We start from the raw sequence: 72,089 nt of genomic DNA on the forward strand, positions 1-72,089 counted from the left end.
GTTTGCTGACTCCTGGGTTAGAGAAAGGAAGGGAGAATGCAGTTCTGGAGGCAAGGGGGGGAAGATTATATGTGGGAAGAACTGGGTTGGGGATCACGAGGTGACATTTCTACTCTTGTTAATGCTCCTGCCTGTTGTTAGGACGTTGGATAATTAACTCCAGAACAGTTTCCTTATCTAAAAATGTGACTTCTAAATCATACAGTTGTTAATAATCATAGCAGTTGTGTACATTTATCACTCTGCTCAAATACATTCTGACTAATCTTAGCATTAATAACTGAATAATGACTGTTTTAAAAACACATCTTTATCAGTATAACATTATCATCAGTTTATTGAAAAACAAACTCATGAAAAAGATTTTCAAGAAATCAATATTCTGTCCTGGGCATTTATTGACAAGGTTGTTGATCCTTTTTCTGGGCCACTGTTTTTTCTAATTTCCAAGTCCTATAAATTATATAAAGGGTCACATCTCAAAAAAAATAAACTTTCACGTTTAACTGTCAAGCATTTCAAAATATTTCCAGAAGATAACGTATACAACTGGTTGTGTGTTATCTATACAGACCCCTGGAATCAGTCTTTGAGAGGCCCAGTAACCTATGTTTCTATGAAGTTGTACAAATGATTTTGATGTGCAGCTCTTCATGAGAACCACTGGCCCGACACTGAATTTAAATCAGTGTTTCTGAGTGTGGTCCAAGTATCACTCGCCTTAGAATAATCTTTGATGACACTTAAGAATGCGATAAGAATGTACCCACTAACTTCTGAGTGAGGATCTTTATTCACTCAAAAGGAAGAGAGCCACTGACTGAAATGTTGGAAAAGATCTGTTTCATCTTCATTGAAGTTTAAAGCTGTCTGTCTTGTTAGCTAGTTTCTTAGACATTGGTGTTGAGAAGAATGAGATCAATTGTTTCCGGGCCTTATTGGCATCATTAATCTTGCTAGTATGTCCCCAATTTCAGTAGAGACCAGGAAATAAAGGATAGGTATCCCTTTTTACCATTACTAGAAGAAGGATAAAAGTGTGCTATACAAAATATAATAATAAGTGCCCAATGCATGTGTTTGTGCTGTTCCACATGCTATACATAGATTCTCCCACTGAAGTCCCAGAACAGCCCAATGAGGTAGGTAGGTATTGTTAACACCATTTTACAGATGAAGAAACTAAGGCACAGAAAGATTAAAAAACTTGCCCAAGAATATAGTCGGGAAGTAGTAGAGCTAGGATTTGAACCTGGGCACTCAGTTCAAAGTGTATACTCTTAACTACTGTGCTAAACTATGTACCACACAGAATATATGCAGTATATTCACCACCCTCTAAAATACACTCTAGCATTTCTCCCCTGAAATTAGACTTATTTTCTCCAGGAATTGGATTTCAAATTCTGATTTTCACTGTCTCTTTGCAGCAAGAGAAATTAACTCTCTGTCTTAATTTTTCACTTTATCAAAAAGGATTTTCCTTATTCAAAGTGTTTTGTATAAGAATAAAAGGATTTGCATGTAATTAATTTTACAATTAAAGCTTATGAAATATGTCTAGTCAAAACTCATTACAAAGACTTTCTTTTAGTTTGTTCTTATGAGATAATTACTTAACTAACATACATTGATCATTTACAGTAGATCCAAGCTCTTTACTGGCAGTGCGGAAAAGATGGAAAATCATCATTCCCAGTATTCCAGGAGCACACTTGGATGAATAAAGATAGATTTAAAGAACAATGCAAAAGGCTGTGCCTAATTCTGGTTTGGGAAAAGGAAAGCCTTTGTGCAGAACGTTGTATATAAGCCAGGTTGTTGATAGATGAAGAGGAGTGTATCAAGTGCAGAAAAAAATCAGGGTAGGGAGCTGTAGGCTAGACTAAGGCATATGCAAAAATGCCGCTTGTTCAAGGAATAGTGACGTTAAATGCGGCTGAGCTTAGAGTGTGTGGAGCAGAGTAACAAGGCGTGAAGCTAGAAAATAGGGATGGGCCTGATTGTGAAGAGCTTTCTAATGAGAAGAGTAGCTCTAATAGTCAACAGTTGTGGAAACTGCAGAGATCAAATACCATGAAGATGAAAATAGCTGTTGGCAAAAAAAATAAATAAGGGGGAGGGACTTCCCTGGCGGTCCAGTGGTTAAGATTCAGTGCTTCCATTGCAGGGGATGCAGGTTCGATCCCTGGTGGAGGAACTAGGATCCCACATGCTGCGTGGTGCGGTCAAAAAAAGAAAGAAAGAAAAAAAAAAACAGCCGTTGGGTTTGTACCTAAGGTTATGGTGATCTCTTGTATCCTTACTGAGAAAGTTACCTAAATAGCATGATGAGGGCAAAAATGATAGAGAAATAAGTTGATGTTAAGTTTACCTGGGAGTATGTTTGGTCTTGAAGGAGGTAAAGGTTTGTGTTTTTGTTTTTATCTCTGTTTTTTGTTTCTAAAGATGGGCAGAGATTAGAACATATTTCTAAGCAAATGAAGGAAATGGAAAATGGAAGATAGATGACAAAAAGGGAGAAGCGTTACCTCTGAGGGAAGAAGGGAAGTATCGACATCCTAAATCTGGGCATGATGGAGAGCATTTTACTGATGCTAAACAAAGTGTGTATGAGCTCGTTAACAACAGAGATAGTGTTTCCAAGTTCCTCTTGGAAACAAGAAGGGTAGACTGGCAAAAATTATCTATTCCATTGTTAATACCTATACCTCCATATAGCATTCGTCACATTACTTGTTTGCTTGACTTGATTCCCCACTGGGTGGCAAACATGTCTCTCACTCTGAATCAGCCCCACGTTAACTAGTACGATGCTTGCTGAATTATGAAAATGGCAGCAGTGGACCACAGGTAATACATAAAACTGCTTGTTACCAAAAAGCCTACAGAAGTCTGCTGGAAAGCTATTTGGACACCGAGGCGGAACCGAAGAGTAAAGATTAATAATAAGAGGATCTGGCTACCCGAAGGTCTCTGCCCAGGCAGGAAAACGAACTTCTGTAACTTCAACGTTTATATTTGCTTAATTTTAGTGCTCCCGAGGACTTGGATAGGAACAGGACTTGGTATAATCACAGTGTTATGGAAAAGTGGTTAAAACGTTTCCCGAGTGCCTCCTTCAGGGCAGCTCAAAAGGGTTCTCGGGGGCTTCCCCGGTGGCGCAGTGGTTGAGAGTCCGCCTGCCGATGCAGGGTACATGTGTTCGTGCCCCGGTCCGGGAGGATCCCACATGCCGCGGAGCGGCTGGGCCCGTGAGCCATGGCCGCTGAGCCTGCGCGTCCCGAGCCTGTGCTCCGCAACGGGAGAGGCCACGACAGTGAAAGGCCCGCGTACCAAACAAAAAAAAAAGAAAAAGAAAAAAGGGTTCTCGGAGGAGAAACTGCTGCTGCGTTCACACTCTGCCGTTAAGGGCTTGCCCAAAAGTGACCCACCGAGATGCTGAAACCAGGCCGCGGGCTTCCCCTGCGGCGGGCGCCGGGGCGTCCGGTTGCCAGGGAGACGCCGCGGCGGTGGCGCACGGGAGTCGCTGCGCTGGGGGCGCTTCCTGCGCACTGCGTCGTGCGCTGGAGTCGGGCTGAAGGGGCTGCTCGAGACTGTCGCCGTCGCCTTGTCCTCGCCGTAAGTGCGGCGGCCGGCGGGCGGGGTCCGGCTGTGAGGAGGGTCGGCTCCGGGGGTGATGGAGAGAGAAGTGGAGTCTGGATGGAGGCTTCCAGAGAAGGGAAAGTTCCCTGAGAGAAGGGGAGCGGGGCAGCCTTGCAGTTCGGCGGCCTCTGGAGGGACAGGCGGGGAGGGGGGGGGGGGGGGTAGAGGTGACAGTGACTCCCGCGGGCCGCACGACCCACCCGATGCGGGCCCCTGGGGAGCGGAGCGGCTGCGCTTTGGGAGACCCCTGGTGTGGCCGAGAAGCTGCACTGTCATTAAATGTAGAGTCAAGACTAGTTTAGAGGCCTGGAAATCAAGTGGCTTATGCCAGACGTCCAGATCCGTTATGTGTTCACATGAAATGTGAGGCTTTTAAACAAAATTAGTTTCTTGGATTATGTAAATTATATGGGCTTTGATTTTCTGGGGATGCTTTTAGTTAATCCTATTGTACTATCACTAGGACAAGTTTATAAACACGTGTGTGTACTTTTGAAGTTCTGCGATTCAGTATTGTGTTTATAAAACAGATGCAGAATGGTTTTATAGCCCACTTTCCTGGTCAATTTTATTAAATATAATTGCATGTTTGGTTGTGCTGGAAACAATAATAACAACATAGCAGACTGACTTGTAGCCTGTAGAATCTGTAACTGGTCTGGCCTGGTCTTGAAAAGGTCTCCTTACCGCCCCCCCTCATTCCTAACGCCACTATTTACACAAGTTTCCTCTAAACTTTTAGATTAGGAAATTAATGTGTTTTTTCACCCCATTTCCTCTCCGTTTCTTAATTTTGTTTTTTTTCTCTCAGCGTGTTCTTTAAAGGCTGGCTAGAGCCCTCATGACCCGCTTTTGTGATACAATTGTGGAAAATAATCTGCCTTCAAGTGTTTTCTCGGTTTCTATGTGCATCCTTTTGCAAATCCTCAAGACTAAGGAAGTTAAATAGAAAATTTTCAAAGAATTTAATAATCCACTCAATTATCTATTTTATCTATCTTCCTATATTCACCAATCGGCCCAAGTCTATACCTGCTTTTGCCTTTGTACACAGAACTTCGTTAACTTAATACTCAAATATTTGGTAACTTCTGAAGTCAGGAAGCCCTGCAGCCAAGAGGTACATAGGTTCAGACTGAAGGTGACTAATGATTAGGAAAAATATTTTCTTTTTTTTTTTTTTTAACATTTTCATCTATTCCCTGCAAGTAGCTATCTCACTGTTTCATCTTGATTTCCTGACCAGGTACTACTTTAACAATCAAAATGTATTACTGCCTTTGCTTAAAGAAGAAAGACATATTTAGTGGAAAGCTTAGAGAATAAAATTATGGTAGGATTACAACAGACAGGTTGAGCACCTACTATGTGCCAGACAGTGGGCAAACAAGGCACATCAGGTGTAATAAATAATGTGTAAAAAAGGAGTCGGGGAACTTAACTCAGTATGTGTGGAGAGAAAGAGCTTGCCTTTGGGGATTGGGGAGGGCTAAGCAGAAAAAACACTTGACTTGAACTGCAAAAGATCAAGAGGATTTTGAGGTCAAACCTTCCAAGCAGCAGTTGGTGTACGTAGAGACTTAGAGACTTGAAAGTGTTTGGGGAAGAATCTGAGAAGCACTGAGGGAAAGGTCCATTGGGACCAGGGTGGAAAGGACTGTAAATATCATACTACAGTTTGAACTTTATTCTGTGGCAGTAGAGGCCATAGCCATTTTTGAGGAAGGACGATTATACTGATGACTGAGAAAGATGTTTTTGTTTTAATTGAAATATGCTGAAAAAAAAGTGATTTGAGGGGTCTCCCTGGTGGCGCAGTGGTTGAGAGTCCGCCTGCCGATGCAGGGGACATGGGTTCGTGCCCCGGTCCGGGAAGATCCCACATGCCGCAGAGCGGCTGGGCCCGTGAGCCATGGCCGCTGAGCCTGCGCGTCCGGAGCCTGTGCTCCGCAACGGGAGAGGCCACAACAGTGAGAGGCCCGCGTACCGCAAAAAAAAAAAAAGTGATTCGAAACTTTAGTCCCACTATAGGTTTTTAAAATAGCTCTCTTTTGATATAATAATTTCAAAACTGCAAGCATAGTACAATTAACTCCCATACATTTACATTCATTAATTGTTTACATTTTGCTCGTTTCCTTTCTATCTCTCTCTGGGTATATATATATACACACATATATATGCATATTAATTTTTCTCTACTGTTTGAGGGTAAGTTGCAGACATCATGTCCCTTTATCCTTAAATAGTTCAGTGTATATTTCCTAAGAACTAGGACACTTACATAACCACAGTAAAGATTACCAAAATCAGGAAATTTGATATCTGATCCACAGTCAATATTTAGGTTTTGCCAGTTATCCCAGTATGCTTCTTTATAGCTCTTTTTTTCCCCATTCCAGGATCAAACCCCAGATCCACATTACATTGCATCTTCACATCTCTTCAGTACTGTTCAGTCTGGAACAGTACTTTGACATTTGTCTTTCATTTGTTAAGAACACAGACCAGTTATTTGTAGAGTGGTCCTCGATTTGGCTTTGTCTACTGTTTCCTCATAATTATATTCAGGTTTTGCATTTTTGGCAGAAATATCACAGAGGAGATCCTGTCCTCAGTGGCTCATTTGACTCTTCTAGAAATTGCATGTAAATGGAATCACATAATATGTGTTTTTTTTGTGTGTGTGATTTTTCTCAGATAGCATTATATATATATATATTTTTTTTTTAATGTTTATCACATTATAGCATGTATCAGTACTTGGTTCCTTTCTATTATTTTTTAATTTTTATTGGAGTGTAATTGATTTACAATGTTGTGTTAGTTTCTTTGTTCCTTTCTATTGCTGAATAGTATTTCATTGAATGGACAGTCATTCATCAGTTGATGGACATTGGTTTGCTTTCAGTTTGGGGCTCTTATGAATAATGATACTATAAATATTTTGGGAATTCCCTAGCAGTTCAGTGTTTAGGACTCAGCACTTTCACTTTTGGGGCCCGGGTTCAATCCCTGGTAGAACTAAGATCCCGCAAGCCACCGGGCCAAAAAATATATATATTGATATATATTTCCAAACATGTCTTTGTGCAGAGATATTTTTTAATTTTTCCTAGATAGATACCAAACAGTAGAATTGCTGTTTACATTTAACATTTTTTTTACATCTTTATTGGAGTATAATTGCTTTACAATGGTGTGTTAGTTTCTGCTCTATAACAAAGTGAATCAGTTATACATATACATATGTTCCCATATCTCCTCCCTCTTGCGTCTCCCGCCCTCCCACCCTCCCTATCCCACCCCTCTAGGTGGTCACAGAGCACTGAGCTGATCTCCCTGTGCTATGCGGCTGCTTCCCACTAGCTATCTGTTTTACGTTTGGTAGTGTATATATGTCCATGCCACTCTCTCACTTTGTCACAGCTTACTCTTCCCCCTCCCCATATCCTCAAGTCCATTCTCTAGTAGGTCTGTGTCTTTATTCCCGTCTTACCCCTAGGTTCTTCATGACATTTTTTTTTCTTATATTCCATATATATGTGTTAGCATACGGTATTTGTCTTTCTCTTTCTGACTTACTTCACTCTGTATGACAGACTCTAGGTCCATCCACCTCACTACAAATAACGCAATTTCATTTCTTTTTATGGCTGAGTAATATTCCATTGTATATATGTGCCACATCTTCTTTATCCATTCATCCGATGATGGGCACTTAGGTTGTTTCCATCTCTGGGCTATTGTAAATAGAGCTGCAATGAACATTTTGGTACATGACTCTTTTTGAATTCTGGTTTTCTCAGGGTATATGCCCAGTAGTGGGATTGCTGGGTCATATGGTAGTTCTATTTGTAGTTTTTTAAGGAACCTCCATACTGTTCTCCATAGTGGCTGAACCAATTCACATTCCCACCAGCAGTGCAAGAGGGTTCCCTTTTCTCCACACCCTCTCCAGCATTTATTGTTTGTAGATTTTTTGATGATGGCCATTCTCACTGGTGTGAGATGATATCTCATTGTAGCTTTGATTTGCATTTCTCTAATGATTAATGATGTTGAGCGTTCTTTCATGTGTTTGTTGGCAGTCTGTATATCTTCTTCGGAGAAATGTCTATTTAGGTCTTCTGCCCATTTTTGGATTGGGTTGTTTGTTTTTTTGTTATTGAGCTGCACGAGCTACTTGTAAATTTTGGAGATTAATCCTTTGTCAGTTGCTTCATTTGCAAATATTTTCTCCCAGTCTGAGGGTTGTCTTTTGGTCTTGTTTATGGTTTCCTTTGCTGTGCAAAAGCTTTGAAGTTTCATTAGGTCCCATTTGTTTATTTTTGTTTTTATTTCCATTACTCTAGGAGGTGGGTCAGAAAGGATCTTGCTGTGATTTATGTCATAGAGTGTTCTGCCTATGTTTTCCTCTAAGAGTTTGATAGTTTCTGGCCTTACATTTAGGTCGTTAATCCATTTTGAGCTTATTTTTGTGTATGGTGTTAGGGAGTGATCTAATCTCATACTTTTACATGTACCTGTCCAGTTTTCCCAACACCACTTATTGAAGAGGCTGTCCTTTCTCCAGTGTACATTCCTGCCTCCTTTATCAAAGATAAGGTGACCATATGTGCGTGGGTTTATCTCTGGGCTTTCTATGCTGTTACATTGATCTATCTTTCTGTTTTTGTGCCAGTACCATACTGTCTTGATTACTGTAGCTTTGTAGTATGTTCTGAAGTCAGGGAGCCTGATTCCTCCAGCTCCGTTTTTTGTTCTCAAGATTGCTTTGGCTATTCGGGTTCTTTTGTGTTTCCATACAAATTGTGAAATTTTTTGTTTTAGTTCTTTGAAAAATCCCATTAGTAGTTTGATAGGGATTGATTTGAATCTGTAGATTGCTTCAAATAGTACAGTCATTTTCACAATGTTGATTCTTCCAATCCAAGAACGTGGTATATCTCTCCATCTATTTGTATCATCTTTAATTTCTTTCATCAGTGTCTTATAATTTTCTGCATACAGGTCTTTTGTTTCCTTAGGTAGGTTTCTTCCTAGATATTTTATTCTTTTTGTTGCAGTGGTAAATGGGAGTGTTTTCTTGATTTCACTTTCAGATTTTTCATCATTAGTGTATAGGAATGCCAGAGATTTCTGTGCATTAATTTTGTATCCTGCTACTTTACCAAATTCATTGATTAGCTCTAGTAATTTTCTGTAGCATCTTTAGGATTCTCTATGTATAGTATCATGTCATCTGCAAACAGTGACAGCTTTACTTCTTCTTTTCCGATTTGGATTCCTTTTACTTCCTTTTCTTCTCTGATTGCTGTGGCTAAAACTTCCAAAACTATATTGAATAAGAGTGGTGAGAGTGGGCAGCCTTGTCTTGTTCCTGATCTTAGTGGAAATACTTTCAGTTTTTCACTGTTGAGGACGATGTTGGCTGTGGGTTTGTCATATATGGCCTTTATTATGTTGAGGAAAGTTCCCTCTATGCCTACTTTCTGCAGGGTTTTTATCATCAATGGGTGTTGAATTTTGTCAAAAGCTTTCTCTGCATCTATTGAGATGATCATATGGTTTTTATCCTTCAGTTTGTTAATGTGGTGTATCACGTTGATGGATTTGCGTATATTGAAGAATCCTTGCATTCCTGGAATAAACCCCACTTGATCATGGTGTATGATCCTTTTAATGTGCTGTTGGATTCTGTTTGCTAGTATTTTGTTGAGGATTTTTGCATCTGTGTTCATCAGTGATCTTGGCCTGTAGTTTTCTTTCTTTGTGACATCCTTGTCTGGTTTTGGTATCAGGGTGATGGTGGCCTCGTACAATGAGTTTGGGAGTGTTCCTCCTTCTGCTATATTTTGGAAGAGTTTGAGAAGGATAGGTGTTAGCTCTTCTCTAAATATTTGATAGAATTCGCCTGTGAAGCCATCTGGTCCTGGGCTTTTGTTTGTTGGAAGATTTTTAATCACAGTTTCAATTTCAGTGCTTGTGTTTGGTCTGTTCATATTTTCTATTTCTTCCTTATTCAGTCTTGGCAAGTTGTGCATTTCTAAGAATTTGTCTCTTTCTTCCAGGTTGTCCATTTTATTGGCATAGAGTTGCTTGTAGTAATCTCTCGTGATCTTTTGTATTTCTGCAGTGTCAGTTGTTACTTCTCCTTTTTCTTTTGTAATTCTACTTATGTGAGTCTTCTTCCTTTTTTTCTTGATGAGTCTGGCTAATGGTTTATCAATTTTGTTTATCTTCTCAAAGAATCAGCTTTTAGTTTTATTGATCTTTGCTATCGTTTCCTTCATTTCTTTTTTCATTTATTTCTGATCTTATCTTTATGATTTCTTTCCTTCTGCTAACTTTGGGGGTTTTTTGTTCTTCTTTCTCTAATTGCTTTAGGTGCAAGATTAGGTTGTTTATTCGAGATGTTTCCTGTTTCTTAAGGTAGGATTGTATTACTATAAACTTCCCTCTTAGAACTGCTTTTGCTGCATCCCATAGGTTTTGGGTCGTCGTGTCTCCATTGTCATTTGTTTCTGGGTATTTTTTCATTTCCACTTTGATTTCTTCAGTGATAACTTCATTATTAAGTAGTGTATTGTTTAGCCTCCATGTGTTTGTATTTTTTGCAGATCTTTTCCTGTAATTGATATCTAGTCTCATAGCATTGTGGTCAGAAAAGATACCTGATACAATTTCAATTTTCAAAAATTTACCAAGGCTTGATTTGTGACCCAAGATATGATCTATACTGGAGAATGTTCCATGAGCACTTGAGGAAAATGTGTATTCTGTTGTTTTTGGATGGAATGTCCTATAAATATCAACTAAGTGCATCTTGTTTAATGTATCATTTAAAGCTTGTGTTTCCTTATTTATTTTCATTTTGGCTGATCTGTCCATTGGTGAAAGTGGGGTGTTAAAGTCCCCTACTATGAATGTGTTACTGTCGATTTCCCCTTTTATGGCTGTTAGTATTTGCCTTATGTATTGAGGTGCTCCTATGTTGGGTGCATAAATATTTACAATTGTTATATCTTCTTCTTGGATCGATCCCTTGATCATTATGTAGTGTCCTTCTTTGTCTCTTCTAATAGTCTTTATTTTAAAGTCTATTTTGTCTGATATGAGAATTGCTACTCCAGCTTTCTTTTGGTTTCCATTTGCATGGAATATCTTTTTCCATCCCCTTACTTTCAGTCTGTATATGTCTCTAGGTCTGAAGTGGGTCTCGTGTAGACAGCATATATATGGGTCTTCTTTTTGTATCGATTCAGCGAGTCTGTGTCTTTTGGTTGGAGCATTTAATCCATTCACGTTTAAGGTAATTATTGATGTGTATGTTCCTGTGACCATTTTCTTAATTGTTTTGGGTTTGTTATTGTAGGTCTTTTCCTTCTCTTGTGTTTCTTGCCTAGAGAAGTTCCTTTAGCATTTGTTGTAAAGTTGGTTTGGTGGTGCTGAACTCTCTCAGCTTTTGCTTGTCTGTAAAGGTTTTAATTTCTCCATCAAATCTGAATGAGATCCTTGCTGGGTAGAGTAATCTTGGTTGTAGGTTTTTCTCCTTCATCACTTTAAATATGTCCTGCCAGTCCCTTCTGGCTTGCAGAGTTTCTGCTGAAAGATCAGCTGTTAACCTTATGGAGATTCCCTTGTGTGGTGTTTGTTGTTTTTCCCTTGCTGCTTTTAATATGTTTTCTTTGTATTTAATTTTTGACAGTTTGATTAATATGTGTCTTGGCGTGTTTCTCCTTGGATTTATCCTGTATGGGACTCTCTGTGCTTCCTGGACTTGATTAACTATTTCCTTTCCCATATTAGGGAAGTTTTCGACTATAATCTCTTCAAATATTTTCTCAGTCCCTTTCTTTTTCTCTTCTTCTTCTGGAACCCCTATAATTCGAATGTTGGTGTGTTTAATGTTGTCCCAGAGGTCTCTGAGACTGTCCTCAGTTCTTTTGATTCTTTTTTCTTTATTTTGCTCTGCAGTAGTTATTTCCACTATTTTATCTTCCAGGTCACTTATCCATTCTTCTGCCTCAGTTATTCTGCTATTGATCCCATCTAGAGTATTTTTAATTTCATTTATTGTGTTGTTCATCCTTGCTTGTTTCATCTTTAGTTCTTCTAGGTCTTTGTTAAATGTTTCTTGCATTTTCTCTATTCTATTTCCAAGATTTTGGATCATCTTTACTATCACTATTCTGAATTCTTTTTCAGGTAGACTGCCTATTTCCTCTTCATTTGTTGGGTCTGGTGGGTTTTTATCTTGCTCCTTCATCTGTGTGTTTTTCTGTCTTCTCATTTTGGTTATCTTACTGTGTTTGGGGTCTCCTTTTTGCAGGCTGCAAGTTCATAGTTCCTGTTGTTTTTGGTGTCTGTCCCCAGTGGCTAAAGTTGGTTCAGTGGGTTGTGTAGGCTTCCTGGTGGAGGGGACTAGTGCCTGTGTTCTGGTGGATGAGGCTGGATCTTGTCTTTCTGGTGGGCAGGTCCACGTCTGGTGGTGTGTTTTGGGGTGTCTGTGACCTTACTATAATTTTAGGCAGGCTCTCTGCTAATGGGTGGGGTTGTGTTCCAGTCTTGCTAGTTGTTTGGCATAGGGTGTCCAGCACTGTAGCTTGCAGGTCTTAGAGTGACGCTGGGTACTGGTGTTGAGATGGAGATCTCTGGGAGATTTTCGCCGTTTGATATTATGTGGAGCTGGGAGGTCACTTGTGGACCAGTGTCCTGAAATTGGCTCTCTCACCTTAGAGGCACAGCACTGACTCCTGGCTGCAGCACCAAGAGCCTTTCATCCACATGGCTCAGAATAAAAGGGAGAAAAAGAAGAAAGAAAGAGAAGAAAGAAAGAAAGAGAGAGAGAGAGAGAGAGAGAGAGAAAGAAAGAAAATAAAGTAAGATAAAATAAAGTTATTAGAATAAAAAATAATTATTAAGAAAAAAAAAATTTTTTAAGTAAAAAAACAAACGGACAGATAGAACCCTAGGACAAATGGTGAAAGCAAAGCTATAGAGACAAAATCACACAGAAGCATACACATACACACTCACAAAAAGAGGAAAAAGGGGAAAAATCATAAATCTTGCTCTCAAAGTCCCCCTCCTCAATTTGGGATGATTCGTTGTGTATTCAGGTATTCCACAGATGCAGGGTACATCTAGTTGATTGTTGAGCTTTAATCCGCTGCTTCTGAGGCTGCTGGGAGAAATTTCCCTTTCTCTTCTTTGTTCGCACAGCTCCCGGGGTTCAGCTTTGGATTTGGCCCCGCCTCTGCACGTAGGTCACCAGAGGGCATCTGTTCTTCGCTCAGACAAGACGGGGTTAAAGGAGCAGCTGACTTGGGGGCTCTGGCTCACTCAGGCTGGGGGGAGGGAGGGGTGCGGATGCGGGGTGAGCCTGCAGCGGCAAAGGACGGCGTGACGTTGCACCAGCCTGCGGCGCACCATGTGTTCTCCCGGGCAAGTTGTCCCTGGATCCCAGGACCCTGGCAGTGGTAGGCTGCACAGGCTCCCTGGAAGTGAGGTGTGGATAGTGACCTTTGCTCGCACACAGGCTTCTTGGTGGCGGCAGCAGCAGCCTTAGTGTCTCATTCCCGTCTCTGGGGTCCGCGCTGTTAGCCGCGGTTCGCGCCCGTCTCTGGAGCTCCTTTAAGCAGCGCTCTTAATCCCCTCTCCTCGCGCACCAGGAAACAAAGAGGCAAAAAAAACTCTCTTGCCTCTTCGGCAGATCCAGACTTTTCCCCGGACTCCCTCCCGGCTAGCCGTGGTGCACTAACCCCCTGCAGGCTGTGTTCACGCCACCAACCCGAGTCCTCTCCCTGCACTCCAACTGAAGCCTGAGCCTCAGCTCCCAGCCCCGCCCACTCCGGCGGGTGAGCAGACAAGCCTCTCGGGCTGGTGAGTGCCGGTCAGCACTGATCCTCTGTGCGGGAATCTCTCCGCTTTGTCCTCTGCACCCCTGTTGCTGTGCTCTCCTCTGTGGCTCTGAAGCTTCCCCGCTCCGCCACCCGCAGTCTCCGCCCGTGAAGGGGCTTCCTAGTGTGTGGAAACCTTTCCTCCTTCACAGCTCCTTCCCACTGGTGCCGGTCCCGTCCCTATCCTTTTGTCTCTGTTTATTCTTTTTTCTTTTGCCCTACCCAGGTACGTGGGGCGTTTCTTGCCTTTTGGGAGGTCTGAGGTCTTCTGCCAGCGTTCAGTAGGTGTTCTATAGGAGCAGTTCCATGTGTAGATGTATTTCTGGTGTATCTGTGGGGAGGAAGGTGATCTCCGCGTCTTACTCTTCCACCATCTTCCCCCTCTCCTACATTTAACTTTTAAGACATTGCCAAATTGTTTTGCAACGGGACTGGGCCATTTTACATTCCCACCATTAATATAAGAGTCCCAATTCGTACATATCCTTATCAATACTTGATATTGTCAGTTTTGTGGATTTTTGCCATTCTAGTAGGTATGTAGTGGTTTCTTATTGTGGTTTTACTTATTTATTTATTTACTGGCCATGCCACATGGCCTGTGGGATTTTAGTTCCCCAACCAGGGATCGAAACTGCACCCCCTGCAGTGGAAGCGCAGAGTCTTAAGCACTGGACCGCCAGGGAAGTCTCCATTACTGTAGTTTTAATTTATATTTTCCTTGGCTAATAGTATCCTTTCATGTGCTTGTTAGACGTTTGTGCATCTTCTTTGCTGAAATGTTTATTCAAATCTTTTGCCCATTTTTAAATTGGATTGTTTGACTTCCTACTGAGTTGTATGAGTGCTTTATGTATTCTGGATACAAATCTTTTATCAGATATATGATTTGCTAATATGTTTTATTCCATCTGTGGCTTGTCTTCTTTCTCTTAATGGAATTTTTTTGTTTGTTTGAAAAGCAAAAGATTTTAATTTTGATGAATTCTGCTTTATCAGTTTTTTCCTTTATGGATCATGCTTTTGTTGTCATATCTTAGATAATTTTGCTTAATGAGATTACAAAGATTTTTTCCCATGTTTTTTCCTAGAAGTTGTATAGTTTTAGCTCTTACATTTTGGTCTGTGATCCATTTTGAGTTAATTTTGGTATATTGTGTGAAGTAGCTATCTAAGATTTTGGGTTTTATTTTTGTTTTGTTTTGATTATCCCAATTGTCCTAACATATTTTGATGAAAAAAAATATTCTTTCTTCATTGAACTGCCTTGGCATCTTTGTCAAAATCAATTGATCATTGATCAAAGGGTTTATTTCTTGACTCTGTTTTGTTCCATTGATGTATATGTCTATCCTTAAGCCAATACCATACTCTTGATTTACCATAACTTTATAATAAATTCATTTCGGTGGCTTCTCTAGTTGCGGAGCATATGCTCTAGGCACGCAGGCTTCAGTAGCTGTGGCACGCAGGCTTGGTAGTTGTGGCACACGGGCTTAGTTTCTCTGCGGCATGTGGGATCTTCCCGGACCAGGGATCGAACTCATGTCCCCTGCATTGGCAGGTGGATTCTTAACCACTGCACCACCAAGGAAGTCCCTATAATAAAATTTGAAGTCAGGTAATGTAAGTCTTCCAAGTTTGTTCTTATCCCAAGTTGTTTTGGCTCTTCTGTGTCCCATGTATTTTCATATAAATCTTAGATTAATCTTGTCGATTTTTACCCAAAAAGAAGCCTATTTTTTATATAGGGATTGAACTTACTCTATAGATGAATTTATGGAGAACTGACGCCTTATTGAGTTTTCCAATCCATGACCATGGCATTTCTCTCCTTTTATTTAGATCTAATGCAATTACTCTCAGCGAGGTTTTAATTTTCAGTGGACAGGTCTTGTACTTCACTTGTTAAATTTATCTGTAAATATTTTATTCTTTTGATGTTATTGTGAGTGGAATTGTTTTTTTAATTTTATTTTCAAATTGTTTGTTGCCAGTATAAAAATGTAATTTTTTATTGTATACTGATATTATATCCTACTACATTGCAAATTGGTTCATTAGTTATAGTAGCTTTTGGTAGATTCAGTAGGATTTTTTATATACAGTAGCGTGCCATTTCCAAATAATGGCAGTTTTTCTTTCCATTTCCAATCTATGTACTTTTAATTTCTTTTACTTGACTTACTGCACTGGTGAGAACTTTCAAAACTATGTTAAATAGAATTGGTGAAAGCTGACATCTTATTCCTCAGTCTTAGGGGGAAAGCATTCAGTTTTTCACCATTAAGCATGATGTTAACTGTAGGTTTTTCACAGATGCCTTGTAGGAAGTTCCCTTCTCTTACAGTTTGTTGAGATTTTTATTGTGAATTGTTGTTGGATTTTTGTCATATCTACTGAGATGATCATGTCCTTTGTCTTTTATTCTATTAATATGGTGTTTTACATTATTGATTTTCAGATATTAACCATTCTTACATTCCTGAGATAAATCCCTCATAGTCATGGCATATATCCATGTTATATGTTTCTACTAATTATTTTGTTGAGGATTCTTGTGTCTATGAGAATAATGATCTGTAGTTTTCTTGTGATTTCTTTTTCTGACTTTGTGTCAGGGTAATATTGGCCTTATAGAAGCAGTTGGGAAATGGTCCCTCTTCTATTTTTTAGAACAGTTTGTGAAGGATTGGTATTAATTCTTCTTTGAATGTTTGGTAGAATTTATCTATGAGGCCATCTGAGCCTGGGATTTTCTTTGTGGGTAGATTTTTAATTACCAATTCAGTTTCTTTATTTTTTATGGGTGTAATCAGATTTTCTATTTTTCCTTGAGTTACTTTGGTATTTTGTGTCTTTTTAGGCATTTGTTCAATCAAGTTGTGTACTGTGGTTGCATAAAGTTGTTCATAATATTCTCTGTTAATCTTTTTATCTTCTGTAGGGTGGTTCTGATTTTAGTAATTTTTCTTTCTTTTTTCTTAGTCCATCTAGATAAAGGTCCATTAATTTTGTTGATCTTTTTACAGAACTAAATTTTTGTTTTATTGATTTTTTGCTATTGTTTTTCTGATGAAGAGTCAGTCAGTAAGCATATTGCTGTTCCCTTGTATGTAAATGATTCTCTCACTGTTTCTGAGATATTCTCTTTGTCTTTGGTTCTCAGCAGTTTGACTATGATGTATCTAGGTACGGATCTCTTTGTGTTTATCCTATTTGGGGATTTATTAAGTTTTTGAATCTGTAATTAATGTTTTCCATTAAATTTAAAAAGGTTTTGGCCATGATTTCTTCAAATATATTTTTCTGCCGCTTTCTTTCACTCCTCTCTTTCTGAGAATCTCATTACTATTGACTTTTATTTAAATTTTACTTATTTTATTTTTGGCTGCATTGGGTCTTCATTGCTGTGTGCGGGCTTTCTCTAGTTGCGGCATGCAGGGGCTACTCTTCGTTGCAGTGCGCAGACTTCTCATTGTTGTGGCTTCTCTTGTTGCGGAGCATGGGCTCTAGGCGTGTGGGCTTCAGTAGTTGTGACTCACAGGCTCTAGAGCACAGGCTCAGTAGTTGTGGTGCACAGGCTTAGTTGCTCCACGGCATGTAGGATCTTCCTGGACCAGGGGTCAAACCCGTGTCCCCTGCATTGGCAGGCGGATTCTTAACCATTGTGCCACCAGGGAAGTCCCTCATTACTATCGAGTTTTGTCCCACAGATCTTTGAGGCTCTGCTCATCTTCAGTCTTTTATCTCTCCTTCATATTGGTCATTTTCTGTTAATCTGTTTTCAGATTTACTGATTCTGTCTTCTGCCATCTCAAATCTGCTGTTGAATCCATCTATTGAATTTTTCATTTCCATTGTATTTTTTGACTCTAAAATTTCCATTTAGTTCTTTTTTATATGTTTCATTCTTCTGTTGAGATCACCTATTTATTGAGTCATTGTTGTCATATTTTCCTTTAATTATTTAAATCATAATTTGTGTAAATTATTTGATCATGTTTATAATAGCTACTTTTGAAGTCTTTGTCAGCAAAATCCAACACCTGGATCCCCTCAGAATTCATTTTTATTGACTCTTTTTCTGAGTATTGGTCACACTTTCCTTTTTCTTAGCATGTCTCATAATTATTTTTTATTGAAAACTAGACATTTTGGATAAATATTATACAGAAATTCTGGATTCTGATTTTTCTCCCCTGAGGATTTTTTTTTTTAAATGGGTTGATTTTTGTTTTTGCAAACTGCCTGTATTGCAGAATCTATCTCCTCCCAAGTGTATGGCTGCCAATGTTTCTGTTCAGTTTTTTATTTTTTTAGCCTGGCTTTCTAGAAGTCACCACTGTCTGCATAGCTTAGTGGTCACCAATAATTTTGGCAGTGGTGGTACTCAAACACCTCCAGCCATAAATCTTTCATCTCTTCTAATGGATCAGCGTGTGGGTTGGAGAGTGCATTCAGAATTCAGTCATCCTCAAACCTGCCCAGCTTTAACTTTTCTCAAAGCTTTCTCAGGTCTTCCCTGTGTATGCCCAGAGTTTCCCAGTTAGCCAGAGATGTGTGGAAAGTTAATCTAGCCCTTCTGTGGTTCTTTCATTTTTAGGATCTTACCATAAATTTCTGGCTATTCTACACCTCACCCCAACTAGAACCACATTTTCAGGCTTGAAAAACTGGTTTCTTTCCCATTTGATTCATACTGAGTATTTAAGCATTTCACTGACATTGTTGTCACAGGTTTTCAGCATCTGAGCCATATCAAACACATCCCCTCAGGAGAGAGGCTGCTGGCTCATGGCCAGTCCACACTGGTAATACTGCTACACTCACTGAGCCAAGGTAGAGGGGTAGATGACGGATGGCAGCAGCCTCAGGCAAGAAGCCACTGACTCCCACTGTTCTTAAGTGGGGTTCTAGCAGCTTATCATAAATAAATACTTCTCCATTTGCTATTGCTTTTGCTCGATTTCCAGATCCTTAAAATTGTTGCTTTTGTTTTTTGGAGAGTTTTGCTTGGTCTTATACGTGTGTTTTAGGAAGAAGATTTGCCAGTCTCTTTACCCCACCATAGTCAAAGTCTGACCCCTTGTGCTTTTTTGTGGGATTTTTTTTTTTTAAGTTACTTTATTTCCTATACTGAAACCAGTCTAAATTCTCAATCCCTAATTGGGCAAATTTTGGTAACCTCTATATTTCTAGGAAATTATCCGTTTCATCCAAGTTTTCAAATTCATTTGCATAGATGCCTGCAAAATAGTCTCATGATTTTTTAAAGTTCTTCTGTTTTGATGGTTATTCCCTCTTGTCATTTCTTATTTGCATATTGTTGTTGTTTCTCCTTTTTTCCTTCATTAAGTTAGTTAATGATTTGTCTATTTTAAATTTTTCAAGGAAGCAGGATTTGGGTTTATTAATTAGATCTACTGTTTTTTGTATTCTCTGCTTTATTAATTTCTGTTTCAATTTATTGTTTCCTTTCTTGTGCTTTATTTTGGTTTATTTTGTGTAGTTCCTTTTCTATATTTTTAAATTTTGAACTTAATTTGTTAATTTTTAGTCTTTTATTCTATATGTTCGTTTTGATCTCTGGTTTTTCTTCTCCTTACTGCTTTATGTCAGGGTACCTCAGCCATGTCATTATTGACATTTTGGATCAGATAATTCTGTATCATGGGGGTCTGTCCTGTGCCTTGAGGAATGTTTAGCAGCGTTCCTGGCCTCTATGTACTCATAACAATCAGAATGTCTCCAGATGCTGAAAAATTCCCCTGGAGGCCAAAACCACTAGTTGAGAACCACTACTTTAAATGTGTCTCATTGATTTTGATATGTTATATTTTCTTTATCATTTTTTAAAATTTTATTAGTTTAGTTTGTGTTTCCCTCTTTACTCAAGAGGTGTTTAATAGAAGGCTTTTTAGTTTCTAGGTAGAAGATCTTTTTTTATTTATGTTTTTAAATTTTGTTCCAATTTCTAGTTTGATATTTTATGATCAGAATGTTATTTATAATATTTCTACTTTTTGAAACTTCCTGATGCTTTCTTTGTGACCTAATGTATAATCAGTTTTTGTGACTATTCCATGTGTGCTTGAGAAGAAGGTATATTCCAGATTATCAGAATGTAGAATTCAATGTATATTTCTCCTAAAGATTTACTTTACTGGTTACACTGTTTAGGTCTTCTACATAGTTAAATATTTTTGTTCACTTGCCTTGTCTTTTACTGGGTGATGTGTTTAAGTCTCTCATTATTAATTTGTTTCTATATATTTCCTTGCATGTCCTACAGTTTCTTCTTTATAACAGTATTTGCTGTTATTGGGGGCTATTATATCTACATTGTGAATTTTTGCTCTTAGCATTAAAAACTGCCCCCTTTTGTCATATTTAATACTTTCTTAGCTTTAATTTTACTTTGTTTGACACCAGGATCACAAACTCCTTTCTTATTGTTTCCATTTGTCCTGTATACCTTTGCCTGTCTTTTTATTTTTAACTTTTCTGAATCACTTTATTTTAGGTGTGTCTCTTGCATACACCTTGCTTTGTGAGCCAAATTGAAAATCTTTCTCATTTAATAAATGACTGAAGCCCATTCATATTTATTGATACAACTTATTGTGGTCCCTATTCTGCTGTATTGTTTTATGTTATAATTATTATGTACAGAATGTTAAATTTCCTGTGTTTCTTTATGTGTTATGTTGGATTTTTATTTTTTTAATTTCTTTTAGTATTTAGGAAAGTTTGTATTTTTAAGTAGTTACCTTTAGACTAATACATTTTGTTTTTTTTTTTTTTGGCTGTGCTGTGTGGCTTGTAGGATCTTAGTTCCCCAACCAGGGATTGAACCCAGACCATAGCAGTGAAAGCGCTAAGTCCTAACCACCGGACCCCAGGGAATTCCCTAGACTAATACTTTTTTTAAAATGCTCTTAGTCCTTGTTTTCTTATTTAACCTTTTATTCTCTGGTTTGTCTTTTTTTTTTTAATGGTATTTTTTTATTCCCACTTATTCAGTTATCAGTGAACTTATTCTGTTTTCCTTTTTCTCCATTCTTCCAACATATTTTTAGTTGCATTACTTGCTACATTATCAAAACTTATAACATCTATAAGTTGTTTTCCTTATGTATTATTCTTCCACTTGTGTACCTACCTTTGTTTTAGTCTTTAATTGAATACATTAAGTGTTCACTATAAATCCTTTTGCTGAAGTTTTCCCAATCAACTCTTGGTTGGGTGAAAGTTATCCTCATAGATTTTTTAAGAAGGGCTCATGAATATAATATTCCTGGAATTCTTGCATGTTTTAAACTCTTTATCTATAACCTTGATACTTGAAGGACAGGTTGGCTGAGTTAAAATCCTTGGTTTTCACTTTATTCCCTTGAATTTCTTCAAAATGCTGCTGCATTTTCACTTTGCATTGTATGTTGCTCTTGATAAGTTTGATGTCACTCGAATTCTCTTACACTGAAGTTATTTAGTCTTTATGTCTGGAGGCTATGAGAATATTTTCTTTATCTTAATAGTTTTATTCAAACATATCTCTGAGTTGATTGTTCTGGGTCAGTTTAGCCAACTACCTGATAGGCCTTTCAATGTGTACATTCAGATCTTAGTTCCAGAAATTTTTCTTGGTTTATAGTTTCAAATATTGGTTCTGTTCCATTGTTTTGTTTTCTTTTTTAAGGAGCTCTAGTTATACCTTTGTTGTGTATTTTTTTTTGCGTGTCTTCCATTTCAACCACTTTGTCTCTAAACTCTCTTCCTTCTTTCCCCTTCCTTTTTATTCTCTTAACTGCTATTCTGCCTTTCTTTAATTCCTCATATTAATTTTTTATTTCTATTCTCCTGTTGGCATCTTGTTATTTAGTCTCTATTTCTGAGATTATTTTCCTTTCTCTTGCATTTCTTTCCTGAGTTCAATCAACTATCATTTTATCTTTTCATCAACATTTGGTCTTATTATTTGAGTTTCCAATTTATTTTATTTTATTTTATTTTATTTTATTTGCAGTACGCGGGCCTCTCACTATTGTGGCCTCTCCCGTCGCGGAGCACAGGCTCCAAACGCGCAGGCTCAGCGGCCATGGTTCATGGGCCCAGCCGCTCCGCGGCATGTGGGATCTTCCCGGACCGGGGCACGAACCTGTGTCCCCTGCATCGGCAGGCGGACTCTCAACCACTGTGCCACCAGGGAAGCCCCCAATTTATTATTAAATTTAATTTTATTTTACATATTTTGGCTACGCCGTGCAGCATGTGGGATCTTAGTTCCCCAACCAGGGATCGAACCCACGCCCTGTGCATTGGCAGCATGGCATCTTAACCACTGGACCACCAGGGAAGTCCCTGAGTTTCCAATTAAAAGTGGCTCTTCCTATCTCCAAATGATTGTTAGAGGATATTTAAATCAGATATTGTGTTAGTTTTCTTACGCTTCATGGTTAGGTTTCTTTGGAATGATTTTTTTTGGCCATGCTGTGCAGCTTGCGGGATCTCACTTCCCTGACCAGGGATTGCACCAGGGCCGCAGCAGTGAAAGCTCTGCAATCCTAACCACTGGACTGCCAAGGAAATCCCTCAACCTATTTTTTTACTCCCTTATCAATCACTATTCCAGGGAACTCCCTGGAATGATTTTTGTCAGCTGAGATATTTAATTCTCATTTCTATCCTGTTCTAATAATAGCTTTGTATGGAGATTGCTTTCCTCTGTTTTATTTCTTGGGCAGGTTTTGGCTTGCAGTAATTGACAGCCATCCTAGTTCAAGGGAACCTACTCTGTCACTGTACCAAAGTGCACTTTCTTTAATGGATAGTGCTTTTTTTTTCTTAGTGGTGAGAGGAAGATTTGCATTTCCTTCAGTTTGGGGATTCTCTTTTGTCTTGCAGGATTGCGAATTTATCCTCTTGTTTCTTTTTCCCTTCACTTCTCTAGTCTCCAACAGAGACTTATGCCTCACCCTTCCCACTTACTCTTCTCTTCCCCAGGAGTAGTGCACCCTGACTGATGCCTCGTGGATACCCTGTACTTTTAAATCACGTCCCCATAGTGAATGCTCAGATCCACCAGGACATTCTCAGTACTTTTGCACTTGTAATGTATTTTTCTCTTCTGAGGAGTGATTCTAAGTCTATCTTAGGCCCTTCTTTTTCTCTTCTCTCTTTTTTTTAAAAAAAATTTATTTTATTTTTATTTTTGGCTGCGTTGGGTCTTCGTTGCTGCGCGCGGGCTCTCTCCAGTTGCGCTGAGCAGGGGCTACTCTTTGTTATGGTGCACGGGCTTCTCATTGCAATGGCTTCTCTTTTTGAGGAGCACGGGCTCTAGGTGCACGGGCTTCAGTAGTTGTGGCATGTGGGCTCAGTAGTTACGGCTTGCGGGCTCTAGAGCACAGGTTCAGTAGCTGTGGTGCATGGGCTTAGTTTCTCTGTGGCGTGTGGGATCTTCCCAGACCGGGGCATGAACCCATGTCCCCTGCATTAGCAGGCGGATTCTTAACCACTGTGCCGCCAGGGAAGTCCTCTTCTTTCTTCTTTATAGTTTTTCCAGATCCCATCCCACTCCTGTATTTGCTCTCTGCAAGGGCTTATAATGGCAGCTCAAGAGATATCTCTTCCAGAATTGGGGGTTTACTTTTCTATTTAAGTTTGTAGATTCCTCTGTCTTCTTGTAATGTTGAAGACATTGGGTTTATGTGGTTTTATTGTTCTGGTTGACTTCTGTAGCTTTGTGAAAGGTACATGAGAGAGATTCGATTTAAGCAGCTGTCGCTGTCCTTGGCTGCCTCAAAGTTTTCACCGTACGTATCTTGACAGGCCATTTAGGTGTAATGCGGAGCAGGTTTGTGAACTTTGGGTAAAGGCAGAGGATAAGAAAGAAGGCATTTGGTTTAGAGTGTACTGATTTTGAGGTGGTTCTGTCCATTCGTGTAGAGATGTTCATCAAACAGTGAGATATTTGGTCTGGACCTCTTTTAAGAGATCAGGAATTACCGCTTCTATAAACGCAGGTGGTGTCCTAGTAAACCGGAATTAAAGCCATAAATTCCTTTGTGGAATTCCTTCCTTGTTGTAACTCCTGCCTGTGTATTTAGTTTCATCTTCCATGAACATATAAGGGCTTTAGAAAACAGATAATATTGAGATGTTACCAGATAAAGTACTATTTTCTGGTGCTCTATTTTATTGTATTCAGGAGTATGGTTGATGTGACAGAGATCTAAATATTAGCCTGAGCAATCAGTCATTATTGAACCTGTTGAAAGAAAAGGAAAATCATAGATCAGTAGATCAGATCACCTACTTGAGGAAAGAAAATAACACAAAGACTAAAACTTCATAATTAAGGTTTTGGCATATTCAAAATTTCCCTCAGTAACCATAGTACCTATCAAGTGGGTTAAATTCATAAATCTACAAAGTTTATGCCAATAAATTTCTAAGGCAAATGCCTAGTTTCTTCTGTCCTCTTCCCAGTCACCTATTACTAGGCTACAGATAGACAAATGTATGCATGCTTATATCTAAATACCTTTAAGATAATAATACCTATTTTAAACTACAGTGTAATTAATAGTTTTCAGAATATAATCTGTGATGGATTTTCCATGTGTTACTTGAGTGTGTATGCTTAAGTTTTTTTCCTTTTATAAGCGAGAATAGAATCTACAACAACAACAAAGAAATAGCATTTGTATAATAGTGCAGTAAGTAGTCCTTTACCTCTTTTCCCAGTTGTCTGTTTTTATGGTTGCAAGTGAGAGTAGATGGTTTCTTTCTCCACTGAGATAATCTGTAGGTGGAAAAGACTGAATAATAGTGAAGTAAAAAAAAAAAAAAAAAGTGTACTCATTTGAAACATGAGAATTTTATAAAGTGGTCAGCTCTTTCACTCGACATTTCATTACTCCTAATACCTGGATAAAACGGTCTTCAAATTGTGCATTCCTTTGAATTCACTGAAAGGCAGTATAGTGTACTGATTCAAATTGTGATCTCTGGAACCCGACTGCCTGGGTTCTCATTCCATGCTAGCTTCACTGTGCCTGTTTTCTCACCTGTATAATTGAATAAAAATAACACCTACTTCATGAAATATTTGTGCAGATTATTTGTAATTTGCGTAGAACAATGCTATTTAATTGCTACCTATTATTATTAGTATTAGATTATATCAACAAGATTCTGAGGTGGGATTTTTTGAGACTATTTAGAATTTGTGTATTTTTAATTGCTAGATGGATATATTTAATTATGTTGGCCTTATTTGTTATTTAGCATGTAAACCAGTTACCACAAAACTTATGAATGCAAGACAGAAAACGCAAACCTAGTATTTCCATAGAAATCACTATGGATATATATGAAAACATCCATGATGAATTAGAGGAAGCTGTCCTCATTTTTGTGCTTTATTAGTATTTTCTTTAGGATCTAAGAATTTAAGGATCCGTTCCTTCATACATATAAAAGCTAAGGGCAATAAATGATGCTCTAAAAAGATTTTGTTTTTGTTTTTAATGGCTGCTTTGTTCAACAGCCCTCTTTCTTCTGTCCACCAGGTGGCAGTAGAGCACTTTGTACCATGTCCTGTTCGCTACTCTTCCTAGTCTCTGCAGTATTGACATGGGTTAGAAGGGAAAAGATAAACACCGTACACCAGAGTATGCAGTGTTCCTTCAGCTGGGTTTTACAGCATCATATTTTAATCATCTTCTTGAAGATAATGGCAACAATAGATTGGATAAGTTTCCTGTCCATAAATTCTTTTAGTTCAACCGAAGTACACACAGACCCATTGTAAGAAACATATGTGGAATCTTTGCAGTAGCTGGAATGACTGCGTAGGACTGAACTAAATTAACAAAATAATGTCCAGAAATTTTTTTCCCCACAAGGCTTCAAAAAATGGAGGCAACAGTCGTGCTTTTCCCTCCCCGTATGAATCTTTAGTAAAAGACAAAAGAGTCGCTTATGATCCAGCGGATCCTCCTGGGGAGGCCGGGCCGGGGAGAGGGCGCGGGCGCCGAGCGGCGGGGGCAGCGGGCGGGCGCGGCGACCGGGGCTCGGGCGGGGATCCGGGCAGCGACCGAGGCGGCGGCAGCGCCCCGGGCCCGCCGCCCCTCCCCTCGGGCGGGGGGAACCGCTGCATGGGGCCGGGGGGTCGGCCCTGCTGCGCTGAGCCGCGGCGGCGCCGGACCCCCCAGGCGGGCTGGGGCTGAGCCCGGGGCCGGGGCGGGGGCTCCGGGGGGACCACGCCCGGAGGCCGGCCGGCCGCAGCATGGCTCACGGGCCCGGCGCGCTGATGCTCAAACGCGTGGTGGTCGGCGACGGGGCGGTGGGCAAGACGTGCCTACTCATGAGCTCTGACAAAGATGCCTTCCCGGAGGAGTACGTGCCCACCGTCTTCGACCACTGCGCAGTCGGCGACACCGTAGGGGGCAAGCAGTACCTCCAGGGACTCTATGACACAGCCGGAGGGGAAGAATATGATGGGCTGAGGCCTTTATCTTATCCAATGACTGATGTCTTCCTTATAGGCTTGCTTCTCTGTGGTAAATCGAGCCTCATGTCAAAATGTGAAAGAGCAGTGGGTACCAGAACTTAAGGAATACGCACCAAATGTACCCTTTTTATTCATAGGAACTCAGATTATCTCCGAGATGACCCCAAAACTTTAGCAAGACTGAATGATATGAAGGAAAAATCTATATGTGTGGAACAAGGACAGAAACTAACAAAAGAGATAGGAACGTGCTACTCTGTGGAATGTTCAGCTTTACCTCAGAAGGGATTGAAGACTGTTTTTGATGAGGCTATCATAGCCATTTTAACTCCAAAGAAACACACAGTAAAAAAAAGAATAGGATCAAGATGTATAAACTGTTGTTTAATTACGTGAGAAACGTCTTCAGTGGCCAAGTAAACTGTCCATTTCTCTCAGAAAGCATATGAAATGCTAAAGCTATACCCAGACCTCTTATAAATAATGAAGCAGTTTAAAACTTGAAAGGAAAAAAAAGAAGAAAAAAAAAACCAGCCCTGTCCTCAGAATTCTATAAAGTTGATTAAGAACGTTTCTTAAAGGTCCAAGAAGCAACAAACAGCATCTGAAGCCACAATCTATTATAAATACTTTATTTCAACTAGAAGGTACAATCTCTCAGGGGCTTCATAGTTTAAAAAGCTACAATCACATCATGTTGTAACTACATAAAAAACAGTGCTGTTAAGTGGAACTGCCTGGCTTAGACCATATACATGTCTGCACAGTCTTTATGGAATCTGCACAAAGAAATATCTTCTCCCTTTGCTCCAATAAATTGTTCTTGTATGTAAGTTTCTTTCTATTCCAGTATATCCAGAGTGGTGAAGTAACAAGGCCAGCCACGTAGCCAAAGGTTGCTCCAAGCGTGCAGGAGATGGGCCATTCCTGAGCAGAGAATGTATGAGATCGAAAAGAACAAATGTTTTATTATTACTTGAGCACAAGTGTAACCTAAATATTTCTATATTAAAGCTTAATGTGCTTTCTCAAAGAATGCCAAAAGTGTAACAAGGTCATATCTGCATTTATCATGAACACTAAAAATGTACACGTTTTAGTTAATGTGCATCCAACTGTAACAAGGTTTCTGGCGATTGTAGATTTAGTTTGATGCTCCCCAAACTGCATGAGATACATGCTGAAATTACAAACTAAAACTTTGGGTCAGACTTTGCCATTAAAAAAGAAAAAAGACAAAAGAGTCATTCGATTATGAAGAGAAGCACGAGTATAGATGTCCAGATATTTTTAAGTGTATTTAAAATTAAGTAAAAATAAACCTTTGGCATCCTGGGCAAATTAGTTTTACATAGTAAACTGTGAGAGCGCTGTCCTTGGTAACGTGGTTAAACTGAGTCATTTTATTTTCCAGGTGCAACACTGTACTGCAAGTCAATCAATACAGTGATTTAAGTCGCTTCAACTCAAATGGAAAAGTATGAGAAATTAGCTAAGATTGGAGAGGGGTCTTATGGGGTTGTATTCAAATGCAGAAACAAAACCTCTGGACAAGTGGTAGCTATTAAAAATTTTGTGGAATCTGAAGATGATCCTGTGGTTAAGAAAATAGCTCTAAGAGAAATATGCATGTTGAAGGTAGGTTAACTTCCTCTGTACATCTGTAATATCACTGTACTGGGTGAAATGGGTATGCCAAAATTACAAAGAATTTTAAAGTGATTTTTTTTCCCCCATTGGACTGCAATTTCTTTGTATCAGCAATATATAAATTGATCATCACTTTGGACTTTGGCCGCTCTGATGTTTAAATGATATTATGAGCACAGCTATAGACTGTTAAAATTGAAGTCCTGTTCTGATTGGTAAATATTCACTGTCCTAAGTCCCCTCATACCAGTGTTTATCCTCCCCTTCAGCCCTGGCCCTCCCCACCACAACCCCAGCCCCGACGCCTGCCCAAGTCCTTCTCCCCATAAACCAGCAACTAAAAGAGCATCCTGTGGCACAGAGGGGCCCATAGGGCCGTGCCAGGGCCCCTGTAGGCATCCGTATGGATTGGTCCCCGCCTGCGCGCCACTGGTTCCTAGACATATTGAATATCACCCCCAGCTACGTATACACATTTTACACAAAGGTTTTGTTTTAAGTTGTTTTTACTTTGATAGGATTTGATACGTAAGATTCACAAGTTCTCAATGTAAATTTTTTCCTATCCTAAAAATCGTACAATTTTAGAGCGATAAGAAATCTTAGAGATGCTTCTCATTCAGCACGCTTATTTTATCAGGAAGGAAACTGAGGCAGAGGGCAGTGCTTCTCAAACATAAACGTGAATCAGAATCCCCTGGGGACCTTGTTGAAATGCAGATTCTGAGTCGAGGTCTGGGGTCGCCCTGAGATTCTGCGCTTCTAACAAACTCCCCGCTGGCAGAGATGCTGCTCGTCTGTGGACCACACCTTGCACAACAAAACTGTGATCTCCTCAAGAACACACAGCCACAGCCGACCTTTACTTTTTTTCTTTTTATGAATTTATTTTTTTATTTATTATTTATTTTTGGCTGCATTGGGTCTTCGTTGCTGCACGCAGCTTTCTCTAGTTGCGGAGAGCAGGGGCTAATCCTTGTTGCGGTGCACGGGCTTCTCATTGCGGTGGCTTCTCTTGTTGCAGAGCTCAGGCTCTAGCCGCGCGGGCTTCAGTAGTTGTGGCACACGGGCTCAGTAGTTGTGGCTCAAGGGCTCTAGAGCACAGGCTCAGTAGTTGTGGCTCACGGGCTTAGTTGCTCCGCGGCACGTGGGGTCTTCCCGGACCAGGGCTCGAACCCGTGTCCCCTGCATTGGCAGGCGGATTCTTAACCACTGCGCCACCAGGGAAGCCCCTGACCTTTACTTCTGACGTGCATCATCTGTTTTAGGATAACCCCAGAAATCCAGTTTTTAAAGGGAGATAATTATTACATTATTTGCTCTTTTCAAGTATTATTTGTAGCAGCTTTCCTCAACTGAAAGGTTTTAGTGTTTTGTTTAAAATATAATTTGATATGCACGGAGTTTTCCAGAGCACATCCATCATGATTTTAAAAACAGTTCCCTGTTCCTTGTAGCCAGAAGAGAGCACTGGTCAGACAGCCAGCTCATCACAGAGCTAAGCTACAAGGTGTGTCTGAACCTGGCAATGGGCTGTTATCTACTAGAAGATGCTTTTTATCCACCCCCTCCCACCAAGTCTTCCAGTAAAGTTAATGCTCAGATAGCACCTCCCGGGTTACAAGTGCCCAATTTGAGGGTGCACTTGAAGGTAAAAAATAGCCAGATTCCCACTCACTTTGGTGTCTGGTGATGGCTCTCAGAAGGTCCAGCTTTCCTGCCTTTGGTGTGTTTCACCCATGCGTGCCCTGAGGAGATCCCTTCCGTGATAAATCTACCTTACTTTCCTCACATACTCCTGTTATTTAAATTCGCTTTGATTTTCCCCTCCTTATTACCTGTTTTACCTTAGACAAGTCATTGTGTTTCTGAGCTAAGTTAATTTGGTTTGCAAAGAAGATATAAATTGCCTATCTGCCCAAAGACAGGAGACTTGACAAGGTTAAACCTTGCCTTCACATCCAGCTGTAGCATCTGTGAATCCCTGGCTCTCCTGGAAGAGATTATTTCACCCCCATTCTAAAGTTTTTGCCTCAGTACAAAGCAGCTGGCTTATCTGTGTTACCTGTTTCCTCCACTGTTTGCCTTTCTGCTCTTTTAGGCAGTGGAACACGTAGAAAACAAATTGATTTGGTGCTCTGGGCATATCGTTAATGTATAATGGATTCCTTTTCCATATAATCAGGCATATAATCACAGGGTGATTTTTTTTTGTTCTGTTTTTTTGGTCAAGTTGTGCTTACAGATAAGGGAGAGGGTACTGTATGAGGCTCCATACTTAAGACTGTCTACTGGGCCTGCAAAATATTTATTGAGCTTCTACTGTATACAAAATACTGCATTCTCTCTCTTTATATAGCTTTCTGAGTAAATGGTACCAAGGATTTGGAAAGTAGATTTGTCTACTATACTGGGAAAACAAGAGGAAGATGAGTTATAAGTAGGAGTGATCAGATGTCCTGGTTTATAGCTTTTCTCCCAGTGTTCAGTTTGGTTGGCACCCCTTTTTGTCTGGCTAGCGTCTTCTTTAAAAAGCATACTGGTTCGTATGTGAAATTATACAGTCACCTTACCTATAGGCAGGGTGGCCACATGTGCCGATTTGCCTGGGACAGTCCTGGTTTACATTAGTTACCCTGGTTGGATGATAAATTATGTAGTTACTTTAGTGATAGATTATTTTACTTAATCAGGGTTTTTCCTTTGGTTTACGACATTAAACAGAGGCTGCCTTGTGAAATGCTTCAGTTTGGGAATTGAATTTAACAGATTAAACATAAGCATAAGACAGAACAAGAGACTCAAAGAACAGAGATGAAAATAAGATAAATAAATTTAAAACACAGACTAACTGTAGAGACTCCTAAAATATGGAGTTCAATGAGATTTGAGTGTTGAAATCTAGTATTTCTGAGAGCCAACACTAAAGTCCAGGCTGGGTTTAAATCCAGCTGACATTTACATTAAATCTATGCCAATATGATTGGGTATAGATGGGTATTGATGCTTTTTATAGTCTTTTACTCAATAATTCCATTACCATTCTATATTAAGGTCATTTTATGACTTGTGTATTTAGAATTTCCACTAAATGCATAAAGAATTTTTTATTTTATTGCTTAGGTTTTAAGTTGTACTTTATTTGCTGTCTCCAGAGAGATCCAAGCAGCTTAGATATCCTTTATTATGGGGTATATTAGGTAAATTCTTAAATTTCTTCCAACTTTAAGATTCTATGATACTAAGAGTAGTTTCTCTTGTGAGTAACTGTAGTAAAATTCTCTGCAAGAGATGCAGAGAGAATGATGAGCAAGGCCTTTTGCTCTTAAAATTGTAAGGGGTCTGGGAGAAACGATTACAGGAAACACATCACCAAACTTTGTATTTCAATTCCTTTGCAGCAATTAAAACACCCAAATCTTGTGAACCTCACTGAGGTGTTCAGGAGAAAAAGGAAAATGCATTTAGTTTTTGATTACTGTGATCATACACTTTTAAATGAGCTGGAAAGAAACCCAAACGGGTAAGTAATCTAGAAACTGAAATTCTGTGTGGCCGGTTCCCAGTTTTATTATGTGTGGGATTAACTATGGCAAATTTCACATCTGAGCCCCTTTCTACCCAGGTGCATCTGCTGGCTCTCCCTCTCCAGTCTCAATTTAGGATGTATTCAAAGGGCAAATGACTATTAACCTAGAGTAAATATAATATATAGTATTTAATAGACAAATCTACTGTAAATATAAATCACAATGTATTTCAAGGCTAAATTATATGTTAGATTATCTGAATTCAAGGAATGAAGCACAGTTCAATATTAGGAAATGTATTCATATAATTCACTAATAGGTTAAAGGAGAAAAAGTACATAAGTTTGATAAAATTGTAAAAGGCAGTTGATAAATTCAACATCCTTTCCTGGTTACTAAAACAAAAAACAAAAAACCTTAGCAAACTAGGCTTAAAATACTCTTTACACACACACACACACACACACACACACGCATGCACACACACACAAATTCTTCAAATAAATAGCTAATTTTATATTCAATGGTAAAATACTGAAGAAACTGTCAGTAAAGTGAGAAACAAGACATAAGAGCTCAAGCCAATGTAATGTCCTAAGAAAAACAAATAGGATATATAATTTTGGAAAATGAGATAAAATTGCCATTATTTGCATGATATTATTATTCAACAAAACCTAACAGAATTACCTAGCGTTACTAAAACTAATGGAATTCAGTATAGTGACCACAGCACTCCAAATTCCACACACAAAAATTAACAGCTTTTGTAGAAAAGTGCTTTAGAAAATCTAGTGGAGAAGGATCCCATTCAAATATCAACAACAAAAACGTTTAGGAATAAAGGTAAAAAAGAATTGTTCAGACTCTACCTAAAGACAGTTACAAAACTGAGATACATAAGGGATTTTGTTTAAATGAACATATATTTCTGGATGGAAATGTTCATCATTATATAGATTCTGCCTCCCTGATTTATTTATTTATTGCACAAAAATCGAATCAGAATGCCAACTGGTTTTTCTTAACTTGAAAAACTTAGACTAAACCAAGAAAAAAATCTTTTTTAATATTTATTTATTTATTTGGCTGTGCCGGGTCTTACTTGCGGCACACGTGGTCCTCATGGACTCATGTGGGATCTTCATTGCGGCGTGCATGCGGGATCTAGTTCCCTGACCAGTGTTCGAACCCAGGCCCCCTGCATTGGGAGCGTGGAGTCTTAGCCACTGGACCACCAGAGAAGTCCCATAAACCAAGAAATTTTTTAAAAAGAATAAAGGGAACTCCAACTGCCAAATATACGTCATATTCATTTTAGAGATTCCCTTTGACAAAAAGTACCATAAACAAAACTAAAAAAGAAGTGACAAATTAGGTAAATTATTTGCCAGATGAAGAATTAATATAATTTCATATCTACATATGTAGATTTTGCAAATCATATTTCTAAAAAGATTAACACCCAGTTAGAATATATATTCATTCAGAAAAAATTTTAGTGAACTCCTACTGTTGTTCCAGGCTGGGTCCTGGAATAAAATGCACGTATTTTATTTTTTAAATAAAAATTAATTTTTAAAACAGTTAAAATGATGAATTAATTCATAGTTCAGCTTTATTATGAGCTAAATAGGATTTTGTATTTTGGCTTTAGAGGACAGATGTGTTCAGCCATCATATAAATTAATTTATAAATTAACATACATTTTCATAGAATTAGAAATGTATGATTAACGTCATGTATTGTTCAAGGCCCTGAAAATAAAACCTACAATACATAGAATCCGTGTACCAGTTTAACTGAACTGAACATCTTTCTTTTCCTTCTGTACCCTAGGCCTTCCTGCCTATAGGACTTAGCTCATGCTCTTCCTTTAACCGAGAATATTCTAACCTTTTCCACTTTCCCTATCTCTCTCTCATAATCTTTAAAATGTGAAATCCTAGATATTCTTACCATCTCTGAGATTCCTCTGTCTGGGTGGAATTGCTTCCCTCCTTTGAATACCCATGGAATTTTATTTTCATCCCTGTTATGGTACTTGGCACTTACTACCTTATATGTTTTTATGTGCATACTCTCTCTCTTCCCAGACTATAAGTTTTTTGAGTGCAGAATTCATATCTAATTCATCTTAATAGCTTCTTTAGTGTGCAGCATTCTGTTATTCACTCACTTCAGAAATATTTTACTGAACACTTCTGCTGGTGCAGAGAATAGAAAGATATAATGGCACAATCCTGCCCTCAAGAAGCTTAAAATCTAATGAAGAGACAGATATTCAAAGTAGCAATTACAAATGACAATGTAGACTGGGTTACCATTGGTGCTCAGGATACAAGAGAGGAGCATCTCCAACATCTGTTGGTCCTGGGGTATCAGGAAGTTTCTGCAGAGAAGGAACCATTTGGGCTGAGACTTTGAAAAAGGGAAGAGTTGGCCAGGTGGACAATCTTGGTGGAATGCCCAGATGTGAGAAAGGACAAGGCATATTCAAGCAACTCTTTTGTTCTGTATGTATTTAGCAACCACAAGGACCTCTGAACTACCCTACTATCCACTCTAGTGGAAAGCGTATTTGGTGTATTTAGTGTGTTTTACTAGTGTATATAGCAGTTCCAGTGTATCCAAAGTGCTTTGGGTCAGCCCTGAGACTTGGGTCTACATAGAGGAATGCAAATATGAACAATGCAGAATAAGCCACTCTTTCTCTGAAATGCTGGGTACTTCCAGATAACAATGATTAATTAAAAACATTCGTCTGCTTTCACGCCCATCTTAAAATCTACTTAAATAACAGCCAAGAGAGTATAAACCCAGTGAATAGTAAACAGAGGTAAACAACCAGACAGCATACATACCAAGCCTATTCGACCATTGTTTATTAGGGTAAATTCACAGTTTGAAGAAATAACTGGTGTGTAGATATGAGATGATCAAGATAGTAGAAGTGTGGGATGAGACCTGTGGGATGGTGAGATAGTCATGAGACTTGAGGACTAAATTGTATCATAAAGAACTAATTTAACACTGAAGTAAGATGGTGAAAGTGTACTGCTTCCCCTGCCAAGTGAAAGCTTCTGGTGTCCTCTACTTGGATAGAGGGAAAAGCATTTGTTAGATCAATGGCTGCATACTGAGTACTGAGACTGTGTTGGATTTGCTCCAGTTAAGAAACTACATGTACTTAAACAACTGCAACTGGTATCATCTGATTAAATTTAAAATAATCTATTCCCATTCTCTAAGATCCTTCTCTGTTCAAAATAGGTACAATAGGAGGGAATTCCCTGGTGGTCCAGTGGTTAGGACTTGGCGCTTTCACTGCCGAGGGCATGGGTTCAGTCCCTGGTTGGGGAACTAAGATCCCACAAGCCGCACAGCATGGCCAAAAAAAACCCCAAATAGGTACAATAAGTAAGCTAATTGGTAATGTGATAGGAATTACCACCCTACCAACAGGAAGAATTTCCCTTTACTATCATTGCACTATACAAAATGAGCTAATCCTGCCTTCAAGAAGCTTAAAATCTAATGAAGATATTTAAAGGAACAATTATAAATGACTGTCAGGGTGTGAAAACTACCATATGGGTTTATAAAACTACAGCCATCCACTTCTGGCTGGCGACAGCACATCATGTACATCTGTAAATCGTGTTTCAATTTCTTTTTTTAAAAAAATTCAGCTTTACTGAGGTGTAATTGACATATAGAAGGCTTAATTTCCTTCTCAATTAACTGATCATAGATAATTACCCATACGACTGTGGGTGTGGATTGGTGGAGGATGGCGGTGAATCATGAGCATTAGGAAATGCATTAGTTAGAAGAACACCAGCATCGTGTCCTAGATATGAAGCAGGGAGAGTCTTCCTTTGAAATGGCTTCCTGATTTCCTGGGGATGATTGGCGCCCTGGATGGCAGAGGCCAAGAAGGAGTGCTTCACTTCCAGAAGTTACTGTAATAGGCAACAGAGCCAGAGTGGTGATCAGAATGGTTTGGTCTGACCATGGGTTCTCCCACACAAAGGAGATGGGCGGGTCACTAAGGTTCTATTTGTTCTACATAAACTAGTAACTAGAGGCCTGGCTTGAGTCACCATAATAGCCAGTTTGCAGACCCAGGGCCTCATGAATAAAGGGGAGCCAGCAGCTCTCCTTGGGGAATAGCCCTGCAATAACATCGTATGTATGTACTTAACTCTTCCTCATAGCCTACCCCAGGGTGGTCTGTGGCCATTTACCAGGATAGTTGTGTACTGGGAAAAGAGAGCTACCCACTCTTTCAGGAATTACTGGTCAGTGCTCTGCAGTAAAGCCAATCACCAGTGACTTTGAAAGCCACTGTGGTTCACCAGTTTGTGTGTGTGTGTGTGGTGGGGGGGGTGATGGGCAGCTTAGTGAGAGTCAGGTGGCAAATGAAATTTTGACTTGAATCCATCTCCTGGCAGTCCTAGAAAGTCCAGGAATCCATCCTTGGGGTTATTTCCCCATTTCCTAACTGGATAGTGGAAATAGGTGCACTAGCAAATGGAACAAGAGCCACTTGGCTCTGAAGGCTGCTATGGTGGGAGGAGCCTAGTAGAAGCGTCTGGCATGCTGTTTCTTTACCAAAATAGAAAACTGAAAGCAATACTGCAGATTTGGGGACGAATGTAGATTAGTGCTACCATTAGATACTTTGGAGAGACATAGAGGAGCATGTTGCCTGTGACAAATCCTCTCTAACACTCCTGTCTCCTCAAAACTTTGGATTTCTTCCTCCTCATTTTACCAGTGAATTTCTGGCATTGCAACTTCATTTGGCACAGGCAACCATTTAGTCCAGGTTCCAATCAACCAATGCAGCAATCACCAAATGCAGCGATCAACCAGTGCAGCAGTCAAACCAGTGCAGCCGTCAACTAGACTCACTCCTAGCTGCTCCAGGGAGTTTACTGAAACAGGCTCGCTAACAAGTGAGCCCATACTGTTATAATCCGCCCAAGTCTGAAATCTTGTTTCCTCCTCTCTGGTCCTACACTTATGAAATCCATTTCCACATACATTCTCCAGTATAAATTAGCATAATTGTATAGTTCTTTTTGCTGTGTAAATCTTCTCTCCCTCTCTTTGACTTTGTAATAGCCCCCTTGGGATATGCTGGGATCTGACTTTAGTCAAGGTATGGAGACCTTGACGGGTAGCAGGGAAAGGAGGCTTGAGGAGAATTGGCAGCACCCCCCATGCAACACAGCTGCCTCAAGTGAGATCATTAGGGGGGTCCTCAACAAGGCAAAAGCAGCCTCATCACACAAGCTCGGGGGCTACTTCACATGAGAAGAGACCTTTGGCAGGAAGTTGGGATGCTCTTAGTTCTATGAATACTCCCAAAGTGCCACATTTCAATTCTCAAAGTATATCTCTCAGTTAATTAACTGAGAAATTAATTAACCTCACATAAATTCAACCTGTGTTGTCATTTAGCACCCTGCAGGACTATTCTCGGCGTCCGATTTTTCAGTCATCTCAGGGTAATTCCAATGGTCAATGGAGTGAGTCTTAAAAATACAAGAAATAAGGGCAACCATTGAAACTTCTGGTTTCCTAACTGCCTTGAACCAAAATATCAAAGCCCTAAAGCTGTCCTTTTGTTTTTTCTTTAATTTTTCCAGTGAAGTGAGAAACAGCCGGCCCAGCCCGCTTTTCTTTTATTACTTTCCCATATGTTCCCATATTGTTCAATCACATTCAGTCCAGCAAAGCCCTGCCCTGAATAGGCACTTCATTCCAGATGACCACAGGTGATTATGTAAATAATTGGTTCATCACTGGGTGCCCATTTACCAGTGTTCCAGCCACTAATGGTAATTAGATCCCCCTGCCTTCAGACCCAGCTAAGTCAGATAGCCTACATTCCCAAGGCCTTGACTTTGTTTCCCATACCCACTTCTGGTATCATATTCTGAACTAGTCAGGATTCAACTACAGAATTCACTCTAGCTAGTTAAAGCAAAAGAGGATTGATTACAGGGTGTTAGTTTATACGGTTTCTGAGAGTGCCAGTGAAGGAAGCTTAGTTGAGGACCTATTAGGTACCCGTTACTGTTCTAGGCCCCGGAGCTACAATAATGGACAAGGTAAAGCCCTTGCAGAGTTACAAGCCTTTGGAGAACAATAAAGCACACTGAGGGATTAGAGAATGCCTGATGAGGGGCGTAGGTGGAACAATAAAAACAAAGCTTTGGAGGTCTGTTCAGGGAATAGCAGAGGCTAACTGGGCCAGAGTGGAGGTCGGTGGGAATGTGATAGGAGATGGGGGTGGGGAGAGTTAATAGAAGTGAAATCATTAAGAGGCTGGTAGGCCACAGTAAAGGTTGGATTTTATTCTAGGATAACAAAGGTTTACAGAGAAGGACTCAATTCATCTTGGGTACTGATAATGAAATCAAGTTTTCCATGTCAAGTTATATAACAAACTAAAACAAAGATAATGAGCTCTGATGTCAGCGCCAGGATTCCCCTGAATGGCTAAGAGAGCAGCCTCTGAGTGACCCAGTCTGAATTCCCTGACCCTGTCACCCTTACTAACCCCCACAGGCTTGAACCAGAATGTCTAGTTTTTGCTTTCAGGCCTTCACTATTCCAGTATTTGTTTGTGCACTCACCAAAGTATACTATTTAAACACAGAGTATCAGTTGGTTTCTACAGAAGGTTTTATTTCACTCCAAAGTGCCTTGAAAAATGCTGAGTGTGGCTGAATGATGTTGCAATGCTCTACCTTTCTGGAATGAACACTGTGTGAATCTGTATTCTCTTTGATAACTATCTCCTCTTTCTAAGATCAGCGGTATTTGTTTGTAGTTGTTATTTTGTATAAATGTTGTTTTGCCTAAAATGGAATCTGCCTTCTTGGAATCTGAGATCACGGAAGGATTCTGTTTTGAACTGAAGCCATGACTCTTCCTGTGAGGTGCCCTTAAATACCCCTCTTTCGCAACAATAGCTGGGGAGTTTCTTAGGACATTGCTTCATGCCTAATTCGGTGTTACTAACACTAGTAACCAGGGTTCTGCCAGTCTCTGAACCCTTGGCCCTACCTGGTTTCCCAGTTCCAGTACTGGATCCTGGTGCCTAGAGTCCGTGGACCAGCACAAGCGTTCTGTTTCTACATGAATAGGGCCATGTGTTACTCTTGCCAGTTCCTCTCAGGATTTTTTTTTTTTTTTTTTTTGGCTGCGATGGGTCTTCATTGCTACGCGTGGTCTTTCTCTAGTTGCGACACGCGGACTTCTCATTGCGGTGGCTTCTCTTGTTGCAGAGCACGGGCTGTAGGCGCGTGGGCTCGGTAGTGGTGGCTCGCGGGCTCTAGGGCGCAGGCTCAGTAGTTGTGGCGCACGGGCTTAGTTGCTCCACGGCATGTGGGATCCTCCCGGACCAGGGCTCAAACCCGTGTGCCCTGCATTGGCAGGCGGATTCCTAACCACTGTGCCACCAGGGAAGCCCTCTTCCCAAGACTGAGATCCACTCCCTTCCCTCCACCTCTACCAGCCTCATCTAAACCACTAGATCTCACCTGGATTATTAAATTAGCCTCCGAATTAACCTCCCTGTATCCACTCTGCCCCAGAAATCCATTCTCTATTTATGTCACTTGCCTTCTTGAGTCCTTTCAATGACTTCCCTTTGAACTCAGAGTAAAGTGCAAATTCCTGACCCAGATTGAGAAGGCCCTCGGGGGTCTGGCCCCCGCCAGCCTCAGCAACTTCACTCACACTTTAGCCACACTGGCCGCCACACTCCCAGCTCTTTCTCACCTCAGGGCCTCTCCCCATCCTCTTCAGGCTCTTTGTGTCTTTGCACTGGGTGTCAGCCCCATCTACTCACCTTGTCTGACCCCAGACCCTCATATCCTGAACCTATGTTTTAATACCCAGGCTCTTAAGGGATAGACTTCTCAATAAACTTGTGAGGTATTATTCCAGGAAAAGTGAAAGCACAAATAACTTGCCCAAGGTTATAAAACTAGGAAGCAACACGGCTGGGGTTTGAACTCTGTGCACAAATGGCTGTACTATTCCTTCTGCCTCATTAAAAAAGTATAAATAATGTAGTCTCAGGCTTGGCTCTTAGGTAAAGGAGGGAGAGGATAAAGTTATACCAGAATTCAGTATAGGAAATAAAAACCACTCTAGACATTTTAAGTGGAAAGGGACTTAATACTGAGAATTAGGTGCTTTCACAATACTGAGAAGAGCTAGAGTCAAAAGGCTGCCACCAGATCACTGATGCCAAGGGCTTGACACCGTCACTGTGATCTGAGATGGGGAAACTGCTCTGAGCAAAATACCTCCATTCAGTGGTTGCTATTTCTTGGTGTTTACCCAGACCTAACATGTCTTGTCACTGGTGCCATACCTGCGTCACACACAGGCCAGCCCACTGTTCTGTAAGACCAGCTCCATCTGCACGATAATGAGTTCAGTTTTTAAAACGTGATCTAAACACATGATTTAAATATCCAAATATGATAAAATATTAAAACTGAGTGATGGGAGTGTTTGGAATATTAGGTAATTTTACATTTTTTAATCAAAAAATCCTTACAGTAGAACATTTAGTGAAAAAAAAAATCTTGTGTTTTCAGATTTTTGAAAATATGCCAACAACAACCTCATCTCCGCGAAGAGGGCTGAAAAGCAAACAACACACTGAGAAAAATATTTACAGCATCTATGTAGACTCTGATATACCTTGAGTCTTCATAAATCAATTTAAAGAAGAGTAACTAGACCAATCGAAAAGCAATAAAGGGCATGAACAGAAAATATACAAAAGGAGAGAAGTTTAATGTTCAATAATGTGAAAATTAAAATCATTAGTAATTAATGAAATGAAATTAATGAAAACCAAAGTGAGATATCTTTTTATTTTAACCACAGCTTGGCAAACATAACACTGACAAAACGGAATGTTGGCAAGACAATGAGGAGATAGGGACTCAAGTGCACAGATGCTTGGTGGGTGTGTAAATATGTACAACCTTGCTTAGTGAGGGTAGTTTGGCCGTATGTAACTGTGAAGGCATCATCCTGGGACAGTGATGTGAGCAATGGAAAGACATCAACAGAAAAGTTAAAGGGAATGTAATTGCTGCAATTTATAGAAATGGTTACACAAAATACACTAAGTACTCCCAGACAGAATACAAGTTGCCCAGATCCCCAATTCCCCAATGGAAAACACTCCCCAATATTTTCCACAGAGTGAGGAATCTTCAGGGGCAAGAAGCTCCCAGCCTCCCATTCTCAAGGGCCCTTTATTCTCCCCAGCCTCCCCTGGCTGTGTACCTGCCTGCTTACCAGGCATAGGAAACTGTTATAAAACAACCCTGGCACATGCTTGAGTGTTTACCACCAATGTGAATTGGATGAATTGAAGGTCAACCTTCAAGAATGTCTTTTTTCCTGCAAAACCAAGTCTCAGGTCTACCTGAAGTTACTTGCAGGATCAAAATGTAACATGTGCCTACCATAGGTCCCAGAAATCCCACTTCTAGAACTTACCTTAAAAAGATAACTGCACAACTTCCATAGATGGATGAGTAGATACTCACTGAAGCATTGCTTCTAGAAATGAAAATCATGTCAGGCCTAATTGCTCATCAATGGGGACTAACTAAGTAAATTATGATACATCCATATAATGAAATCCTTGGCCACTGAAATATATGTATACATATTAGTATCTGTACCTCAATGCATAGGATGTTTCTGAAAGAGGCAGGGGAAGTTGCAGAGGATGAAATGATTGGCAAGGCAGATATGAGAGAATTCTTCATGGATATTCTTTTAACTTTAAAAATATTGAACCATATGAATGTATTTAAATATTAAAAGGTAACTGCAGAGAGAGGGAGAGAAACAGAGATTCCTAAAGGGACAGTCACTATAAGTTACGGCAATTATTTTGAGCTAGCAAGATTTGAGTCAACACTTTTTATTTCTTTACTTTTCTATATTGTTTGAATTTTCATGATAAGCATGGATCATTTTTACAGATGTAAAAATTTCAAATTACAAAGCAAAAATTATATAACCAAAAGAAAAAGTAGTAAAGCAATTTTCATTAAAACATTAAAAAAAAAAAATTTCCCAGGGCTTCCCTGGTGGCGCAGTGGTTGAGGGTCCGCCTGCCGATGCAGGGCACACGGGTTTGTGCCCCGGTCCGGGAGGATCCCAAGTGACGCGGGGCGGCTGGGCCCGTGGGCCATGGCCGCTGGGCCTGCGCATCCGGAGCCTGTGCTCCGTAACGGGAGAGGCCACATCGGTGAGAGGCCCGCGTACCGCAAAAAAAAATTTCCCAGACTCCCTTTGCGCTGCATCCTTTGGCCATGACAAGCCCCGCCCATTCCATTTCTATTCCCAGTTCTGCTGCTGAAACCCTATCATAGGAGTTTTCATTTCCTTTTTTGTTTTTTCCCCCGGAGTTGCTGATGGAATGATCAAAAGTGTGTTATGACAAACACTTCAAGCTCTTAACTTCTGTCATAGACATAACGTAAGTAACATTTTCTAACGTATTTGCTGATTTCTTCATGATGACTCTTCTACTTAGCTCAGGGGTCTATTTGAAGAGCTAATGACAGAGGGAAAATAAGGACCAAAACAGCCAAACAAAAGAAAGTTACAGAATATGAGGAAAAGTAATGCATTATTCATGGCCCTTTTCCAATTTCTGTAAGAATCGAATTACTCATTCCTTATAAATTAAAAGTTTGTATAAACTTAATGTTTCTTTTTGCCGCAATACTGATTCCTATAATTTTTTTAAACCAGCTGAATTTTTTTTATTTGTGGTACGCAGGCCTCTCACTGTTGTGGCCTTTCCCGTTGCGGAGCACAGGCTCCGGACGCACAGGCTCAGCGGCCATGGCTCACGGGCCCAGCCGCTCCGCGGCATGTGGGATCTTCCCGGACCGGGGCACGAACCCGTGTCCCCTGCATCGGCAGGCGGACTCTCAACCACTGCGCCACCAGAGAACCCCCTATAATTATTTTTAAATTGGATTAAAATAAGTTTTCAGGATATCAGAGGTGTAACCCTCCATGGCACTTGATTTTGTTTTGTTTTTAATGTCTCTTAAGTCTTTTATTCTATAGCAGTCCCCCTTCCCCTACCTTTTTTTCCCCATCATTAATTTTTTTACAGCCATGGGTATCAAACTTAAGCATGCATCAAAATCACCAGGAGGTCTTGTTAAGACACATTTTGCTGGGCCCATTCCCAGAGTTTCTGATTCAGTAGGTCTGGGATAGGACCTGAGAACTGGCATTTCTAACAGTTTCCCAGTTGATACTGAAGCTGCTGGTCCTAGAGCCACACTTTGACTACTCCTGTGTTATAGAAATCATTTTGGCCGATTGCTTCCTATGTGTTACTTAACTTGTTCTTTCACCTGTATTTGCTATAAATTGGTGTTTATATCCAGAGGTTTGATCATACTCAGGTTCAGTTTTTTAGACAGGAATGCTTCACATATAGTGCTGTACACTTATTGCATCAGCATCATGAGGCATATATTATGTCTGGTTATCTTTCCCACTTTTGATTGTCTTAAAATAGATTAGTGGGTTCAGGAGGTGTTCATTTGATCCCCTCCATTATCACTTTCCCTGTCAATCTTTTTTTTTTTTTTTTTTTCCGGTACGCGGGCCTCTCACAGTTGTGGCCTCTCCCGTTGCGGAGCACAGGCTCCGGACGCGCAGGCTCAGCGGCCATGGCTCACGGGCCTAGCCGCTCCACGGCATGCGGGATCTTCCCGGACCGGGGCACGAACCCGTGTCCCCTGCATCGGCAGGCGGACTCTCAACCACTGCGCCACCAGGGAAGCCCCCCTGTCAATCTTTTATTTCGTTTTAGCATTCATAGATAATTATTACCTCTCTCCAGGATTTCATTAGGGTTAAAAGGTGGTGATTTTCTAATTCTGTTATTCCTTCTGCATTTGTTAATTGGAATTCTATGGAGAAGAATTTACCATCATGGACTCTGGCTACTGTAAAGTACAGTAAGATAAATATGTGATTATTCCCTTTGTTTGTCAATACTCAAGAGTGATGAGCCAGTGTGTTAGCAGCCTCCAAGAGTGAACAATGAAGGGTTTTGGGGAGGTGTAGGGTATCGTTATAAACGAATGGATTTTATGTATTTGATGTGTTTCATTCCTTTGCAATAATTGTTCTCTCTGATGTTCAAATCTTAGGCCAGTGGGAGCTTCTTTAAGTAGGCTCTTGGGTGCTTTTGCTATAATGATAGTTTTTAAAAAATAACTCTAGACCTTTTGCGTTGGTGCCTACACGGAGGCAGTGTTGAGGCAAGGATACAGACTACCATATGGTCAATTTTGATGCCAGCAGAATATCTATCATAGTAGTCTAGGATTGCTGAAAAAGAGTACAGGATCATGGAACTAAATTTCAATACTTAGGGAAAGCTTCCTTTAGCTTTAAGAAAGTCAGTGACTTTTTTTTGTTTGTTTGTTTTGTTAGGATAAGTCAGAAGCTTTTATTTTCTATTGATAGAGTATAGAGGGATATTGTCCACAAGATACATAAACCTGTTTTTCATGATGCAAATTGTACTTTCACATAATTACTAAAGATGATGCTGAATTGAATCCACATCTCTGTTGCTTTTCACCATGCTCTGAGAGGTATTCAAGTTCACCTAAGTTTGTTGCTAGAGTTTTATGGGTAATTAAAATGATTGTTTAAAAATTCGTTTTACCATAAGTGTTGTACATTATCCCTATATAATCAGACATTTTCCTGTGTACTGATTATAAGCTTGAATACAGTGTCTGTGGCTGATTTATCTTTGTATCGCTTTAGCCTAGCATGGATCTTTTTATATAAAAGGTGCTCAGGAAACATTTATTGAATAACTGGATGAAGGAATGAATGAATTAGTGGGTCAGTCAATCAACTTACCTACCTGATTACTACTTACTATTTCCAGTGGACCCAAACATTATTGTAGCTCAATACAACTGCCACCATTTCTTTCTTTGCTTGGAACAACACGTTCTGTACCTTAAACTTTGAAATATTGAAAACCTCCAGTTTATAATCTGTGGCCTTTATTAAAAATGGATAATTTTTCAGACAAAATTTCTTCCTCCAACGTGGAAATTACTTCTGAACTCTGGTTATCCCATTTTCTTATGCTATGGTAAGCTTTTATGTATCTTTTTTTTTTTTTAACAAACCTATTGTCTAAAATGCACACAAAGGAAAAAAAATCTAAATCATATGTAAGTTGTTACAATACTACATCTAAAACCTTTATACTCTCATTATTTTAAAGGAGCCCTCATGATACTCTCAAAGAATAGGAAAGGCAGTCTGACCCAAGTGGTGTTGCTGAAGATTCCCAGCTTTCCGCCTGTGGTGACCATGGCTACCTTTTCATCTCCAGAGTGGTGATCCTACCAAGAAAGGAAGGTTACGGTAGTAAGGGATTAAGGCCTTGCTACTCAAAGTGTGGTTTGTAGAGATCACCTGAGAGCTCATTAGAAATGCAGGTTCTCAGGCCCGTTCAGCTCTGACTCAGAATCTGCATTTTAACAAGATCTCCAGGTGATTCATGTGCACATTAAACTTTGAGAAGCACTGGACTTACGAAAATACCTACTCATTTTGTTCTTTTTTTACCCTATAATATGGCTAGATTGAGGTAACTAAAGTGACCATTTAGCATCATTGTCAACTCACGAATTTTTATATATTTGACGTATCGATTAGAGAAAAACAACTTCATGTCTGGGAATTCCCTGGAGGTCCAGTGGTTAGAACTCTGTGCTTTCACTGCCATGGGCCCGGGTTTGATCCTTGGTTAGGGAACTAAGATCCTGCAAGCCACACGGCACAGCCAAAAAAAAAAAGAACTTCATGTCAAAATGACAAAATTACAGTGACTTCCAAAATACGAGTATGTCTGGCTGTAACATCCATCATCATCTTGTTGGTATCAATGACTTAGTTGTCAGGGAGGAGGTTCCTTTCCTCTCTCATTATGAGTATCCATCCATAAGGCTCAAAGAACAACCTTCTCAGATGTCCATTCAGGCTGTATAAAGAAGCAACTTCTAGTAGGGAAGCTTCTGGAGATGATTCCTAAAATTAAGGGTCAGGTTTAAAATACCATGAATACCTCTTCTTGCTGGCTTTTGAGATTGTAAAAATGAGATTGCACATCAGCTGCAATAACCCAGTTTAAGCAATGTTTGCTAAAAACTGTGTATGATACCCAAGTTTATCAAAGTGTTTTGGTTACACTGACTTGCAAGTTATTGCTCTTAGGTGGAAAATAAGCTGATTGTGAGAGGCATTACAGAGTTTGCACTGAGTGCAGCTTTGCAGTGGAGAAAGTGAATGTTGTATGTCTAAGCATCTGTTCTCCACACTCTGCTTCTTACTGTTCCAGTGATTTTTACTCTCTTTTTCTTTCTTCTATTACATAATACTCCATCTATCCTTCCTTTTTTTTTTTTTTTTTTTTTTTTTTTGCGGTACGCGAGTCTCTCGCTGTTGTGGCCTCTCCCGTTGCGGAGCACAGGCTCCGGACGCGCAGGCTCAGCGGCCATGACTCACGGGCCCAGCCGCTCTGCGGCATGTGGGATCTTCCTGGACAGGGGCACGAACCCGTGTCCCCTGCATCGGCAGGCGGACTCTCAACCACTGCGCCACCAGGGAAGCCCTATCCTTCTTTATTTGTAGCTTTTCTTACCTGCATTACACTAAAAATTTTTTCAGATTCTTTGGGACATAATCAATACTTCATTGCCTTTGTATGTTTTGGTTGGAAAATAAGTAGCTGTAAATTTCACATGGATTTGCATATTTAAATAGGCCAATAGACAGGTATCAATGTAAGTCCATTTACTTAGTAATGACACATATAGTACAGAAATTTTAGAATTTGATGCAAACTCACCTGAGGGGTATAACCTATTCTTATTAAATCACTAATTATTATAGGTGAATATGATGCAAAGTGTTAATCCAGTTTTCATAAATGTGTTGCTTTAAAAGGTAGGATGAAAACTATGCTGGCTTATATTATAACAATGTATTTTTAAAAATTAATATCTAGGGCCTTAGGACTTTTAAGAGGCCTTAAAAAGTTTCTTCTAACTGCTGGTTGTACAAATTATGAGACAGTTGACAGTAATTGAGACAATACAAACAAGCTTCTAGTACCAGTGCCGTTTTTGTGACCCAAAATGAATTTAGGGTTCAACATTTTCTCTTTTCAGATAGCTATTATAGAAGAAAAAAAAATTATTTCAAAATTGTCAATTTGACAGGAATACTTCAAGAGACTGACAGCACAACAGAGAAGTGAGGCAGAAAGAGCTGATTGTTGTGGTACTTAATCCGGAGACCGTCGGTAGCCACCTGCAATCACAGGATTGTTGCAAGGATGAACTAATTCATGTAGAAGTGCTCTGAAAAGTTCAGAGCTCTGCATGAGGGCTGAGTTGTACAAGAAGAGCAACATCATTTTTATCTACGTGCTTGTTTGGAGGGAGGATAACCTGGAAAGCTGAAGTTCTGAAGAATAGGGCCTGAGTTGTTTTCTCCTGGGGCATCCACAGCATGGAATAGCCATTTCTGGACTAATAGTGAGTGGGGCTCACTCAGCCCACCTTCACCCACACCCCCAGCTTAGCCCTCTCACATCCAGGAAGGAGCACCTGCTTCACTCAGGGTCCTGGGGTGTTGCAGCAAGCTGTAAGCTCTCCACACATAGAGGACTCGGAGGGGAGAATGCCTCCCGCTGGTGACCCGCTCTCCCAGGGGCAACTCCAACAGCATCCTGTGGTCACGTTTCAAGAAAGCTGTTAATGGTTGTAGATTAGTTGGGGATACTCATCCCCTCGGGCCGAATATTTGGTATCTCTTGTTAATAGGTGACCATTACATCCCAGCTTGCCCAGGACAGTTGTGGGCTGTTGTCCTCGCCTAGTAATTAATAGAACTCCCTTTCACACATCCTTAATAGAGCTGGATGATAAATAAGATGGTCACTCTAAAGAATTTTGTTTTTGCTGTCATTCAAACGTTTTTCCAGTTTCTCCAATCTGCAATATTTGTGCAACCTGCATTGTGATTCTTGGGGGGCAGCCGTTCTTATTAGGAGCACTCTGAGTGTTACCTCGTTCAGGGTTACCTCATACTTGATTTACAAGGTTGTGTTAATTACTGCTGTACAACAGAGTGACTCCGTTATACATATATATATATTCTTTTTTTATATCCTTTTCCATTATGGTTTATCATAGGATATTAAATATAGTTCTCTGTGCTATACAGTAGAACCTTGTCTCATTCAGGGTTTTACCTCTTACTGTTTAAATAGGGCTCAGTAAAAAGTGGAAAAAATAATTATGTGATACTGCCTTCTCAAAAATATTTTTTTCAGTTTTCCTATCCAATAATTATTTTAATTTCTTTCCTAATATAGCAACTTTTTTTTCTTTTGGTATAAGATTTACAAATGAAAAAAATGGCAATTTAAGTTTTTAGAAAAATGAAGGAAAACCATATTTGTGTTTATCTCACAGGCTTTGTTTATCATATAAACTAATAGTTAAGTATTCATTATGCTTCGTTGTCTTGATGACTCGGGGAAATAATTAAATATTTTCTTACAGTGTATTCACAGAGATGTAAAACCTGAAAATATTCTAATAACTAAGCAAGGAATAATCAAGATCTGTGACTTTGGGTTTGCACGAATTCTGAGTAAGTAGCAGTTTTTTACTAACTTATCCAATTCAGATGATTATGAAATGATACAGTTAAAATTCTTACTTTAGATACTGAATGTATGCTGATTGTTATATTGTTATTATTCAAAAAGGGAAATTTCACTGTAACCTTTTAGTCAGTACATCAGTTCACACTTCACCTCCATCCAATCAACTACAATTTATTGGATGTCACATTTATGTACTTTGCCCCATAGGAAAGGAAAAGAACTACAAGATGCATTTCTGGTCTTCATGCACTTATAATCTGAAGTAAAAGAAACAAAAGAATAATACAAGATGACAGGCAATAAAGTACTAAAGCGAAAGGGCAGATGGTTCCCTGGAGGGAGATATTAACGTGGTCTAGAGTGGTTGGGAAAAACTTCTTGGAGCTGATGAGACTAGGAGAGTAAACAGAAAATGACAGAGAGGATTCAGAGACAGTGCTGAGAAAAAAGAAGTCATCCCAGAGAGGGAGGAACCAAGGGAAAGGGGGACAAATAATGATGTCTCCTTGAATCTAGAGCTGTGCAGCAGGCAAAAAACATGCATTAACAACAGATACACTGCACGGGGGGCATACACATAATCAATATCCTGATAGGACCCAAACACAGGTGACTTGACAATGCATTGGGAGGCTGGTTTATACTTGAAGTTACACTATAGAAATTCTCCCTACCCCCTCGCCCCGGTCCTCTCTTTTTAGGATTATATAGATGTTAACTAGCTAAGGTACCTTTGGAAGTTGAATTTTTTTTAATTGAAGTATATAGTTGATTTACAATATTATGTTAGTTTCAGGTGTACAGTATAGGGATTCAGTATTTTTGCAGATTATACTCCATTATAGGTTATTACAAGACAACGGGTGTAATTCCCTGTACTGTACAGCATATTGCTTATCTATTTTATACGTAGTATGGGGAAGGTGAATTTACTATCTGAGTACTGTTTACTCGATTAGTGCCTCACTGCATGAACTGTTAGGAGTATCGTGGCTTCTGAGAACTACTAAAGCTGATCTGAATGCCTGACTGCTCTTGGGAGTAGCTCCTCTCTTGGGAGAATGTGACCCACCTGATTTGACTGATGCATTTGCAGTTCCAGGAGATGCCTACACTGATTATGTCGCTACAAGATGGTACCGAGCTCCTGAACTTCTTTTTTTTTTTTTAACGTCTTTATTGGGGTATAATTGCTTTACAATGGTGTGTTAGTTTCTGCTCTATAACAAAGTGAATCAGTTATACATATACATATGTTCCCATATCTCTTCCGTCTTGCATCTCCCTCCCTCTCACCCTCCCTATCCCATCCCTCCAGGTGGTCACAAAGCACCGAGCTGATCTCCCTGTGCTATGCGGCTGCTTCCCACTAGCTATCTACCTTACGTTTGTTAGCGTATATATGTCCATGCCTCTCTCTCGCTTTGTCACAGCTCACGCTTCCCCCTCCCCATATCCTCAAGTCCGTTCTCCAGTAGGTCTGTGTCTTTATTCCTGTCTTACCTCTAGGTTCTTCATGACATTTTTTTTCTTAAATTCCATATATATGTGTTAGCATACGGTATTTGTCTTTCTCTTTCTGACTTACTTCACTCTGTATGACAGACTCTAGGTCTATCCACCTCATTACAAATAGCTCAATTCGTTTCTTTTTATGGCTGAGTAATATTCCATTGTATATATGTGCCACATCTTCTTTATCCATTCATCCGATGATGGGCACTTAGGTTGTTTAAATCTCCAGGCTATTGTAAATAGAGCGGCAATGAACATTTTGGTACTTGACTCTTTTTGAATTTTGGTTTTCTCAGGGTATATGTCCAGTAGTGGGATTGCTGGGTCATATGGTAGTTCTATTTGTAGTTTTTTAAGGAACCTCCATACTGTTCTCCATAGTGCCTGTACCAATTCACATTCCCACCAGCAGTGCAAGAGTATTCCCTTTTCTCCACACCCTCTCCAGCATTTATTGTTTCTAGATTTTTTGATGATGGCCATTCTGACTGGTGTGAGATGATATCTCATTGTAGTTTTGATTTGCATTTCTCTAATGATTAATGATGTTGAGCATTCTTTCATGTGTTTGTTGGCAGTCTGTATATCTTCTTCGGAGAAATGTCTATTTAGGTCTTCTGCCCATTTTTGGATTGGGTTGTTTGTTTTTTTGTTATTGAGCTGCATGAGCTGCTTGTAAATTTTGGAAATTAATCCTTTGTCAGTTGCTTCATTTGCAAATATTTTCTCCCAGTCTGAGGGTTGTCTTTTGGTCTTGTTTATGGTTTCCTTTGCTGTGCAAAAGCTTTGAAGTTTCATTAGGTCCCATTTGTTTATTTTTGTTTTTATTTCCATTTCTCTAGGAGGTGGGTCAAAAAGGATCTTGCTGTGATTTATGTCATAGAGTGTTCTGCCTATGTTTTCCTCTAAGAGTTTGATAGTTTCTGGCCTTACATTTAGGTCTTTAATCCATTTTGAGCTTATTTTTGTGTATGGTGTTAGGGAGTGATCTAATCTCATACTTTTACATGTACCTGTCCAGTTTTCCCAGCACCACTTATTGAAGAGGCTGTCCTTTCTCCACTGTACATTCCTGCCTCTCCTGAACTTCTTGTGGTAGATACCCACTATGGTTCTTCAGTCGACGTATGGGCTACTGGTTGCATTTTTGCAGAGCTCCTGACAGGCCAGCCACTGTGGCCTGGAAAATCAGATGTGGACCAACTGTATCTGATAATCAGAACACTGGGTATAAGTGGCATTTTATGGCTTACAGAGTTGCTAAAGTGTTATAGTAGTAGTATGTCACTGTAATGAACAATAAGACCTTTCTTTCTTCTCCAAAGTGCTACGCAGGATGGCTGGTCTGGGTTGTAGCCAAAGCCCAACCCTTTTCTCAATGTGTAGAGCCATAACTTCTGTCAGTGAGGAGTTTTCAGATGCTTTTCCAAGTCAAGTCAATTAGCCGTGGAATAAACTATACATTTACTTACCTTATCAGCCTAAGATAGGGCTAAGGATATGAGTCAGCTGCATAGAGCTTACTCTAAAGATATTTACTCAAATGCACTTTCTATCCTCTGTAAAAGAGGAATTTTCCCCTTTCCTCTAGCACAGGGGTCAGCAAACTTTTTCTATAAAGGGCCAAATGGTAAATATTTTAGGTTTTGCAGGCTATACAGCCTCTGTTGCCACTCCTCAAATCTGCTTCTTTATACTTAAGAATTTACAAATTACTTTCACACACACCATCTCTTTCAGTCTTAAGAAAAGCCCATTAAGGACATTATAACATTTTTCATTGTGCCTGGTTTTACCAACGAGGAAACTGAGGCTCTGGGAGCTTCCATGAGTGGCCTAAAGTCCTACAACTAGTTAAGTGCAGAATAAGAATGGACTCAAATGCTCTCTTTCACGAGCTTTCATCACGATGCAGCATCCTCAGCACTTGTCTACTTCCACCTGGTTGGAAGAGAACATAACCCAAAAGATCAGCTGCAGCTTTACACCAGCAGCATGGATGCAAACAAAGTGATGGGTGTTTATTAATCCCTTCCCATAGGCTCTCCTGGCAGCATGGCTGCTGGGCAGGGGAACTACTGCTGTCTGGTCTGATGCAATTCCCTGTGTGGTCCCAACACATTCTGCTGGAGAATTCCGCAGCATGAAAAGTGTGGGGTAGAGTATCACTACAGGCCACACCTTAAGCTTCTGCTGTTTAATTGATTTCCTGCAAGGTTGTGGAAATTTACATTAGGCAGATGTTAGACAGATGAGTCTGAATCCTGGGTCTGTCACCTAATGACCGTGTGACTTTAGACAGCTGATCAAACCTCTGAGCCTCATTCTTTGACTGGGACAGTATAAATGAAAAATAGCAACGATTGTGAGATGGTTATGAGATTAAACGGGATCATATGTGTAAAGCCCTCCAGACCACTTGCTTACCTCCTCTTCTGGTGGCGGCTGAATGGCAGACCAAACCATGTGTGGCAAAGAGAGTTCCTTGGGAGCATTGACCTTACCTGAGAAGGTATGTTTTTGCAATGACCCATTCCTCCCAAATCTGGAGGGAATGATCAGGCTCAGTATTTCTTTCACATCTGGACCTCAGAAGTTGACCATTTAAGCATTATGTTATTTTTAGTAAATTTTTCTTGAGTTATGTGGTTTGTATTTAACAGGAAAACTAATCCCAAGACATCAATCTATCTTTAAAAGTAACCAATTCTTCCATGGCATCAGTATTCCTGAACCAGAAGATATGATAAATTGCTCGATTCTGGTGTTTTGTTATTTGTGTTGCTACTTTCTTTAAAGGGGTACTTGTTTCTTCTTTAATGTTTGTGCTTTGGGCTCCTGTTTTCCTTACGACACACTGACACAGGTCAAAAAAACTATGTAAAAACTACATAAAATGAACCAGGAGAATGCTTTAAAAGTTTACTTGCCCTATGTATTCAAAGATTAATTCAATTTTAAATTTGGAAGTGAAAGTATGCTTAGTTCCTTCATAAATACCGTGATCCTTTTAAGTTTTTATTTTTTATTTATTTTTTTTTTTGCAGTACGTGGGCCTCTCACTGTTGTGGCCTCTCCCGTTGCGGAGCACAGGTTCCGGACACACAGGCTCAGCGGCCATGGCTCACGGGCCCAGCCGCTCCGTGGCATGTGGGATCTTCCCAGACCGGGGCACGAACCCATGTTCCCTGCATCGGCAGGCGGACTCTCAACCACTGCGCCACCAGGGAAGCCCCCGTGATCCTTTTAATCAAAACACTCTGATACCTTGCCCTGAAATAATTATTTTCTCATAAACAGTACTTACCATAGTTGTCTCTATTTTGAAAAAAAAATGCATTCTCTATTTTCTTCAGCTTCTGACACAAAGCTCAAATCAATAGAAACTATTTTTTCACAACATATATTTCCACATGGAAGGTCATTCCACAAAATGATCCTCGTTGTATCCAAATCAAAACTGCAAACCACAATGATCACCTCTGCACTCTTCCTGTGGTCTTTGCCTTTTTGTGGGAATCTACCAATGACTACTCGACCCTCTTACTCTCTGTAGTCATTGATTTCCTGTCTGTGTTACCTGAGTTTGGGCTATAATCTTTAAAACTCTGTATGATCTAGATTCTGCCTGTAGAATGAAAGGACGGTCAGGGGAAGCCTGTGCCATGCTCCAGCTGTGCTGGAGGTGGGGAGAGTCTGCTAAGCCAGGTCATGATTTATGGCACCTGTGAACCATCAGATTCAGGTGGTCCCAACTTCTCTAAACACCCTGTTCATCTTAAATTTATTTCGTATAATACCTTGATTTATGTACTGGATTTCTTTTTTAGTATATTTGTTAAGGCTTTTAACAAATACAATAAGAGGTTAAAAGTTGAATTACAAGTCTAGAGGTTGAATTACAAAAGATTATTTATATAACATGTTTGATTTAAAGACTAAAATACAACAAATTCACATGTACCTGCTGCCTAGTTAAGGAAGGAGAATATTGCCATTGACTTGGAAGCTTCTCACTCCCCATGTACCCTTCCTCAATCCCATTCTCTTCCCCCCTTACTATTCTGAATATTGTGTTCATCATTCTGTTGCTTTCCGTAGTGCTCTTAATTATGCAGCTCAGTGTATTTTCATTAATGCTCAAAGCATTTCTGTAAGTAGATCAGGCATCCCTATAAGTAGATATTAGGGTACTGTTGTAGGATTTCAGAAGGGGACATTTAGCACGAACATTTACCAAACACTAATTGCAAAACACCGTGAAGTTAATAGCTTCAATTTTTCCCAATACACTATACAGTAGTGTAAAATTATGTAAAAATATGAATTTAAAAAATCTTCAAAATCTAACCTACTAGGGGGTCTTTCTCCAAAGTATTCTTAATGCTAATATATTTAAAATATCCATTACTTTGTTGTTAGGTAACATTGAAATGCTTTACTTTGTTTTTTAGGAAACTCTTGAAGAAAAGTTCTCAGATGTGCATCCTGTGGCTTTGAATTTCATGAAGGTACCTAAGCATCAATTATAACCATTATTGACTGCAAGTCATAATGATTGAAGTTGGTAACTCTAGGCGGAGTGGACAGTAGGGCAAATAATGCCAAGGTAAAAATGTAGTCATTGAAACAGTTAAGGAACTGTAAAATAATTACAGTTAAAGGAACATCAGTGGTTTAAACAGTAATCTTTCTAACATATCCATTAAAATTAGTAGAAGATGAAAGAGTATAATTAAGGTCTGCCATGATGAAGACCATACTTCTTCTGCATTCATTAGGAAATTTGACTGTTAAGTCAGTATATTCAAGACTATGGAAATTTATGAAGATAAATGTACTCCTTAAATTTGAAGATCAAGAATTGTGCTGTAGGGCTTCCCTGGTGGCGCAGTGGTTGAGAGTCCGCCTGCCGATGCAGGGGACATGGGTTCATGCCCCGGTCCAGGAGGATCCCACGTGCTGCGGAGCGGCTGGGCCCGTGAGCCATGGCCGCTGAGCCTGTGCGTCCGGAGCCTGTGCTCCACAGCGGGAGAGGCCACAACAGTGAGAGGCCCGTGTACCGCAAAAAAAAAAAAACACAAAAAAACGAATTGTGCTGTAGAGGGAAGAGATATGGGGATATATGTATATGTATAGCTGATTCACTTTGCTATAAAGCAGAAACTAACACCATTGTAAAGCAAGTATACACCAATAAAGATGTTAAAAATAAATAAAATGAAAATTTTAAAAATAAAAAGAACTGTGCTGTCCAATATGGTAGCCACTAGTTACATGTTACTATTGAGCGCTTGAAATATGGCTGATTAGAATTGAGATGTACTATATTTCTATGAAAATTACTTTAAAAAAGAATATAAAATATTTCATTAATAGTTTTTAAAGTATTACATGTTGAACTGATAACAGTTTGGATACACTGGATTAACTAAAATTTTAAATTGCATTTTAAAAACATCAGTAGAAGATCAGGCAAAATCAGAACCATGCAGACACCAAATATAGCCCCTGTACCAGGGCCAAAAGAGATAGTCAAACAAAGGACCAATTCTAATAAAAAGCAGAAGAAACTCATCTATGACCAGTATGCCATTCATGCTTGACCAACTGAGACCATGCTAGAAAGTGTGCCTCTTCCATTCAGTGTGGACGCTGAAAGCCTTTAGTGGTATAGGGATGGAGATACTAGTATGAGTATCTATCTTTAACAACCAATTAAGTTATATTTATAGCAATGACTTCCATACCACTGATCAGAATGACTACTCATCAGAATGAGCTTTTTAAAAATATACATTCCAATAAATAACCTCAGATTTACAGAAGCAGAATCTCTATGAATAGGACCTTGGAATTTGTATCGTTAAGCCTCCCCTTAGGTGACTATGATAAGCAGCCCAGTTTGAAACTCTTCTGATCTAGAAAGTAGAGCCATCTGGATGACCTAGAGTCAACTTTGTAGACCAGCCTTTGTGCTAGCGCTGGTCACTACCCAGGTGCTATCTAGGGTGCTGGATTCCTTCAGTATGAGTCCCCCTGAGGCTCAGAGGCCGACACCTCTGAGCTCTCAGACTGCCCTTACCACTGCTCCACTGGACCTCACCTGCCTTCTACCTGTCTCACTGCTCTGACTTGCCCTAACCCAGCACTCTGCAGGCCCTGTCCTGGAAGTCTAATTCTCCAGCCTTGTTCTGGACAGGTTGTTCTGACCCGCCTGCAATTTAGCAAACCCCCCGAGGGGTTGGTGGAGGATAGGTCAAGCCCTGTAAGCCCAATCCATTCTCAGGTGGCTTCTCAAACTTGAACAAGTATTAGATTCACCCTGAAGGCTTGTTAAACACAGATTGCTGGGCCCCACCCCCAGTGCTTTTGATTCAGTAGGCCTGGGGTTGGACCGAAGAATTTGTATTTCTAGCAAGTTCCCAGGTGATGCTGATGTAGCTGGCCTAGGGACCACATTTTGTGGAGCCCTACAAACTATTTGCTTTGACAAGTGATAAAGAAATGTCATTGGTGAAACACACCTGACCTACATTTACCCCCTTTGAGACATTGAATGTTCATCAAATCTACCCTCAAAAGACTTTGAAAGGGCAAAAGAAGAGCAATTCCAGTTATTAACAAGTTCCAAGTACTGGATAATATACAAAGTTGAAGATTTTCTAAACTCGTATTTGCTCTACCAAGTTATTATTCAGAGTTTTTGGGCACAGTAACAAAACAGGCTCCTCTTTTAATATCTTCTTTGCTCTTCCCGTCTTCCATAGGAGTGTCTGAGGATGAATCCAGATGACAGGTTAACTTGTGCCCAACTCCTGGAGAGCCCCTACTTTGATTCTTTTCAAGAGGACCAAATTAAAAGAAAAGCATGTAATGAAGGAAGAAACAGAAGATGTCAGCAGGTACCTCCATTCAAAAGTTAAAGTGCTGTAAAAATGATTCTTTATTTTCCTTCTCTACCTTTCAAAGTGAGACTAGGCGGGCACCAAGATCTTCTCTTTGCACTGGTTTAGTTGTATTTGTTTGTCTAATAAATATTGGTGATTGATGTCATAAAACCATAAAACCATGAAAATATACAGATTGTCACAAAATCTTATTCCAAATACACTTAAGTTATTGCACAATTCTTTTCTTACACTGATTCAATATCCCCCCTGCCAGGTCATGTACCCAAAACACAACAGTTTCAAACAAGTAAGCCCTAATTACAGCAGAACTGAGTTTGACCAGCATTATGGAAGAATCCCGGTACCTTCTGTAGCCTCCAGATGCCCAGTAAAGGAAACTTGACTCTTCTGTCTTTTCACCCGTGGCAGGCACCTTAGTCTGCCTTTCCTAGGCTTTTCCTGGTAGCCAAGGACAAGCTCTGGACAGATACAAAGAGCTGAAACTCAGATATCTGAGAACCAAATCCTGTCCTAAAATGTTCCAATATTGTAGAATAATACAGTGAATATAAAGACGAACACTGATTCTGTAGCTTATTAGGCAACTACCATTTACTTGCAAAACTCTGAAGTTAAAACATAAACTCCATGAAAGTAGGTTTCTTTGAGGTTGGATTTTTTTCTCCTCACCTGTATCCCCAGCACCTAAAACAATATCTGTTACATCAAAGGTACTTAATAAATATTATCCAAATAAATAAGTAGGTGAACATTGCTCATTAATAAGCCAAGATGGTAATTTTCCATTTTTCAGAAACTGACAATTGTCACATTTTGCGTTTGCTTAATCCTCCACCTCTGATCTACTTTTTTGTTCATTTATCTTCTCATTAGCATCTTTACCATAAAGGAAGAAAGTGGTCTCTTTCAATAGTTAAAATAGAAATTTGTTGGGAGAGAAAGATGTATCCAAAATCTTTATCCAAAATAAAAATCCAAATTTGTATTACGTAGGTCATTTTACCTTTAACTGTTCAAGTTACATGTTTGCAAGTTAAGCCCAATAGAGTTTACTTAAATAACCAAAAAATTAGGGTTTGTTCAAATGAGTCTGAGGCAGCAATTTGAAATACAGTGTGAATTTTGTGTAAAAACACTGTCCCCTCAAAAACGTCTCACCAACTTCCCCAGCTTTGTCCTGGGAGGGTGGATGGCGGCCCTGATCCATCCTGCATCTTGGTCCCTAATCCACTTTCCACCACGCTCACCTCCAGGTGTGTGAGGACGCTGCTCTCCCTTTAAGTCTCCAGTTCACAGCTGTGCTGCCCTTTAATACTTTGTGGTCCAGCTGATACAGATCAGGGACTTTACAGACGACCTTCCCAAAGACCCAAGACAACAGAAGGAAAAGAAACACCAAGAGCAGCATGCACCTAGAGAATGTCATTTACAAAGATGATGTCATGTTCTCCGTGCTTAGCCATCTGCATCCTGTCCATCTCTATGTGCTAGCCCCACCAGAGCCCTCACCACGAGACCATGCCTAGCCGCCTCCCTCCTCCAGGTGAAGTCCATAGAGAGCAAGGCCAAGAGAAAGACAGGGATGTCTTTCAAGGTCTGGTTTTCTTTCTGAGGACACACCTCTTTCCTAGACATTTTACCATATCAGAAAATAAACTAAAAATTCATAAAGATCCTTTCATATAGTGTGGTTTCACTTTGTAAGTTCAAATTTCTACGTAGCTCTTAGTTTCTGTATCTCTGAGTGGATAACCAGCAATTTCCCGAAGACTAAATATTGTTTAAAGTTGATAGTAAAGAGGTTTTAAATCTTTGCTGTTCTGCCAGTATCCTAAAATTAATATCCAAAATTGAAAATTTGAGATGGGTAGAATGTAGACCTTAGAATTATTGTTTAATAGCTGGTGGACATCTAACTTTTAAACCCTGACTAAATACTCATAAATGAGTTTATTGAAATAAATCATAGTACATCTCTGAGCATCCTAGAATAAATCATAGAAACAAATTTTCAAGTATCAGAGAATCACAATTTTTGGAAAAAGTAACCCTGTTTAATTTTAAAAATTGATGTCTTTTGACATCTTTGCACCATGTGTATCCTTTTTGTTTTATCACCTTTAAATCAAACTGTACCAATAGGAATTATTTTCAATTTACTTTCCTATTTTTGTCTTGTTCTGCTATTAGAATCAACTGTTGCATCTCATACCAGGAAGCCACATCTCCCCCACACCTGATGGAAGAAAACAAGTCTTCCAGTTAAAATTCAATCATCTTCCAAACATTTAGTTCTTTCAAGTGGAAAGTAATTTAATAGGTACACATTTTTGTACCAGAGGAATAGGGATTCTCAGTGTTTCAAATGCAAATGAGCCATATGAAAATTAAGATGCTTTCTACAATTGTTTTGCTCTGATCATTACTGATTCCTCTGCCCATGCTTTTTACATGCCAACTTTATCTTCTAGAACATTTTCTTTAAATGTTACAAAGTCTGAACCTGCACATATGGAGGAGACATTTTCAATTTCATCAGAGCAGCCCCTCTTGAAGCAATGTGTATCGAGAATTTGTGAGCTTATACTTTGATTTATGAGAAAGATTTACATTTATCATCTTGCTTCAGCTGACCACATACTGTCTTAGAGCAGTATCAAATAGCTTGCCTAGCTGTTGTTTGTGTAAGGAATAGCATTATGTTTCTGCATTTTAATTCACTCTTATTGTAACCAGGTCTGTTGAGTAATGCTGGTGTTTTATTTTGTGTTTTTTTATTGGTGTGGTAAGGGAACCTTGAAATGTCATCTAGGTTTATCCCTTAATTCCAGGGCAGACTCTACTTTCTCTGTCTCATAAGACATTGACAATTCTATTTTTAAAGCTAGCTAGAGAACACTAGCTATACACATGCCATACACTTACATAGAAAATAGTGGATGAACCGCAAGGAATTACCATCCTTGTGACATCGTGCCCTAGGGTGATTGACTGCTGACTCTACTGCTCTCCTTTGGTGCATCACGGTTCCTTATCCTTTTCTCCTCCTGACTAAATCATCTCAGTACCTAAACCTGTCCTCCTGGGTGTATTTTCTGCATTGTCAACACTCTCTTCCAAACATTTGCATCCATAGCCTCTATAAACTTGTGCAGCCCTACACTCGGGCATCATGGTCAGGTCAAGTTTGTAAACACGAGAGCAGGAAGATTATCATTCAATTAACTTCATTTTGTGTCTCTTATCCAAAAAGACACAGACAAACAAAACACCTCAATAAGTGAGCTGAGGGCTTCCCTGGTGGCACAGTGGTTGAGAGTCCGCCTGCCGATGCAGGGGACGCGGGTTCGTGCCCCGGTCCGGGAAGATCCCACATGCCGCGGAGCGGCTGGGCCCGTGAGCCATGGCCGCTGGGCCTGCGCGTCCGGAGCCTGTGCTCTGCAACGGGAGAGGCCACAACAGTGAGAGGGGCTGCGTACCACAAAAAATAAAAAATAAAAAAATAAGTGAGCTGAATTTATGTTGGGATATTTTCCCAAGTAAACTTGACACACACACACATACATACATACATACGTATATGTAAATATATGTTTATAATTATAAATTTTGAAGCATCATAGTAGATGCCTTTTATCCTGGACATCTAAAAATGATACCGACTGTTTGAAAGTACTTTTAGTTTGCTAGCAAGGAACTCATGTAAAATAATAGCATGAGGCTATCTATCATCACTGTCTGGCATAAAGGCACAAAATAGTGATGTCTCTATCAATAAATATTAAGATTATTTCATTAAATTTTTTCTGCTTCTGCATCTGGAATGCTTACCTGAATATTGTCAGATTTTGCGAATTATGCATAATTCCAGAAATTCCTTGTATTTGGCACCAAGGCACCAAGCATAAATTGTTATTAAGAAAACACAGTTCCACCTTATGTTCATCTCTAAAAGTCTGTTGCACATATAAATATGGCTCTGTAAACTTCCAGAGAGTCTCATTCAGTTACTTGGGTGCATCTCCTTTTTTTTTGCTGTACACAGGCCTCTCACTGTTGTGGCCTCTCCCGTTGCGGAGCACGGGCTCCGGACGCGCAGGCTCAGTGGCCATGGCTCACGGGCCCAGCCGCTCCGTGGCATGTGGGATCTTCCCTGACCGGGACACGAACCCGTTGTCCCCTGCATCGGCAGGCGGACTCTCAACCACTGCACTACCAGGGAAGCCCAGGGTGCATCTCTTTATTAAGGAATTATGGCATCTAAACAATAGTTTCTTGCTCACTGGAAGGATATTATAAGTGGGCTTATTTAGCCATTTAACGTACTCAGTGTGAATATAAGCTGCTAGGATCTTCTTTATTTTCATCTTTTTATCAGAATGTGCCTCTTCAGATTTGTATGTTTCTTGCATTTTTAATAAGATGATACCAAAGGTGCAAGGGCAATGAGAAATAAAAAATAAAAGACAACATTGATTAAAGATTTCTTTTTATCTTTCATAGTGCTTTTATCATTGAAGCCTTCTTATTGCCAAACCACCATGCTGCTCCAGCTCTCCTAAATGTATATACACATGTAGACTATATATATATATATATATATATATAGGGTTGGCCAAAAGTTTGTTTGGGTTTTTCCATAACATCTTACGAAAAAACCACAAGGAACTTTTTGGCCAACCCAGTAAAATATATATATATACACACACATACACAAACATATATGCAGGTATTAAGAAGACAGCACAAGACTCCATTATCCATTTTATAACTGTGCTTCAAACAACAGTGGAGTTTTGGACAGGGGTTGGTAGGGTGACTGTCTTCCCTTAATTTTTGCTTACATTTAAGAATCAATTCAAACTAGCATTTCTCTCAATTTTTTTCCTTAGACAAATCCATCGTTTAGGTATCACTGAGGAGAGGAGAGGGGAAAGCATCTAATGCTTAGAAAAATGTTCCGGTGCAGTCATATTAGCTTGAAGAAAAGGAATCTTCTGCTGACATTTGCATACTTATCTCTCCCTGGGTGGCCCAGGCCCCGGAGCACTACAGCTGCCTGTATCACTCAGGGGCACATGTCTCAAAGTGAGACTCTTTTCGAAGTGCGTATTTCTCACCTCCGTACTTCACAAATTCCCTCGCATTTCTCAGCCACATGGAAGACAGTTGCACTTGTGCCCAAATTAAGTAATGACTTTTGTAAAAGTTATCCTCAGCAAATAAATAGGCTTGCCCCAGGCTCTGTGCAGAGGCTCATGCGATTCTATAACCATGCGTTTCCTTTTACAGTCTTGCACAGTTTCTGGCTTACCTGGGACTTGTCTCACCCGTGCCAGCTTCCAGGCTTTTTAATTTATTTATAGAGCTCTTTCCTGGTGCTGTCCAAATGCTACACTGTCATGGTGAGTGACGCCACCTAAATACTCCTTTTCTCCACCTCAGTGAGACCTCTTGGCTCCCTGGTTTCCTCAGACTTCCCACACACGTGTATCTGGGAATCTCTAAGCTGCTTGCTTGCTTTTTCTTTCTTTCTTTCTTTCTTCCTTCCTTCCTTCCTTCCTTCCTCCCTCCCTCCCTTCCTTCCTTCCCTCCCTTCCTCCCTTCTTTCTTTCTTTTTCCCTTTTCTTTCTCTTTCTTCCTTTCTTTCTTTCTTTCTTTCTTTCTTTCTTTCTTTCTTTCTTTCTTTCCTCCTTCCTGCCTTTCCTCCCTCCCTCCCTCCCTCCATTCCTTCTTTCTTTTTTCCTTTCTTTCTTTCTTTCACAGAGCACTTTACAGAGAATTAAAAGTGCAGACCTTACTTACTCTTAGTACTCCTGCTTCTTCGGGGGTGGGGGGGAAGGAAGTGCGCCGTAGAAAGGACATTTGATTCAGCTTGTGTCAGCCCCGTAGGCCTGTTTGCTCAGACTCTGTCTTTGGTCTCTGTTTCAGTCCCGGTGATACCTGAATGTGATTGTTCTGACTTGCTGCAATCACGAAGCCCTTGAGGGGTCACTTTCTGAAGATTGTTTTAACTAGACTGAATCATTAAAAAGCGGTGTTCAAGAGGCAACTGTTGAATGCTTTGGATTAGGGAGATGATTGAGTAAAGGGTAACAGCAAAGCTCCCAAACGGGGAATGAAGAGGTGATCAGGGAGATTGTCCTTCTTCTCGGGTAGCTGTCTCACTCTTCTTTAGTGCTCTTGCAGGTTCCCCAAAATACAAGACGTAAGAAAATTAATATGTTATTTTTAATAAGATGAAAACATTTTCAATTCCGAAGATGTTGTATGGTCCTTTAGCATACTTGCCACAGAATTGCAATTTTTCAAAAAGACACTTTCTTAGTCATTTGTCACCACCAGGATTTCCAATCCTGGTTTTGGAACAACCTGAACAGCACAGAGTTCTCCGAAAGAAAAAAATCTTTTTTTTAATTGAGACATACTACCAGAAGAGGAATGATCCTAAAATTCTACAAACAGTAAAATCTTGAAAAATTTGGGCCTTCCCTGCTGGCGCAGTGGTTGAGAGTCTGCCTGCCGATGCAGGGGACATGGGTTCGTGCCCCGGTCCGGGAAGATCCCACATGCCGCGGAGCGGCTGGGCCCGTGAGCCATGGCCGCTGAGCCTGCGCGTCTGGAGCCTGTGCTCCCCAACAGGAGAGGCCACAACAGTGAGAGACCCGCATACCCCACCAAAAAAAAAAAAAAATCTTGAAAAAATTGAAGTGTCAGTATCAGGTATTAGCTAAATCACAAATATGCCAATTTCTAATGCACATAGTTAAGACAAAGATAAAATGCCACTCACAAGTTAAAGTGATATTCTGGGTATGTGTGTGTATTTGTTTTCTACTGGAATCGATAACAACTTCATTCTTGTTTTAACGGAAGACTGGAAGTCTTTAAGAGTGGTAGTTTAGAGAATAATAGAAATATCATTTGGTCTGCGAGTGGCCACTGGGTTCTAGGCCTGGCTTGCAGCTCTCTGTGTAGCCTTGTCACAACATGTAACTTTATTTTGCCTTCATTTTCTCATTTGTAAAATAAGAGAGTGGATAAACGAGGTGATTTTTTTAGGCTCCCCTTCAGCTCTAAACTTCTGTGATTCTCTATAGCACATGGTGTTTGCGTCCTGGACATATCTCCCACTAGAAGAGGCTTTCTAGAGATTGTTTAACAATATCAAGATAAATTTTGCTGTTTATGATCTATCCAGGAGCAAGGAGATTCTCTCTCTCTCTCTCTCTCTCTCTCTCTCTCTCGCCTGCTTTCTTTCATACTCACACTAACACACACACAACATCCCCTGCTAGTTCAACAAGTCAATAGCAGTTTACAGACAACCACCTAACAGAGGTTAAATGTTATAAACGAAAGTGGATTTTAAAGCTAATTATCACTGGATTTTCATTAATGTAAATCAAACAGGTATGCTTTCAAAATGCAGACTAATATGTAATCACTCTTTGCTGTTTTAATCTAACTCTAATTAGCTTGGAAATGACATATGCTGTGAAATACTAATTTAAGATAACCATTAAGGCAAAGAACATTCCGTACATTTCTAACTTCAGTAAAACTTTTAGTAGTTTCAGTAGATGATAACTTAATGGAATTCTACAAATAGATCTGAATTATATCTTTTATATATTTCAACAACAGGGACGCAGGCTCAGTCAACCTTATACTTAACTTACTGTTTAAAGCTTATAATCAAGCCAAGAATTGGTTATCCTATTTAACAGGAATATAAATGACTTCTATTTATAAAGTTAAAATTCTTCTTTTCTGTTGTGAACACTAGTCACTGACTGTATCTCTAAGTATTGTTATATTGAGGATGTTGTATGTCTACTTAAGATTTTAGAGCATATTTGTATAAAAACATGTCCATTTCAAATCACATGAAATTATAACTATATTTCAACTAGCACTGATAATTAGCATAATGGCAATTTATACTCCTAGAAACAATTCACTACAAAGCAGTTTTAGCTGTATTATGTTACATATACATAATATTTTTAGAATTTTTCTTAAGATATTTGGAAAACCTAAGGATGGGATTAACTACTTAGGTGACTTTATGTTTGAATATATAACTTAACCTGAATATGTTCTTTAGCTTATTTTAATAAAAGTTAGAACTATTTCTGTCTCCTAATTTCTGTTCAACTCAGCTATTAGTCCATTGTCTATTACTTTGTATTCAAGTGAGAAAAACTGTCATCTCCATATATAAATCCCAGAATTTGTTATTTAATTTCCTATCAGTTGGAATTTCCGAACAGCTGATGTGGCAGATTATTCCTTTTTTTGCCTGGGGCTGGGAATTTTACAAATGGAAAAACTAGCAAAATCTTACAAATGGAAAAACTAGCAAAATCTTTCCCAGTCTGACTGGCTAGATGGTTATCTCTGAGAACATCTTTACAACTTTACTTTGAGGCTGTAAGATTCTTTTTCTTTCAGTTCAGATATTTCTCTGGCCCTTTACAATACTTAAACTACAAGATATGAAATGTTCTTGTATCTTCAAGCCCAAGCTATCACAACAGTTTCTGTTGTAGGTTTAAAAAGGCAAAAAGGCTTAAGACCAAACTTAGACTAATGATCAAATCAGAGAAAAACAATTGGTAAAATGATGAATGAGGTCACTATTTAAATATGCTTCAATTCTTTCATTTTCTTTTGAAATAACCTTTCTGCTTTCATTATTTTTAATGGCACTTATATAAAAAGAGTGCGGCCAGTTATTTCCAGCAGTAACTGCAACAATTTCAACCCACGTCAGTTTTACCGTGACACTTTGCCAGTCCTCTTATCAGGAGGTGAAGTCTCCCTCCCTCTCCTCATCTTGTGACCTGTGTCTTCCTTAGATGCCCTGTGCCATTTCTGGGCCTAGCCCTTGAAAGCCCTGGCAGCTTCTGCCTTCTCTCTCTGGGGAAGCCAGCGTCCATGCTGTAAAGATGTTTGGGCTAGATACTACTAAGTAATAAGATACCACATGGAGAAGAAGAGGCTGCTGGAGGAGCACCAAGGGGCCAATCATGTGAGTAAAGCCTTCCTGGAACTTCCAACTCTAGTGTAGCCACCAGCTGAATGTCACCAAATGAGTGTCCCTAGCCAGCATCAGGTAGAACAGGATAACTGCCCAGCTGAGCCCAGTCAACCTACGCAACTATTAAGAATAATAAGTCAGTGGTTTTAAACCACTACTTTTCAGGTTGGATTTGCTATGCAGCAATAGATACCTGAAAGAGTATGTTTTTAAATTGTATACCATTGCAGTGGAGAAACATGCTCTCAAATTTTGTGCAAACTTAAAGTAGGGCATAAGGTCTGATGTTATTTTTTTTTTAATTTTAATGAAGTATATTTGATTTACAATGTTGTGTTAATTTCTGTTGTACAGCAAAGTGATTCACTTATATATATTCTTTTTCTTTTTTAAATTTTATTATTTGGCTGCATCGGGTCTTAGTTGTGGCACACGGGATCGTCATTGCAACTTGTGGGATCTTGCATTGCGGCGCACGGGATCTTTCATTGCAGCGTGCGGGATCTTTCATTGTGGCGCGCAGGCTTCTCCCTAGTTGTGGCGTGGGCTCCAGAGCACACAGGCTTAGTTACCCCATGGCAAGTGGGACCTTAGTTTCCCAAGCAGGGATCGAACCCGCACCCCCTGCATTGGAAGGGGGATTCTTAAGCACTGGACCACCAGGGAAGTCCCCTGTACTACATCTTCTTTACCCATTCGTCTGTCAATGGACATTTAGGTTGTTTCCACATCTTGGCTATTGTAAAGAGTGCTGCCATAAACATAGAGGTGCATGTATCTTTTCAAATTATGGTTTTGGGGTCTGATGTTATTTAACCTAGAATTAAGTACATACTCTAGGGACTCTGAAAATCATTCTTCCCTGTTACCCGTTGGCCTCTACCTTTGAATCTCATTTATCTTAGTCAAGGCTGCTGTACTTTCAAGGGGGAAATCATCTTCTCATAAAGCAGGTGTAACCACCCCATGTGGGAAATCTAAAGCACCATAATGAAGAAATGGTCCAGACACTGTAGTCTACGAAATTCTTGCTAGAAATCTGCTTGATTTCTTCACAGTGATTTAAGAGGAAATTTCCTTCTTTTTGCATGAAAAATATTCACATCCATGTTAGACAACTGGATGGATGCCAGAATACTCATTTTCTACCTTTTGCCACCTCCCCCCCCCACAAAAAATAACCACTCAGTCAGTTTGGGTCCTGATGGGTGTTTTTGAAGCAGTGCACTTCACTCGTCTTCCCACTCACTAGACATCACCTAGATCATCTTCTGGCTCTTAGGGGAAAGACTAATCACACTGAAAGAGCTTCTCCTCGTAACCAAAGATCTCTAGCACTTTTGACTATTCAAGATAGCTGGTGCCATTGTCTTTCCATATTTCCCCTCTTTCTCTTTTAACTGCAAAGACATCCAACCAGAGGTGATTATGGCTTTGCCACTTACAGGTCATGACCTTTGATAATCAGTGTCTTCAACTCTAAAATGAGAATTTTAACACCTGAAGTTGTTAAAAGTATTAACTGAAACAATTATGTTAATACACTTTGTAACATAAAGAGCTATGTAAATACCAATTATTATTTTTAATACCTTCTAGAACTTTTGAATACATTTACTTCTACAGTTAATATGTAATCCCTTGAAATAAATCTACAGAGTTTTTAAAAATACAGTAGTTGCCATGTTCCCTCCCAAAGAAGTGTGAGAACTCATCCTATTCAACGGCTCCTGTCTTCCATTTGGTGGCTCTTGCATTTCCAACATGAAAGGATCTTACCTTCCAGCAAACAAAAATGTCAAGTTTTTCTTTGTATACAATTTAGTTTATTGGCACTATTTTAAATGTCTGCTTATTGCCTAGCAAACACTACCAAGTACTAGGAAGAAACAGAAGTAAAGCCCTCAGTGGAATATGTAGCCACCAAGAAGAATCAGCTTAATGGGATTTAACCAGAAAGGCACAAATGAAAATCTCACCAGAAAACCTAAAGACACCAACACCAGCATCATGAAATAATCTGACCACGACTCCAAGAGATTTCCTAAAGAGTTGGAATCATCAGAGATAGGAGAGTTGGCTGGGGAGGTACAACTAAATTTTGAAGAAAAAGCACTTTAGGTATGGGAATACACAAAACAAATTTAATATTGTGTTTTGTTAAACAGCCCAGGATGGTTAGTTATAGGAAACTCAACTAGAGAAAAAGCAAGAGATCCAGGCTAGAGACACGAATCTTAATTTAATCTCTGTATTCTAGCAACTGAAGTTGTATAAACAATTTTTATTCCTGAGGCAGTGAGGAAGTGCCGTGAACGAGAAGGAAAGTCAGGCCTAATCTTTGAGAAATACTTGCACTGAGAGGAAAAAGGACAGGAGGGAGAATTGTCAGAGGCACCAGGCAGAGGAAGAATCAGTATTCGTCACTGGTCCGGCAGCAGTCCCCATCTGAAGATCTCCTTTCCACCATTCCTCCCGTCCTCTTTCCTAATTATCCTCCTGTCTAGCCACACCCCTACTTTTCTTGGATTTGAATCCCTATCCTATGTCTTCAGTTTCTTCCTTTACCAAATATCCATCACTCCACTCTACTCTGGCAAAGACAGGCTCCATTATCCAATTAACTTCCTCCTGGATTTGCTAATCTCCTACTACCAGTACCTGTAATTTTCAGGTCAGAGAAAAACATCCTGAATTTAATTTTCTCTAATATAAGAACCCCCTGTAAAACACCAGCACTATCTTATATAAACTAAATTTGGAAGTAGTCTTAGATTGGATTCAAATAGATCTATAAGATATATTTGTTTTAAAGACTGACATCTCATTGGATGTCATACACTCTGTTATTTCTTCAGTGTAATCCCCTTTAGGGGGGAAAAAAAAACCCTCACCAAAATTGACTCCATCAATGTTCCCTCTAAATCATGGGTTTTTAGCCATGAGTTGGCTTCAAGGGATCCATTGGAAGTCCCCTCCTCCGTTCCCAAATCCAGATTGCAAGTGTAACCGAGGGCTATTATTGCCTCAAACTCCAGAGAGCTTTGCTGGGTTAATACCTGGACAGCTCACAGTACCTCTAATCTAGGGCAAAGGACCTCTTCCCCTTTGCCCTGCTACTTACCAGCTTGCCTTTCCCTGCATCTCGAGCTCTTTATGACTTGAAATAGGGCAAAACCATGACTAATTCCACCTTACAGGCTGACTGGCCTAGAAGAGATAAAAATCCCTTCCTCATTCTGTCTTAAATAGTTAACATTTAGAAATGCATCTAGGTTCCAAAATAACCCCACTGAGAAGCTATTAGGGAGATAAAGTACCAGTTAGAATTTTTGTGTGAATTTGTTTAAAGGAATAGCTTTCACAAGAGCTGTTTGTCATCAGAATGTTGAGAAAATAGAGGTGTGGGCTAAGGTAGGTGGGACTGTCGGGTGGCTGGAAGGCAACATGAGGGCAAGGGGTCTTTCTTTAGGGATTGGGAGTGAAGGGCAACACAAGGGGTGAGAAATGGAGGTGGAAATATGCCTACCACAAACTGTGTCCGCTTTGAAACTTTATCAGTGCCATCTCTGGACATCATTTCTTACAAAGAACATGCATCAAAGCAGCATGCGGAGGTGGACATACCTTGGGTTCTAGAGCCAGATCTGCTACTAACTACATTGTTTTGAAGTGTTCCCTTCTCTCTCTGGCTGTAATAAGGAGTAGTCAAGCTCAGTGTTTTTAAGGATCCCTCCGGCTAAGATATTTTGTGAAGTGACATGGACAAAAGGCTGTCATCTATCTCTTGTCTTTTTCCTGTGTCCTCTTCCACTCTGCTTTTCTCAGGTCTGTGGACAGAGTAATGGCCTAGCTAAGGATCACACTCTATCTGCTTCACAAAGAAGGAACTCATCCTGTGTCCTTCCACTTTCCTGATCTACTCTGGGGTCTCCTTTCTCCCTTCTGTCTGCTGCAGAGAGCTAGCTCCTTATAGGCAAATGCAAAGTCCTGGGGGTGCACTTGCTTTGCAAGAGCCCGGCTTTCGTTTTGTAAGCAAACCAAAGATATCTGAGGTATTAGATGGTTTATGTTATTCAGCACTGAGCTTGGGTTTTGTTTTGTTTCGCCTTGGAAAGCACTTCAAACTCCTTGTTGCCATAGATGATGGCAACACCATAAATAGACGAGCTGGACGCCACTCTGAACTGGAAGAATACCATTCTTGCCCATAAGTGCACAACATGCCCTTTGATCAATAACATCGACAAAGAAGACTACACATGGCTGAGAGAATAGCTGTTAAGCACAAGTGAAATTGAAACTTCAATTTTCAAATTGCACAATTCCTAAGGATTAAAGTAAATCCTTGGCCAGGATCCCAAGAAGACTCCATCTAGCAGCATTGCCAGGGGATTTTCCGGCACTCTCAGTATGTAAAATCCCAGAACATGATTTACAGTACTTTTATTTTACCTCAACTTGCTAACCACATTACCTTATCTTGCACAAATTTACAACGTGTTTTTTGTTGTTGTTTTTTTTTAATTTTTCAGAATTTTTAAACCCATAAGGGAGTGGTAATAACCAATGCAGTTGAATATTTTAAGAAATTTGACAGGATCAAAGCTAGAGAGAAGCATTAAATAATGATAGAAATCTCAAGCCTTATGTAGTATAAAGGAAAGAAATATTTTAAATCAATATTCAGAATATAATGCAGCGATCATATGTTGATATACAAATCATTGAAGAATTATGGGGGCAAATTATGGCTTTTTCGATTCATCCTTAATTTCACCAATTTATGCATTTACATATGTGTATTATTACTTCTTTTCTGTTGGCTTTTATGTTCTTGATAGATTAACTGGTCCAAGGGAATTAAATTACAGTCAGCTCTCATCGGATGTCAGGCATCGTACTGGATGCTTTATATCAATATAAATACTCCCTAATATACTCTACCAAACACCATAGGAAGTAGGTATTGTTAGCCACATTTTACAAGAAATCTCAGGTTCAAATACGTAGCCAGAAAGTAGCAGAGCCAGAAGGTAGCGATCTAAAAACTTCAGAAAACTTCCACCAAACTTTTCACTTATTTTTGCATTTAAAGGTGGTAAGTGTTTAAAGGTCTGAAGCTAACCCTAACCGTAGCCCTAACCCTAACTCTAACCCTAACCCTAACCCTAACCCTTGTTTTGGGGCATTTTCAATTTTTGCTGAATTCTTATATCCTGATATTTGTAATTTCCCTAAGGCCAACCTTAACTAAAATAACTATGTAAAAACACTGTGTCCTTACCTAAATAGCTAGTCCCAAACTATAACAGGGTGTTTGGTCTCTTTGCCAGTAGATCTCATCACATTTGTAAACGAAGGCATCTGCATATTCTTCTTCTGTATATGCAGGGTCTAGCTCTCACCAAAGTGATGGTACTGAAATTATCATGAAACGTGAGCAGTCTGAACACTACATAAAAAGGTATAATTTAAAACAGAGTCCTTTGTGAGATTACACCAATCTTCTGATTTTTACAGATAAGGAAGCCAGAACCTTGAAAAAGGTAAAGGACCCAAAGAAATGTCAAACATAGATTAATATGTGGTCAAAACTTTGTTTTATTTAACTACTTGTGTCTCTTCATTGCCTTATTTGATCATGGATTTGAGGCAGTTTCTATTTATAATAATTATAAAATAAAATGAGAGAATAATTTCCTAAAGCAAGAATGATGAAATGTTCTAAAATTAGAAAGTGGTGATGGTTGCACAGGCTATGAAAATACTGAATGACACCGAATTGTGTACCTAAAGAGTAAATTTTATGGTATATGAGTCATATATCAGTAAAACTTACTTTTTTCAAAAGAGCAAGACTTCATTTCTTTTAATAGGTTAGAGGACAAAACAAAGGATGGGTGACTTTTTAATTTTTATTTATTTTTATTATTTACAGTCTCTCTTCTCTATCCCATGTTAGAATATCACCAGCGCATTGGCCCATCATACTAGCTTAATGAATCAAGAACATTGATCTATGGCCACTAATTCTCGGTTGTGGAGTATTAGGCCAGGTTTCAGAGTTTCTACTGGCGTTGAAAAATTGTTTTTGAACAAGATTCTGGAATATATTTCCAAAGAGAATACATTTTTCCCATGAGAAATCTCTGAGTAAATTAAAAGCCATAAACTAAGGGGTCTTGTTGATTTCTATTAAGAAATAGAAAGTTAAATCTGTTGCCCTTATCATACAGGCATACATTTGTATACAAGCATACATTTCAAACAAAATCTTTTAAGATTAGTACACAGAAATTGATCTAGGAATCCTCCTTCAAAATTTTTTTTGAATATTTTTTAACATCTTTATTGGAGTATAATTGCTTTACCATGGTGTGTTAGTTTCTGCTTTATAACAAAGTGAATCAGCTATACATACACATATATCCCCATATCTCCTCCCTCTTGCGTCTCCCTGTCCTTCTTCAAATTTATCGTAGAATATAACGAGCTCAGAGAAAGACTTGAAAACAGAGATATTCATCCTAGCATTATCATTATTCGT

The 72,089-nt window shown here is 39.6% G+C and overlaps 1 protein-coding gene and 1 pseudogene across 1 annotated transcript; both read left to right on the forward strand.

The window, feature by feature from the left end:
• The first annotated feature begins 3,334 nt into the window (after positions 1 to 3,334).
• On the forward strand, positions 3,335 to 56,505 carry CDKL4 (cyclin dependent kinase like 4). Its single transcript, XM_027113324.1, is given in 11 exon segments — positions 3,335 to 3,621; positions 27,485 to 27,708; positions 31,122 to 31,243; positions 34,089 to 34,090; positions 41,727 to 41,797; positions 47,958 to 48,048; positions 49,161 to 49,208; positions 50,658 to 50,807; positions 52,243 to 52,343; positions 54,034 to 54,090; positions 56,350 to 56,505. Coding segments are annotated over 10 exon segments (966 nt in total). The 5' UTR covers positions 3,335 to 3,621; positions 27,485 to 27,540.
• Positions 25,846 to 27,103, forward strand: LOC113623814 (rho-related GTP-binding protein RhoQ pseudogene; annotated as a pseudogene).
• Positions 56,506 to 72,089: the final 15,584 nt, after the last annotated feature.

Source organism: Aethalodelphis obliquidens, unplaced genomic scaffold (assembly GCF_003676395.1).
Source record: "Aethalodelphis obliquidens isolate GAN/ISIS:26980383/991018 unplaced genomic scaffold, ASM367639v1 scaffold12, whole genome shotgun sequence".
Taxonomy (NCBI): domain Eukaryota; kingdom Metazoa; phylum Chordata; class Mammalia; order Artiodactyla; family Delphinidae; genus Aethalodelphis; species Aethalodelphis obliquidens.